Source organism: Solanum dulcamara, chromosome 2, assembly GCF_947179165.1.
Source record: "Solanum dulcamara chromosome 2, daSolDulc1.2, whole genome shotgun sequence".
Lineage (NCBI taxonomy): Eukaryota > Viridiplantae > Streptophyta > Magnoliopsida > Solanales > Solanaceae > Solanum > Solanum dulcamara.
The window spans coordinates 47,679,992-47,752,080 of record NC_077238.1 but is presented as its reverse complement, the minus strand read 5'-3'; the positions used below and the strand labels follow the sequence as shown (position 1 = coordinate 47,752,080).

General features: G+C 35.9%; 1 protein-coding gene across 1 annotated transcript; it reads left to right on the top strand.

Annotated features, from left to right (window-relative positions):
• The first annotated feature begins 47,869 nt into the window (after positions 1-47,869).
• Positions 47,870-63,098, top strand: LOC129880552 (mitochondrial-processing peptidase subunit alpha-like). The gene is made up of 13 exons (XM_055954633.1): positions 47,870-48,145; positions 50,800-51,036; positions 51,125-51,421; positions 51,520-51,687; positions 51,822-51,989; positions 52,085-52,165; positions 57,514-57,580; positions 57,868-57,965; positions 59,389-59,461; positions 59,638-59,708; positions 59,817-59,866; positions 62,436-62,548; positions 62,636-63,098. The coding sequence occupies exons 1-13, from the start codon at positions 48,107-48,109 to the stop codon at positions 62,686-62,688; spliced, it is 1,515 nt and encodes a 504-aa protein (XP_055810608.1). The 5' UTR covers positions 47,870-48,106; the 3' UTR covers positions 62,689-63,098.
• Positions 63,099-72,089: the final 8,991 nt, after the last annotated feature.

The window sequence follows — 72,089 nt, the reverse complement described above, 5'->3', positions numbered from 1 at the left end:
GTGGACATTATGAGTCATAGACTCAAAGACGAGTAGTAGACATGACTCATCGAGGAAGTTTAGAGAAGGCTGAAATTAGGGTTTATCAAAGGTCTGCAGCATAAGAATGAATCATCACTGCCTCTACGATTTGTAGAGTGCCCTCTAGGACTGTTTGGCAAGAATTAAATAAGAGGTAATTTGGTCTTTTTTCTATATTCTTATAAGACCTCAAAAATTTGGAATGTCCTAAAATTAGGAAGAAAGGATTAAAATATAGAAAATAGGCACCAAGTGTCAACCATGGAAGGAAATCATGGGTTGTGGTACGCATCATATCTCATGGCGAGCCACCAAGGTGGTGATTCAGAGGCTCGGACCTATAGGGAAGGGACTATGATGAGGGGCCATGGATCATGTGAGCACCAGGGTTTAGAAGCCCTCTTTGGTGACCCCTCTCCAAAGCCCTCCAGAAATATTCAAAGGCAAGGACCACGGATGACCTCCATGGGCCATGGAGATCTATTGGTACATTTGATTTTTCATTTGAGGGTGAGATAGAGACATTTCTTAGCCCCGATAAAGTCTAAAGATAGTAGAGATATTGTTGGATGAATAGATGATCTTTAATGTTTAAGTTTGGGTTCTCTTTTCTATGTTATGATATTTCCCTTAGTCCCATTACCCCTCTTATTTCTGTTTCTTTTTATTGTCATTACCTATAAGAAGCTAAATGAATGATAAGAGGATTGGATGAGGTATCTCTGGGTGTCTCATTCGCCGCATCACATCTAAGCCCTAGGCTTGGGTCATGACAATTCTATTAATGTATATGGATATTTGTCGGACTAAATTCACTATAAAATTGATCCTAAATACTCCTAAGTCTATTAGTTCTCCATTATTAACTCCCAAGAAAATTTTAGACTTATCTCCCAAGGTTCCTCAAGAGTTCATCAACTCCCTCAAGTTTTTCTAGGGTTTTTTCAAGATCAAGTGTTCTTTCTTAATTTCAAGTTCAATTTCAATCAAGGTATGTGTGGATTCATCCATGGGCCCTTCCACCCATGGAGTCCAAGGTTTTTCTCAATTTATTTTCATGATTTCTAATTCAAAAGTCCCACTTTTCAATGACTATGCATTGGGTTTTCTTAGTTTTGATGAATTTTATGATATTTGATTAAATTACCTATCTAATTGATGTTATTTTTATGAATTTTTCTATGGGTTGATAAGAATGGTATGATCATGCATGTTTTCAATCCTACTCTTATGGTTTTCAAAAAAATCGACTATGTATTCAAGTTTTACCCTAAATTCAAGTATGAATTATGATTATGGATTTCAATTATGATCAAATTATGAATTTCATGCAAGTTATGGAAAAGGTGACTTAGAGTCCTATGTTGGTGACCAAGGAACCTCAGGACACGAATTATGAAAGTTTGATATTATAATGTTGAAAGGCTAATACTCACATTACAAGTATGTTATGAAATAAGCTAATCTACGCATGTTAAACCTATGTACAAGTTTCATGATATATGTTAAGTATAATCACTATGTATGTATTCCGCGGGATTTGACTTAGCACCAAAAGATGAATTGAGGTAGGGGCTCGACCTACGGGGTCCTTATATAAAGTCTCTTCTCCCATAACTACATGCCACCATAATATTACCCTTTTGGCCTAGCTAGTGGATCCACATATAGAGTATGTACATGACCCGCCTAGCGGGGTAAAGTCTACCTTGGCTAGTAGATTCTCTTTTATTCATTGTATGGGGAGACATCGATATTCCACATTATAGCTCGCATGATCTTATTCTTGGTTATGGTTCTTATACCACATATATATAATACTTTTATGTTCTTTTATGATTTCAACTATGTCTCCAGAGTGCTTTGATCACTATGGTTTCTCATGACTTCACTTATCCTTTTTATCATGTATGCAATTTGATCATTGCATTTTGTGATTTATATTGCTTGTCATGTCCACATACTTAGTATATTCAAATGTACTAACACATATTTATTGCCTACATTATCTCATAATATTAGGGTTGAGGATCACGCTCTTATTACACATGGCTAGTAGAGTTCCATTCGACGAAGTGTTTGTGAGTCCTCATATTATCGAGAGGGAGTTATGACTTTGTTATATCCTAAATAGTTCTTACTTCATTCATATTTTAGGGTGATATAGGTACATATCTTAGCCCCCACCCGTCTTAAAGTAGTGAAGGCATCCTTGGACAAAATGTTTAGAGTCTACATAGTCAAGCTATATTCTTCTTATGATTCATGATTTAGACTCCTTCTATGTTATTTCTGCATTTACTTTACCTTATGTATTCTTAATAATATGTCAAGAGTCTTGGTAGGAGCCCTTCAGGGTTTTGACCGCTATGTTATAACTAGTCCCTAGGTGGGGTCATGAAAAATATGGTACTAGAGCACAAGGTTTAAGATGTCCTAGGAAGTCCAACATGTTTTGTCAAGTAGAGTCTTATTCATGGGAGTGAAGTGCGCCACATCTATTAATAGGAGTATATAAGGCATTTTAGGAAATCCTCACTTCTTTCCCTAATGATTGTTCATTGAGATTTTCATAAATACCTCTAAGAAGAGAACATATGCAAAGAAAGATCAGTGCTAATGAGGACCAAGCTCCTCCAGTCCATTAAGACAATGGTCCCCTACTCGACCAAGTTACTAATGCGGAGTTCTAGACCACTATCACCATCCAAGACCAAGTAGTGGCCAACCAAGGGGTCGTAGCTCCTTGTAATGCTCCTACTCTGGCCTCTAGAGTGAGGAACTTTGTAAGAATGAATCCTCCCGAATTCTAAGTTCAAAAGTTTATGAGGATCCCCAAGAGTTTATTAATGAGGTATACAAGATAGTAAGCATTATGAGGGTTACTTCATAAAAGAAAGTGGAGCTAGAGGCTTACCAACTCAAGAGTGTGGCCCAAGTTTGGTATACACAATGGAAGTTAGAAAGAGTGGATGAAGTTCCTATTGAATGGGAAACCTTAAAACTTGCTTTCCTTGATCGCTTATTCCCTCTTAAGTTAAGAAAAGTCAAGGTGTTAGAGTGCATCAATCTTCGACAAGGAAGCATGGGTATGAGGGACTATGCCCTCAAGTTCACCAAGCTATCTAAGTAAGCTCCTTCATTGGTTTCTAGTCCACATGCCTGAATGAGTCAATTCATATCAAGTGTGTCCGACTTGGTTGCAAAAGAGTGTCATACCTCCATGATTTCAAGGAAATAGAATATCTTGGCTCATGATTTTTGCCAAACTAATTGATGGAGAGAAATGCAAATAGATGATAATGAGAGACTCTAAGAGGCCCGATGTGAAGGTGGGTTCTAAAATGCTAAGACCAATGGTAGTGGCCATTCTCAACAAGGCCAAGGTTCAGGTAATAAGTTTGTTAAAATAGGGTGTCATACCCTAAAGTTCAAGGAGGAGTTGTGAATGCTAGTAGCCCTTGATTTCCCAAATGTGCAACATGTGGAAAGAATCATGGAAGAAGATATTTGATAGGAATGGGTGCTTGCTATAGATGTGGAAAGATGGGCCATAAGCAATCTGACTTCCCTCATGATGCCAACAAAGATGTAGAAGGTGGTACTCAAAGAGTACAAATGTAATAAGGTACCCAATATCAATCTAAGGGTGTCCAATACAACAACCAATTTCATGCCCTTCATGTGAGCCAAGATATGGAAGAGACTTCCAATTTGGTCATGGGTATGTTATGGGTCATTAACTATGATATTTATACATTGCTTGATCTGTGTGCCAACTTATCTTTTGTTACTCCTTACCTTGCTATGAGATTTGATGATGCCCCGAAGTGTTGTTAGAACCTTTTTCGATTTATACTCCCGTTGGTGATTCGGTTGTAGCCAAGAAAGTTATAGAAATTGTCTAGTGTTGGTCTTGAATAAAGTTATACCTTGTGATCTTGTTGAACTAGACATGATCAATTTTGACATTTTTCTTGGTATGAATTGATTACATTCCTCTTATGCATCCATTGATTGTAGAACCCGTAGGGTCAAGTTTTAATTTCCTAATGAGCCTATTCTTGAATGGAAGGGTAATAATTCAGTGGTTATGGGTCGATTCATCTCATGTCTTAAGTCTCAAAAAATGGTTTTCAAAGGATGCATTTATCATATAGTGTGAGTTAGGGATGTTGATTCTGAAACTCCTACTCTTGAGTCGGTCCTTATAGTTAATGAGTTTCCTGATGAGTTGCTCAATGTTCCTTCCAAATAGATAATTGACTTTGGCATAGATCTCCTTTCCGATACTCAACCTATTTCTATTCCTCCTTACCGTATGGCTACAGTAGAACTTAAGGAGTTGACAGAGCAATTGAAGGATTTGTTCAATAACGGTTTTATAAGAAAAAGTATAATACCATGGGGTGCGCCCATTTTGTTTGTTAGGGAGAAAGATGGGTCACTTCGAATGTGTATAGATTACCAGCAATTAAATAAGGTCACTATAAAGAAAAAGTATCAAATTCCTAGGATAGATGTTTTTTTGACCAATTACAAGGAGTAAGTTATTTTTCAAAAATTGATCTTCGTTTCGGTTATCATCAACTAAGGGTAAGAGAGTTCAAAAAAGGTATGGTCATTTTGAATTTCTAGTCATGTCATTTGGGTTGATTAATGCTCTCGCTATTTTCATGAATTTGATTAATCGTATTTTTGAGACATACTTGGACATGTTTGTAGTGGTGTTTATTGATGACATCTTAATTTACTCTCTGAATGCGGAGGATGATATGGATCATTTGAGAATTGTGTTGCAAATATTGAGAGAAGCAACTATTTGCCAAGTTTAGTACGTGTAAATTTTGGCTAAGGGAAGATGCATTTCTTGGCCATGTGGTGTCTGGTAATGGGATTAAGGTTAATCCAAAGAAAATGGAGGAGGTAAAGAATTGGCCTAAACCATTGTATCTTTCAGAAATTAGAAGTTGTTTGGGCTTGGTTGGGTACTATAGAAGGTTTATTGAAGGGTTCTCCTCTATTGCTTCACCTTTAACTAAGTTGACCCAAAATAAAGTGAAATTTTAATAGTCGGATGAATGTGAGAAGAGTTTTCAAATATTGAAGGATCTTCTTACATCGGCTCCTATTTTGACATTGCAGCCTAAAGGTTTGGATGGATTTGTTATTTATTATGATGCCTCACGTGTTGGTTTGGGCTGTCTTTTAATGCAATACGGTAAGGTTATAACCTATGCTTCTAGGCAACTTAAAGTGCACAAATGGAACTATCCAATTCATAATCTTGAACTTGCGGTGGTTGTATTTTCTTTGAAAATTTAGAGTCATTACCTTTATGGGGTGCATGTTGATGTGTTCACCTACCACAAAATCTTGCAATATGTATTTATCCAAAGGGACTTGAACCTTAAGCAAAGGATATGGCTTGAAATCCTAAAGGACTATGATATGAGTGTGTTGTACCATCCGGGTAAGGTAAATGTTGGAGCTGATACTCTTAATCGGTTGTCCATGGATAGTATTGCACATATTGAGGGAGGAAGAAAGCGTTGGTATAGGATGTCCATAAATTGGAATATTTAGGTTTGTGTTGGGATGATTCAAATGATGGGGGTGTTCTTGTGCATAATGGTTTGGAATTGTTTTTTGTGGTGGATGTTAAAGAAAAACAAGATCATGATCCGATTTTGGTTGAATTGAAGAAGTCAGTTGCCAAAAAAGCTATTGAGGCTTTCTCTCAAGGAGTAGATGGGATACTACGTTACCAAGGATGTTTGTGTGTGCTTAATGTGGATCGATTAAAGGAATTGATATTGAATGAGGCACATAGTTCTTAATATTTGATTTATCCAGGATCCACCAAGATATATAATGATTTAAGAGAAGTGTATTGGTGGAATGGCCTGAACAAGGATATAGCGGAGTTCGTGGCTAGGTGTCCAAATTGCCAACAATTTAAAGTTGAGCATCAAAAACCAAGAGGTTTAACTTAAGACATTGAAATTCCTACTTAGAAGTGGGAAGATGTGAATATGGACTCTGTAACAAGTTTTCCTTGTACTAGAAGGCAATATGATTCCATGACTTAGTCGGCACACTTTCTACCAGTCAAGATTTCTGATGGTGCTGAAGACTATGCTAAGTATTACATTCGTGAACTTGTGAAAATTCATGGTGTTCCCTTGTCGGTTATATTGGATAGAGGTACCCAATAAACTTTACATTTTTGGAAGTCATTTCAAAAGGGTCTTGATACAAAAGTTAAGCTAAGTATCACTTTTCTTCCTCAAACCGATGGACAAGCCAAAAGAATGATCCAAACTTTGGAGGATATGCTGAGGGAATGTGTGATTGATTTTAAAGGAAGTTGGGATGAGAATTTTCCATTGATTCATCTTGCCTACAATAATAGATATCACTCTAGCATCCAAATGGCTCCTTTTAAAGCCTTATATGGAAGAATATGTAGACCCCAGTGGGATGGTTTGAAGTGGGTGAGATGGCATTAATTGGTCCCTATTTTGGTAGTTGATGCAATGGAAAAGGTAAGGCTTATAAAAGAAGGATTAAATATGGAAAAAAGTTGTTAAAAGTCCTATTCAGACATTAGAAGAAGAGAGTTTTAATTTGATGTGAATGATTGGGTGTATTTGAAGGTTTCACCTATGAAGGGTGTAATGCATTTTGGTAAGAAGGGGAAGTTGATTCCTAGATATGTAGGACCATATACAATATTGAAGTGTATTGGCAAAGTGGCATATGAGTTAGATTTTCCATTTGAGTCGGCTACGTTTTAACAAGTATTTCATATATCAATGTTGAGAAAAATTTTGGGTGATCCAAACTGTATTATGCCATTGGAAAGTGTAAATGTTGAAGAGAATTTGACTTATGAGGAGGTTCCGGTGGAAATATTAGACCGGCAAATAAAGAGGTTAAGGAATAAAGATGTTGTGTCCTTCAAGGTGTTGTGGATAAATCAACAAGTAGAGAGTGCTACATGGGAAATGGAAGCGGACATGATAAAGAGCTATATGTATCTCTTTACTTTCACTAAATCCTAAAGTACTAAGTTGTTCATGATCAAATCGATTAAACTCCTACATTTTAGTTTTGTATGTCCTTCATATGCATGCATGTTCAAGAAGTTGGTTTTTAAAGTTATGATTTATGTTACGATTGAAAATCTCATGGTTTATACTTTGCTATGTGTCACCGTATTCATGTTGGGTTGCTATTCCTCATTATATGTCTTTTCTATACTAGTTGAATCACATTCAAGGATGAATGTTCCCAAGGGAGAGATATTATAGGACCTCGAAAGTCAGAAAGTTGGAACCAAGGAGAAATTTCCCAAAATTGTACTGACTTCAGGATTGACGAGTCTTCCTACAACTCATGTTAACTCCTATGACTTGTAAGGATGAGTCATAGAGGGAATCCTTGAACTTGTTCAGGACCAACCTCTGAAGAAGCTTTTATGACTCATCAGGACAAGTCATCGTCAGTTGACGAGTTATAATAATGACTCATAGTGAAAGTTCTGAGACTTAGTAATTAGAAAGTTTTCAGACCTGTAAGATGATTGGACATTACGAGTTGTAAACTCAAAGACGAGTCATAGACACGACTAGTAGAGAAAATTCAGAGAAAGTAAAATTTAAGGTTTTTCAAGGGCCTACAGAACAAGTCATTCCTATGACTCTGCACCGCTTCTACGATTCGTAGAGTGCCCTCATAGGACTGTCAGGCTAGAAATAAATAAGGGGTAGTTTGGTCTTTTCCCAATATTCTATTAATATATATATGGATGTTTTTGGGACTAGATTCACTGCAAAATTGGTCCTAAATACTCCTATGTCTATTACTTCTCCCTCATTAACTCTCAAGAAAATTTTAGACTTCTCTCCCAAGGTTCCTCAAGAGTTCATCAACTCCCTCAAGTTTTTCTAGGGTTTCTTCAAGATCAAGTGTTCTTTCTCAATTTCAAGCTCAATTTCAATCAAGGCATGTGTTCATTCAGCCATGGGCCCTTCCACCCATGGAGTCCAAGGTTCTTCTCAATTTATTTTCATGATTACCAATTCAAAAGTCCCACTTTTCAATGACTATGCATTGGGTTTTCTTACTTATGCTGAATTCTATGATATTTGATTAAATTACCTATTTAATTGATGTTATTTTCATGAATTGTCTATGCGTTGATAAGAATAGTTGATCATGCATGTTTTCAATCCTACTCTCATGGTTTTCCATTAAATTGACCATGTATTCAATTTTTACCCTAAATTCAAGTATGAATTATGATTATGGATTTCAATTATGAACAAACTATGAATTTCATGCAAGTTATGGAAAAGGTGACTTAGGGACCTATGTTGGTGACCAAGGAACCTCAGGATATGAATTATGAAAGTTTGATATTGTAATTTTGAAATTCTAATACTCACATTACAAGTATGTTATGAAATGAGCTACTCTATGCATGTTAAACCTATGTATAAGTTTCATGATATATGTTAAGTATGATCACTATGTATGTATTCCGTAGGATTTGACTTAGCACTGAATGCTGACCTTAGGTGGGGTATTGACCTATGGGGTCCTTATATGAAGTCTTTTTTCTCATAACTACGTGCCACCATGGGATTTCTCTTTTGGTCTAGTTAATGTATCCATATATAGCATATGTACATGACCCACCTTGCGGGGTAGAGTCTACCTTAGCAAGTACATTCCCCTTTTTCTGTTGTATGGGAAGACATCGGGATTTCATGTTATAGCTTGCGTGGTCTTATTCTCAGTTATGGTTACTATCCCACGTATGTAGACAACTTTTATATTCTTTTACGATTTGAACTATGTCTCTAAAATGCTTTGTTCACTATGGTTTTCTCACGACTTCACTTATCCTTTTTATCATATTGCATCCTATGATTTATATTGCATGTCATGCCCATATACTTAGTACATTCAAACGTACTAATGAATATTTATTGCCTACATTATCTCATAATGTAGGGGTTGAGGATCACGCTCATATTACACGTGGCTAGTTGAATTCTATTCGGTGAATTATTGATGAGTCTTCATCTTATCGAGGGCTAGTTATGACTTTGTTATATCCTAAATACATTCTACTTCATTCCTATTTGAGGGTGATCTAGGGACATTTATTAACCCCCGCCCATCTTAAAGTAGTAAAGACATCTTTGGACAAAATGTTATAGAGTCTGTGTAGTCAAGCTACATTCTTCTTTTATGATTCATGATTTAGACTCTTTCTATGTTATTTCTGCATTTACTTTACCTTATGTATGCTTAATAATATTCCAAGAGGCTTGGTTGGAATCCTTCGGTCTTTTAATCATCGTGTTACGACTAGGCCACCCTACGTCGGGTCGTGACACTCGGCCTAATGAATCCCTTATCTAAGAGATCTTTTAGCTACTCTTTAAACTCTTTCAACTTAGCGGGCATAACAAGCATATAGGTAGTCCATGCCAAGAATAATATAAAAATCAACCATATCTAACTCATCTAAGTTAGCTATGGTATCTTTGTGATAGAAGGGAGCAGGACAATCTCTATAGACCCTCTCATCTAGAATAGACTCACCAACAGAAATGGAAATATTGAAAGGCTCGAGAAAACTCTTTGAAAGAATCTCAAACTTATTAGCCAAATATGGGGTCACAAAACACAATGTTGCACCAGGATCAAGCAAAGTATAAAAATTAAAAGAAAAGACTCAAAGCATACCAGTGACAATATCTAGTGAGTTCTCCTAATCCTGGCGACTACACATAGCATACACACTGTTTGAACCTCCACTTGTACCTGAAGTGGTACCCCTATGATTACCTCGACTTAGAGCGTGGAAGAAAATTGAGCTCTATCTCCCCACATTGGACAATCTATCTAAAAATGACCCATCTTACCACATTTATAGCACCCATTGGCACCCTCTCTACATTCTCTCAAATGGAGCTTACTAAAATCTTTACAAGGTGGTTTCCCTTTCGAACCTTGGGACATACTTCCTTGGGATTGGTAACCCTAAGCTCTAAAATTTAGGTGACACTGTGACTTCTAATTATACATGTAGATTGGTGCAGCTGCACTTGCTGACGACAGAACATAGTTAGAAGACCTCTTCTGAAATAAGGACCTATTGCCCTTACCTTATTTCTAATCATTCTCCTGCCCATCTGATTTGGCTTTTTTGCTCAAGTTCTCTTCTCTAACTTTCCTCTTATCACCCTCAACTTGCTGAGCATACACCAAAAGACTAGAAATATCCATTTTATAAATTAATAGTGAACCCTTACTCTCCTTCTTTACATACTTTCCCAAGCCGGAGACAAACTTTCTCATCTTAGACTTCATATCTGGGACCATTATGGAGCATATCTAGATAACTGAATGAACTTAAGGCTGTACTCCTTCACAAAATTTTCGACTTTAGCTTACCTTGATTCTTTAGGAAAGAAGTGATCAAGGAAAGCACCCTCACACTTATCCCAAGCTATAGGCTAAACGTCCTCACCTCTACCTTCCTCCCACTGGTTATAGTACATGTTAGCCACATCCCTGAGCTGATAAGAAATCAAATCAACCCTCTCAACCTCGGTAGTCTAGATCTGGGAGCCAAGGAATTATAGTTACCATTTTGGGCTACTATCAACAAAGTGAGCATGGCAATTACTCCTCTGAAATCTACCTCCAAAGTACAGATTACTTGAGTTGTAGGCATTTGGGGTTCCTCCATAGATCAGGCAGGTCGACCCCTAGTTCTCACTCTAGAAGGTGGGGGCATCTCAAAATATAAAACTTTGATGTTGGCGGTGTTTGTCTAACTGGCAGTACATTTAGGAGGAATTATCTACAACACATAAACACATGAATTATAAGAAAACTCTTATAGAGTTAAACTCTATCGCACGAATTCAGAACATAAAGAAGTGAGACAATTTCAAATGTCCTATAGCCTTTTGATTATAAGTGTGGTACATGAAACATGTATAAACAAGACTCTACTAGACATGGCTTCTTAAATACCCTAGGACTCTTGAAATCTTTGCTCTGATACCAAGTTTGTCATGGCCTGAGAGGGTACCCTAGGTGTGGCCAACACTGGGAGAAAATTCCTGGCCTGAAGAGAACCACTTGGTCCAATAACTTGTTCAATTATATCAGCGGAAGACTTAAAATAACTCATTTAATAGGCACTCAGGTGGGCTATCAAATTGATAATAAAAGAAAGGATAGTCTTAAATAAGAAATCTAAAATAAATCAATTCAATCTCATAAAAATATAGCTTTCTTAAAACAGACTCGAAAGAGACAACAATTCCATTGTACTCAGTCTATGTCTAATAAGCCTCTACAACTATCAAGAAGGTGTTCAGACAGCTACCTAAAAAGAAACTACTCATAAGTGATAACTGAAATACATGTGATTCCTCTAGAAGCAAAGAGGTCTCACCATTATCAAGAAGGAAAGGATCTTCAACGAATTGCCTATTGATGATCTCTAGCACATATATCTACCTCATAAAATGATGCAGGCCAAATGCAATCAGTACATTGAATGTATGAACATTTAAAACAGCTGAAGGAAACATAATTCAATAATTCACCATTCAAGGAAACTACAAAGACCCTAAAAGTTGGGAAGTTGGAACCCAAAGGAAATCTTCAAATAATTTGACTGACTTTATCTCTACAATTCACTTTACAACTCGTAGGGATGGTTCGTAGAGTGCACCCTAGTAGTTTCTCATGACCATAATCAAAGGGAGGTCCTACGACTTAATATTACGCCTCGTAGCCCATTCGAGAGTCATAACATGGACTTGTAAAATAACATTAGAGAGTCTTAAACTTGTAGGTTTTTAGGCCTACAAAATGAGTCAAGTTGACAACTCGTGGTCAAGATGGAGATTTGTAATCATGACTCATATGTGAAGCTATAAAGACTCTCAAATGTTCAAGTTTCAAAACCTGCAAGACGAACGCATATTATGATTCATAGCCGGGAAGATGAGTAGTAGAAAACACTCATATGCAAACTTCAGAGACTTTAGTTCAAGCCCTTTTCTCAGACCTGCAGGACGAGTCATCTTGACGACTCATCATATCTTCTATGACTCATACAAAGGGATTTGTAGGGTCAAGTTTTGGATTTAATAAAGGGTATTTATGTCATTTCCAAAGTTTGGTTCAATGAACTTAGACACAATTATGGCTAATTTCAAGTCTATATTTACCCAATTCTTAGAAACTTCTCTCATTCTAAATAATTCTTCTAAAAATCTCTAAGGCATGGAACTAAATTCTCTCAAGGATTCTTCTCCAAGTTTCAAGCTAAGGTTTTAGATTTCACCAAGGTTTCTTTTTAAATTCTAAGGTAATTCAATCAACGTATGTGGGGATTGATCCATGGGTTTCTTTCACCCATGGATTCCCAAAGTTTCCTCAAAGTTTTCTTCAATTTTCAATTGATTTATGAACCCTAGTTTTAATAAATTGCATTAGGATATTTCAATTTCATTTTGAATTATTATCAATGATTATTCTAAGCACATTTCTACATCAATTGCATGATTTTAAGTTGAATTATGAATGCACATGCATAAAGCTATTTTCAAGTTATAATTATGAAGTTAAAGTTGATTTTTCATGAGTTCATTATAAGTTTAATGGTTTTCAAGGAAAGTTTTCATGATCTAGAGTTGAGATTTATGATTTAATGATGAAAGTTATGATGATGATCAAATATGATCAAAGAAAGTTATTATGGTATGATAAGTACAATTCTCATACAATCATCTTTAAAGTTTGTGATAAGGACAATTCTCACATAAATTATGGATTCCTATTAATCACCAAAGTTAAAAAGATACTCCTAATTCGTATTATAAAGATGGATTAATGGATAGTTACTATCTTTCCCTATTATGTTATGATCATATTTTTATGAACTCCATTGGGATATTGAATAATCACCGAGAGGACTTCTAGGTAAGATTCAGTCCGATAAGGCGGTTAGTTACCCAAGGGAATCCTATTACCAATCTAAAGTCCCAAACTACATTGCCCATATAGGATTGCCTTTGTGGCCTAATTAGTGGATCCACATAGAGCACAGTTGAGTTGAGTTGAGTACCATGATGGAGTATATCGTGGCAAGGTAGCCTCCCCCTTCTCGATGAGGGTTCTATTAGATTCCATATCATAGCTCGCATGGTCTTAAGATGTCGGTTAACGGTCTTATACCACACAAGTTGAAAGTTAAACTATGAGTTTTATGATGAATTTCTATGATATGCATTGACCATGAGTTTTCATATATTTTCAAATGCTTTTAAGCCTTACTCATATTTATTATTATTGGTCATGCATCTTATGGCATATTGTTCACGTTCTTTTACTTTTTCATGCATATCTCGCATAGTTAGTACCTTCCATGTACTAATGGATATTTTGCCTATATTTTCTCATAATGTAGGGACGGATGACACTCACGACCATCTTCTTCATAGATAGAGTTGCTTTAGATTTTAAGGAGTTGGTGAGTCCTTATTCTATCAAGGACATGACTTTCATTCTCATTGTTTACTTGACTTTTCTTTACTTGATTTGGGTGAGCTAGGAGTTTGTCCTAAGCCCCATCAAAGACTTGACTAGAGGCATGTTTAGATGATGTTTTAATATAGTCATTTGGATATCGATGGAGTATTTTCTATCCCTTAGACCCACTCCCTTGAGTGGTTATTTCCATTTATTTTACTATATTTCTTTACCTTATGAATATGATGTATTCAAAGATATCTTGGTTGGGATCCCTCGTAATCTTGATCGCTGTGTCGCAGCTTGTCCCTAATTTAGGTCGTGACAAACTTGATATCAGAGCACAAAGTTTAGAAGAGTCCTAGAGAGTGTGCCTCATTAAGTAGAGTCTTATTCATTGATATGAAGCACACCACATTTATGAATAGGAGGCTACAAAACATCTTAGGAAAATCTCACTTCTTTCATGATCTATATCGTGTATTAGAGTGGTCTCTAAGTCTTTTTCTCTAACGCTTACTCTTTGCATTTTTTAGAAAAATTCCTCCATGAAGATACCCCGCTAGAAGGAATGTGGTTGAGAAGAGAAACAATCTCCAAATAACCCCTTGAATGACCAAGCCTCCAAAGCTGACTTTTGAGCGGCCTTTCAAGTCCTTGCTCAAGTCATTACGGCTCAAGCCAATCATGAAGTGGTTGCTCCCATAAACCCAAATATGGGTAAAGTAGCAACTAGTGTTCGTGATTCTCTGTGGATGAATCCTTTGGATTTTTTGGGTTGCAAGGTGGACGAGGATCCATAAGAGTTCATTAATAGAATTCCAAAGATCATGGATATTACAAAGGTTAGCCTGGTTGAGAGGGTAGATATGGCTACATATCAATTGAAAGGTGTTTCTCAAATTTGGTTTGATCAATGAAAAAGTGAGAGGCCTAGAGAGACGGATCCTGTGACATGGGAGAAAAGAGTGTTTTTGATTGCTTCTTTCCATTAGAATTGAGGGAATCCAAGGTACAAGAGTTCATCAACCTTAAGCAAGGAAGAATGGGTGTGAGGGAATATGCCCTCAAGTTCACCGAATTCTCAAAATATGTTCCATTCATAATTACTGACTCAAGAGCTCGTATGAGCAAGTTTATGTCGGGTTTATTGGATATGGTCTCAAAAGAGTGTAAGACATCTATGTTGATTCGGGAAATGGAAATCTCTAGACTTATGACCTATGTGGAGCAAATAGAAAGTGAGAAGCTAAGGGAGAAAAATAGGCAGTCCAAGAGGCAAAAGACCGATGGTGGTGATTTCTCTTATGCTATGTTCGGAGGTGGTGGACATTCTCATTTTTGCCTAAGGTACTCTGGTCAAAGATCTTCAAATTCCACTATTCCAAGGTGTGACAAAGATAAGGTGCTCAATCCTAAGCCTCAAGAAGGTGTCCTATTGGTCAAGTGACCCCCGCATGCAAGAAGTGTGGCAAGAACCAAAGAGTGAGTGTTTAGAGGGCTAGAATGTGTGTTATCAATGTGGTAAGATGGGTTATCATGATAAAGAGTGTAAGTTCAAAGTTGGTCGTCCTTAAAGCCAAGTTTATCATGGATGGAAAGTTGCTCAAGGTGCTCGAGTGCAACCAAAGAGTGGCCAACACAATAATCGGTTCTATGCTCTTGTAGGCAAGAGGTAGAGGAAACTCCCGATATTGTTACTAGTATGATTCGGGTCTTTCACTATGATGTTTATGCCTTAATTGATTCGGGTTCAAATTTTTTTTATTACTCTTTATGTGTCCATGAGATTTGATGTTAGCTTTGAAATATTGTTAGAGCCTTTATCCATTTATACTCCCGTAGGTGAGTCGGTTATGGCTAAAAGAGTTTATAGAAGTTGTACGATTTCAGTTTTCCATAAAGTTACTCTATGTGATTTAGTTGATCTTGAGATGATTGATTTTGACGTAATCCTTTGTATGGATTGGCTTTATGCATGTTATGCTTCTATTGATTGTAGAATCTGAGCGGTTAAGTTTCAATTTCCTAATAAGCTGATCCTAGAATAGAAGGGTAGTAATTCTGTTACACCCCATACTCTTAAGATCGGAATGTCTCCTAAGCTTCTTATAAGTTATCATGTGAGCCGGATAATCTACGACACCATCAAACGACTCTAAGGAAGGGAGAATGTGATACCCTATGGGAGGGAAGATTGGAAGTAGGGTCATGAGAAGTCAGAAGGAGTTGGAGGCCAAGTAGTGAGTTGTAGGACTCGATTGACCTACGTAATCTACTAACATAGAAGTCTTACATACTTAAGTTACTTGGGTAAATACCAAGCTTACGTGACAAGGATTACAGAGGTTCTTAAAATGAGATGAGATTATGAACCCACGAGGAAGAGGGGAGAATGACACGTGGCAGCAAAAGGAGGTGCCATATGGCAGCATAGGAAGGTGCCATGTAGAAGAAGGTGACCCACCTACTTGGGGTCAAGTAGGTGACCCACCTTCTTGGGGGTGGTCCCTACAAGGACACATGGCAGCCTAGGAGACAAGGCATGGATCTATGGCCCAATAGGGGCTGGCCACGTGTCACCCTATGGGAATGACATGTGTAACCTCCATATCCACCCTATATATGTATGTTATGTGACTAAGTACTTCATTCTTCATCCAAAAATCCAGCCAAGAACAAAGAGAGAAAAAGTGAGAGAAAGAGAGACTAGCTATGGCTTAGAAGAATTCAAGGTAAGCTCTCTACTTTTTCTCCATGAATTAACTATCTATGGTTTTCCTAAACCTTGTGGAGATGTATATATGTATCTTATGATGCCTACAGAACCATATCTTCAGCTTTACACTTGGAACAAACAAGAGAAAGTTGAAGGAAAACTTAGAAAGCCAAAGAGAGAGGCTACGGGTTTGGTCTCCAAAAGGTAAGCTTCAGACTTTCGTTCCCTAAATTAATTATTTAAGGTATACCAATGTTATATGAAAAGGTTTAATATCCAAAAATCACAATTTGGGGAAGCGTAGAAGTGTCACAAACAACCCACTTTGTTTCAGCACGTTAAGAGATTTCTGAGGTAAGTTTTGGCGGGTTTTGGCCTATTTTGGGTAAGGTAAGACCTTTCCCTTCAATTTTGAGTTGATGGTGTTGTTATTAAGTGTATTACATGTTTTTTAAGTGGCTGGAAATATAAAATCCCATAAATATGCTTGACGTTCGAAACAAACTAAATTCAAGTCGCTATAGTTAAATTATAGTCAAAGCAAGGTGTTGTGCTTGTGATGTGTTGTTGCAGGTGTGTGGTGGTGTGTTGCAGGGACTAAAATTATTCTAAAATAGGTTTGGGTTATGCTGGTTTCAGCCACACGACCCCTTATTTCATATAATTAAAGGTTTTGCGAAATAAAGACTAGAAACCCTATTTTGGTATTGTAATTTTCAGCAAGTTGTTTGGAGCTTATGTTGTGTAATGTTGCCATGTTTTATTTGTATATGAGCTGCAGGTTGTTGTTTTTCGTTGGCTGTAGTGATTAGGTATCTAATTGTAAATTCGGATAGGGCATGATATAGAGGAGGTGTTGCCCGATTTTCGTTAACTCCTTAACTAGCTAAAGAACTAGTCGAGAAGACAAGCGAGGAAATGAGTTCTATGAATACTCATTGCAACTTAAGATGCTGAAAAGTAAGGGACGGTTTATATTCGTATTACTTATGTGTTGAATAGGTTCAAAGGACGACGAGGCGAACGTGATAAAGAATAACTCGTAAGAGGTATGTGAAGCTTTCTCTTGGCATGTTGTGGCATAAGTATGTAGAGCTACTCTTCTTTTCTTTTGGCATGTCTTAGGTATAAGTTATGAATGGTTGTATATGAAATGTGGGGATAATTCCACTCATGAAACTCTAAATGTAATTCATAGACTTTACGCACTTTGTGCTATTAAGACTCCTGTAATAATTGAGTTATTGCCTTTTAAGGCTGCTAGATCATGAATAGTAGTATATGTAAGGCCTGCCTCTTCTTCATTTTGGAATGTCTTAAGTATAAATGCAATTGCATATGATATGAGGTGGAGGTAGTTCCAGTTATAAGCTCCGGGTATAACTTGTGTCTTGTATTCATTACTTGATATTAGAATGCTTAAGTAGTTGAACTACTACCCTCGAGTCTCCTATCTGATGAATAATAATTGAATGCATCAGCTCTTATTCCTAAGGTCTCTGCGATGATAAACATATCTACTTCCATAAGTTGTTTAACCTTGTCCCGATACATGTCTATGATCCCTGAAACTCCAGCTAATACGATCCCAAATGGTGTTTAGAAGGTACTTAACATGATTACTACTCTGGTCTTCAGGTGATGGTTCACTTGACTGCTTCATCGAGTCTCTGATGATGATGTAAATTGCATATGGTTTCTCACTACTCTACTCATGCACGCTGTAACCCATCTTCCTCCGAGTCCTATAAGGGGGCCGGGAAAGCGATCGTGCCTAGTTTTAGTCTTGCTCACGAGTCTCGAGCCAGCTATATATATATATATATATATATATATATATATATGTTGAAGTATACGATGATAAAATATTATATATGATGAAGTAAAACATACGATGACTCTGTATGTGATGATGTTCGTCACCATATCCCAGGCCAAGTATATACATGATGATATGATGGAAAATATGGATCGGGCCGTACGTTCCTCAGCATTATTTTAAAATATGGATCGGGTCATATGTTCCTCAGTATTATTTTAAAATATAGATCAGTCGTACGTTCTTCGGCACTATTTTAAAGTATGGATCGGGCCTAACATTCCTCGGTATATTTTACTATATAATAATAGCACCGAGTCCCATAGTGGGTCAAGTACGGTACGACATGTACACCACTCTTTCACCGTGACCCTCACTAAAGGGTCGGATATGATAGATAGGCATATACATGAAAACATAGTGAGGTACTTGTAATGTATGAAATGATGTCATATACTATGGTATGATGTTGTATATGATGATATGGTAATACCGAGTCCTACAGCGGGCCGGGAGTGATATGTGAGGATGATATACATACCCTTTTTTCATAAGATACAGGTATAGTGAATTGTTAATTGTCATACTCATTTCTTGCACCCCTATTTCAGTGTTGTCTCAGTTATGTTATGCTATGCTTTATATACTCAGTACATATATCATACTGACCCCCCTTTCTTCGAAGGGCTGTGTTTAATGCCCGCAGGTACAGATGTTCATTTTGGAGATCCACCTGTTTTTGGTTTCCACTCAGCGATGTTAGAAGTGCTCCACTGTTCCGGAGCCTAACTTTTGATGCTAGTCATTTGATGTATATATTGGTTTATTCAGGGTACTAACTTAGTTTCATTTCGAGCAACTTTTCCAAAAATATTGACTAAAGTCAAATGTAGGCTAAATCTTAAAGGCTACAACTCCTAACGGCTCAAACTCGTACTGAAAGTCTCAAAACTCGAGTCGAACATACTATTAGCCTAAAATGACTATTTCGAAGCTGATGAAAACATCAAAATTCCATTTTGTGGTCATTTTCTCAGAGTTTTGACTAAAGTCAACCGTTTAAACTCTAAGAGCTCCAAAACAAGGACGAGCATAAAACCCAAACAAAACAGGAGACTGAGCTATCAATCCCAGCAAGTCATAAATGACTTGGGGTTGCTATTATGGCACGACCTAATTTCTTGGGTCATGATGGCACCTACTATAACCCACCAATAGGTAAGCCAACCCGTAACTCAGAACAAAAAGTAATGGGTTTAAGGGTATAAATTAAATAAGAATAAGCAGTTTAAAGATAGACAACATAGATACGTGGAAACAAGCCAAAATAATTATATACACAAAATGATCCCTCCGAGAACCTAAAACTCACAAGTACAGAGCTAACTAAATAACGAGTATAAATCTCAAAAGTAGACCACAGAAATAAGACTAGTCTCAAAAGAAAAAGACTAATCAAATATATATATATATATATATATATATATATATATATAGAGAGAGAGAGAGAGAGAGATGGAGACTGGGATAATACAAAACGTCAAGTGCTCACCCTCATCTCCGGATCAGAAAGTTGCAAGCTTGAATCAACACTGGCCACTGGTACTCGGATCTGCATCACGAAAACAGATGCAGAGTGTAATATGAGTACCAAGACAACAGGTACCCAGTAGGCATCATAGCTCGACTGAATAGAACCAAACAAGAGGTCAGGAATGGAAGTCTAAAGTAAAGTAATGAAATACACACGAGTGTAGAAAATATCCTAACTAAATTAATCTACAAGCTAACTACACCTAACTGGACCCCCATAAGCCTAGAAGGTAAACTCGTGTGCAAGTTTAAAAAAAATCCTGAATGGACCCTTATAAGTCCGACGAGTACACAAAATAGCTATAACTATAAAGAACTAAATCTGAGAGCCCAAGATCAGAGAAATGCAGAACCAGAACCTCAACCTGAACCAGTGGAATCTGACAAAATAAAGGTCGGACCTCTAATAGGATACTCACCAAAAGTATCAAAGTAACCGATCAAAAGTATCAACGTAACTGAGGTTGGACCTCTAATCGATATAGGGGTTGAAGATTACATCCATTCTCCACATGGCTAGTTGAGTTCCTATTCTATGAAGATTGGTGAGTCCTCATCTATTAGAGGGAGAGTTTATGAGTTTACCTCTTTGAAAGACTTTGTTATCTTGAGTTGAGAGTGAGCAATAGACATCTCTTACCCCCCCCCCCCAATATGCTCTTTATAACTATCTGAATGATCGAGGTTGGACCTCTAATCGGATGCTCTTCGAAAGTGTCAAGGTGGTCAAGGCCGGAACTTGAATTTTGAAGCCCACCAAAAGTGCCAATGTAGCTACTGCAAACGCTCTCAACAAGCTATAGTCACTAATCTCCATGGAACTTCATTAACAGCTAGCAAATTAATTAAACCATCTAAGCTGAATCCAAAAAACCAATCTTAAATAGTAGAAAAAAAATCAATGTCTCCGTCAAAACTCGTAAAGCCGCAAATTCATGGAAGTAAGGAAATAAATATCATTAGATCAATCATACCGCCTATTAAAGGCTCAAACTATCAGACTCAAGTCTACTACGCTAGTCTACAAGAATCTAAGTCGGTCAAAGCAATGTCGGGGCAAAACTAAGGCCTATCGAATCTGAATCATGCATTTCCAAGACAAACACTAGACAAACCTAGACTAAGGCCAAACAAGCTCCAAATAAACAAGAAACCAAGTATTCAAATATACCACAAGTCATGGATGATCAGTAAAGGCAAGTAGCATGCTCATAAGTACTCGATAAATTCCTGAAATAGGCCTAAAACATGATTTCTAAATGCGTAAGAATGATTCAATAGCTACCCAACCCAAATTCTAACTAATCAACAAGAATTCACATTCACAAACTCAATTTAAAGAGAGGGAAGTTGTAGCCTACCGGTAGGCCGATCACGCCCACTCTAAAATCAAAAAACCAGAGCTTTCCCCTTCCGAGTGGACTTCAAACATTGCCACGCTATAAAAAATAGTACACAACATCAATATGGTCGTTTTGACACTAAAATTACTAAAATTAGAGATGGACCAATTTTAGAGTCAAAAAAAAGAATGTGGGACCCGCTCCAATAGTTTTGAAATTGACTTCGTGAAAAGGTCCTAAATACCTCCCCAAACTTGTATTCCAAAATGGAACAAAATTCGGAGCTCAAAATAGCCCGCAAATCCAACATGCAATTTTCCACCATTAAAACACAATTCAAGATATAAGACAGCAACCAAAAGCAAGAATTTACCTCCGAAGAAGCCTCTCTAACACTTTCCAATCACTAATCTACATAGCCACAATAATTACAAACCCCCAAGAGTTGAAATCGCCCAAATTGGACTTGTATAGCTCCCACAATTGAGTTTTGAAACAATGGAGTTAGGCTGAATCGCGTATGTCTTTTAATTGAAAGACCAGACCAATTTAGCCTTCGCGAACGCAGCCAAAGTGGCCCATGATCGCGGAGAAGAGTAAGACAAAGTCCGTGAATAGGGAGAAGAGGGTCACAGACCTCCGCAAATGCGGCCTGAGTCCCTTGAACGCATAGAAGAAGTCATCATCTCTTTGGGAACGCGTCCAAGGGCCCGTGATCGTGAAGAAGGAAGGGGAAGTGCTCCGCAAACGTGAAGAAGGAGGGGGTAGTGCTCTGCGAACGCGGTCTGAGGGTCCGCGAACGCAAAGATCAAGTTGCCTTGCACCAGCAACTACTGCAACACAGCTCTTTGTCATAGTCCAAGTCCCCGATAGGGGGCTTAGGCTTCGTTCGAAATCCCGTGCGCGCAAATAAGATATGATACCACACTAAATTTGACGTTTAAGACTCAATGGTGCATTAAAAATTTCCATAAAAGATCATTTTAATGAAAAGTGAGTCTCACACTCAAATGTCATTTTTATTCAAATTCCACAACGAATCTAGGAATTAGACCGAAAGCCTCAGGAAGCGAACGTAAGGTCGTTCTAGAACAAACTTGACATTCCAGAACTAACCGCGCTGACGAAATTTTCATCCAAGCATATTTTCTAAGAATGTTGACCAAAGTCAACCTTTGGCCTAATTTCAAAGGCTAAAATGTCAAATGACCCCAAACTCGCATCGAATGCCTCGATACTTGTGCCGATCATGCTACTGGCCTAATATGGCTATTGTGGAGCTGATGAAACATTCAAAATTCTATTATGAGGTCGTTTACCTGATGTTATGACCAAAATCAATTTTCAAGTTTCAAAAGCTCCAAAATAGAAAAATGGGCCTAAAACTCAAACAAACGACAAGGCAACCAAACAGTTAGTGCCAACAAGTCATAATGACTTGGGTTCACTATAGGAACGCTCTAAACAACGAAAAAAGGCTTTATGATAAAAATCATCTGGAGGGTCATTACATACTGGAAAGCTCTAAATGCTGAAAAGATCAAAAATAGAGAAAATGGCTTAGAGGGTCATTATAAAAAAAAAATTACCCTTTTTATCAGAGTTGTTGTACCATGTACGATAGTACAATTGAAAAAGAAGACCCAATAATTTTTCTAATATCAAGCAAAATTTTATTTAAATACATATTTTCCTTATATATTTGGATTGTGATTTTAACAAAGTAATAAAATATTAGTCTTATTGCACTTTTATACCTGATAATATTATCTATAAATTAAAGTCAATCACTGTGATTTTGAGTTGAAAGACGTCAAATTTAAAAAAATATTTAAACACCATCATTATTAATTTATTAAAGGAGACATCAATTTTTAAAAATATTTAAAAACCATCATTATTAATTTATAAAGGACCTCCCCTCCCATCCCATGCCTTAGAAAATTTCTCGAGGTATGCTTTTCACACTATTCCTTCTTATTTTCTTTGATTTTGAAAACACCCTCCTTTGGAAAAAATTGCTTTTTCATGTTTTCCTTCAATTATTATTATATTATTTTTAGACTGAATTCATCGATGGCCCCTTAAAGTTGGCACCAATTTTCACTTAGACATCTCAACTACACTTTATTCATTTTAAACACCTCATGTCAGGCCCTGCTGTGATATTTTGACATTTTTTGCACAATCAGACAAAATATATAATATGCGTGTGTTACACTCGCGAATGATGTGTAAAGTAATGAATTAAATAACAATATTTGTCATTTGTACCCAAAATAATTATTAAATAATAAATTTTAACTAAAAATTAAAAAATGGCCAATGAATCCATGACACTTGGAATTTTTGCCCAAATAATTTTTAAAAAAGAGATTTGACAAAACTAAAAAAAAAAACAAATTGCAGAAGCACCCCCACACTCCCTTGTCTTCTCCAAAATAACCCATTTTGCGGAAAAATCCCAAAGTAAACCAATCAATTCCGACAGCTGCTCTTTTTTTTTGTTTATTCTTTTATTTTTTAAATTCTTTACTTAAAAATAATTTGTGAGTTAAATATATTTTTCAATCACCATTTTCTTTATTTTTTCAGATCTTGAAAATATCATTACCACCATGTTCACCGAAAAAAATGGAGATCCACCACCGCCGCCACTCTCTTTCTCTCTCCCTCCCTCTATTCTACCAAATCACATTTTATCTAAAATTAAAATTATCAAATCTTTTCAATATTTAAATCTTGAAATAGGTCTATTCCTAAATTTCTAAAACGTTTTTTTATCATTTTCCATAATTTTGTTGTAACTATCTTCATTCACCATGGTTGAAGTTTAAGCTTTTGAGAAAATGGTGGCTGAAAAACGGAGAAGAAGAAGAACAAAAAAAGTAACTAAAAATTGGCTAAATAAGCCTTTTACTCGCGGTCAGCGGGTGTATGAAACTCACTATGCCATGTAAGCAAAAAATGTCAAAATGACACAGCGGGGCCTGACATGAGGTGTCTAAAATGAACAAAGCTTAGTTGAGATGTCTAAGCAAAAATTGATGTCAACTTTAAGGGGCAACTGATGGGTTCAAGCTTATTTTTATATATATGATATGAAAAAATACATGGTAAAAGGTATTAAGGACTCCTAAAATATATGATAAGAGAAAATATATGGAGAATCAATGTTGATAGTTTTCTTTAAAAAAATAAGTGAAAATAGGAGAATTAATATAGACTCCTAAAATACATGAGACGGAGAAATTAAAAATATATGGAGTTTGGATGTTAGCAAATGAAAATATGTTGCGTGGTTTTTCTTTATTATGAATCTATTAAATACATCTATAAATAGTCATTAAATACAATTTAGAAGGAGGTTGGACCTAAGGAAAGAGCGAGAAGCCATAGTGGAAACAAATGATTCGACTATGAGTTTTTTCTTTCTTCTTATTTTTTAGGGGAATTTTCGTAAATGGCTAACCGATAAAACATAATAAAGTCTCTTTAGCTATAGTTTACTAATTGCATTCCATAGCTATAGTTTTATTTTCTATGTCAATTTTCGTTTGTATATCTCGCTGAAATTTAATAAGTTATACAAATTGGTCTTCAATTTAGTTAATGACGATAGGCGATAATTTCAGCTATTAAAACGGAAAACAATTCCACAAATCACGCTTATTGCACCTGATTATAATTTTTTATCATATATGGCTTGTATTTGCGTAGATTGATTATTTTAATTTTCGATTACTGTAGTTATTGGATATGTATCAATTGATTACATAATTTGTATATGTATCAAGAAACTCTTTTGATTTGTATTTGTATTAATTGATTATTAGAGTTACTAGAAATGTATAGATTGATTATATAATTTGTATAGGAATCGAAAACTTGTTTGCTTTGTATTTGTATTTACTAGAGTTATGATGATATGTATAATTGAAACATAATTTGTGGATGTGTATTGATTGAATACATAATTTGTGTATGTATTTCAGTATTTGTATATATGAAGACTAATTATACATTTTTTTGTTTGAATAATTGTTTTGTTCTTAATGAATTGTATACAACAATGTCTGTCATAGCCGTTTGACGATAAATTCAACTCCTTAAATAAACATCATTAGCATGTACAGTTGTATCAACTATTCAACAATAGGAGTTGCTACACAAATATTTTTATGTGTACAATTGATTGAAACATATAAAGAGATAAACTATACAAATACTGAAATTATACAAATAATATCTAGAGTGTAGAATTGCTGGTAATATACAAATATGAACCTTAAAAATCTATATGTGGGTTAAAAATTATGTAAATATACAAATTAGATTGTTAACAATTACATTCATAGCAATAAACGTGGATACAAACAAATTCATAGAGTCATATACAACAAAATATCGAAATTATTGATGCAAATACCTATCACAAAAATATATATACAAAATTAAAATGGAATAATACACAAGTACCCCCACAAACTATAGCTGAAATCTCAGAGACACACTTTAACTATAAATGAGTTCTATTATCCCCCCTCCCCCCCTCCCACAAATTATTTTAAAGTATAATAAATACACCCTTCAATGTTGAGGTAGCACAGAGAGTGTCCTCACTTTCTTGAAGGCATTTGAGAGATGAAAAGAAGTCTTAAAATCTGATTAATAAGGACACATGTCCATTTTCAATTGGATATTTTTACAATTAATTAGTACACATAATAATAAACATTAAAACTTAAGTTGATATTGTAAACAACAAATTTTCCGAGCCAAAAAAAATAAATAATCAAGACCAAAAAATTAGAGTAACAAAGTGTAATATTTGATTTCAAAATATAATGCGGTTACAATCTCTATAATAATCCTCTGATTCTTCAAATAATATGAAACACGTTGAACTTGAATTTGAATTTGATTTAGAGTCAAGGGCTCGAATAGCTTGATCTTGAATCTTCGTCTTCGAATTTGGATTTGAATTATTCGTCACGAACACTTGTATGGTTATGACGAACAGTAAAGATGAACAAGTAACTTGATCTTGATCTTCTTGATATTCTTCTTCGTTCTTGATCTTGAACTTGAATTTGATTACTTGAACTTTGTAGCTTTGTAGAGAATTTGCGGTCTTTGATCCACGAGCTCTCTTCTTGCTTCTTGTTCTTCCAAAAAACCTCTCCTTCAGAATAATGAGGACCCCTATTTATAGTTGTAGGGAGTGGTATGAGGGTGTGATTTGATTGGTTGGTTTGAACTGACCAATCAGATTTCTTTGTTGAAGAGTTTTAATTTGATTGGTCAGAACATGTCACATAGACACGTGGCATTGTTCTAGTGGCATCATTAGTTTGACTTAGATTGCCACATAACTTTGACATGTGGCATGATTTTAGTGGCTTATCTGGTTTGACTTGGATTGCCACCTAACTTTGACATGTGGCATGATTTTAGTGGCTTATTTAATTTGACTTGGATTGCCACCTAACTTTGGCACATGGCATAATTCTAGTGGCTTATTTAATTTGACTTGGATTGTCACTTAACTTTGACATGTGGCATGAAAATGGGCCTCTAGGATGAGATGATATTGGGCTTAACAAAGTGGAGTCATCTTTATAGCCCAAATCAATGGATTTAGATTTTTAATTAAATCTACATTTATTGGGCTTAAATAATTGACCCAATTTTATTAATCCAAAATATTTATTTGGACTAATATATCTTGAATTTAATATAAATTGAACCATTCTTCAAATTTATATTTAATAAATTGTAAATGATTACAAATGCCCCATGCTTCAAGTCTTGTCGAGATATTTTATCTTTTGAAGACTAGGCTTGAAGTATTACTTGTAGTATAATGACATGCCATGTATTTTGAGATGTACCGTGAATTCATACTATATTGATGCACCCCTTCATCATTGTTGGAGTAGGAATGTAGCAAATTAGTTATATCCAATGAGGATTAGGAAACAGAAGAAAAAAAATGATTTTTTTTTCACTTTTTTTTTCACATTTATTTTTTGCACTTTTTTTTAGGGTGTTTACTTGTCATGCAAGATTCCACCACTAATTGGAATCCGCTTAGGAGTCAATTTTGTAGAAGCCTAATTCAAGTTTGAATCTAGTTATAATAGATGCTAATAAACCTCTATAAATAGATGTCTCACCTTCATTGTTTTGCAGCAATGTGGCTTGACGATCAGCGTTGTGGTACTTTCTTCTTTCTTTTTTTTGATTTTCAACAGTCTTTTCCTCATCTTGACATATCTGTCGTAGAAATTCATATATTATTGTAGATACGTAGGAATCACGAACGGTGTGATTTTCTAGAAACTAGACTTCTTGATTTACAACATATCCAAAATTGAGAATTTAATACTTTCATGATCGTTCTAGATAATTTTTTTAAAGTTAGCTCTAGATTTTGCCATGCCGGAGGTTTCAGATTTGAGTCATTTTATTAAAACTTTTGTATCTTCATATAGGAACTTCAAAATCACAAGCTGCTTGATTATTTTGAATTTAGACACAAAGTTATACAACATATCCAAAATTTAGATTTAAACTCCTTCAATATCATTCTAGATTATTTATTTATTTATTTTTCACATTTTTTTTCACTTTTTTTTTTTTTTTTGCAAATGCCTACCCTTTATTCTGTCTTCCAAATCCAATTAGAATTCCGAAAGGACACACTCCTTTTAGAATATGGATAGTCCAAATTTTCACAATTTCACATCAATTAGGATTTGGAGAGAATAAATTTGTATCATTCTACTAGAGTCCCACCCAAAAAGTAATTACAATTACTTTGGAAGGACTCTCTCACCATCACTACTTGTCTATAAATAGACTCTCTCCTTCTATTTATTTTCATCATTGGTATTGACAGTTTTGATACTCTTTTTTGCATATCCTCTTGAGTTCATCAACATATGAGGTACATTTATATATATATATTGTTTTTGTTTTGTTTTTTTTATTATTATTATTTCATTTTTTTTTTGTTTTGTTTTTTTTTTGCAAATGAAAATATTACTTCATATGCAATAAACTTTTATTCTATTGGTCTAAGTCAAAGACTTTACACCGTTTGAGACAAAGACTTTACATGATTTGTGGCAAAGAAAAGGCATTCCATAGTCCAAGCTAAAGACTTTATACTGTCTAAGGCAAAGACTTTACATGATTTGTGGCAAAGACTTTACACCATCTGAGCCAAAGGCATTCCATAGTCCAAGCTAAAGACTTTACACCGTCTAAAGCAAAGACTTTACATGATTTATGGCAAAGAAAAGGCATTTCATAGTCCGAGCTAAAGACTTTACACTGTCTAAGGCGAAGACTCTACATGATTTATGGCAAAGAAAAGGCATTTCATAGTCCGAGCTAAAGACTTTACACCGTCTGAGGCAAAGACTTTACATGATTTGTGGCAAAGACTTTACACTGTCTGAGTCAAAGTCATTCCATAGTCCGAGCTAAAGACTTTACACCGTCTAAGGCAAAGACTTTACATGATTTGTGGCAAAGACTTTACACTGTCTGAGTCAGAGGCATTCCATAGTCCAAGCTAAAGACTTTACACCGTCTGAGACAAAGACTTTACATGATTTGTGGCAAAGAAAAGGCATTCCATAGTCCGAGCTAAAGACTTTACACCGTCTAAGGCAAAGACTTTACATGATTTGTGGCAAAGACTTTACACCGTCTGAGTCAGACATAGGTTTTGCTCAAAGAATATAATCGTCCATTTTATTACCATGATTATTGAATTACTAATTTAAGCGCTAACATTTTTTTTATTTTTTTTACAGATTGAATCATGATTTACTTTAGAGATTTGACTTCCTCTTCTTCAGAGTTGCGATACCTTTTGTGTTTCGATAGTACAAGAGATATATCATTGTATGAGAGCACCAAGCCAGGATAGGCTCAATTTATCAGAAACCAAGCTTCTTAACATATCCAAAATTTATAGTTCAAGTCCTGCAAGATAGTTCTAAGCAAACTTCAAAAATGAATTTCACATACAGAAAAGCTGACAGATTCACATTTGCATGATCTTATTAAAAGAAAATATTTGTATCTTAGCGTAGAGAATCCAAAAAAAACTATAACATGTACAATAATCACAGCTAATAGCTTTATGGATCTGTATGAATATTTCTTTGAAGTCAATTCAAATTATGTCTTAATTGGCCCTCTTTAATTCACACGTCATTTATGACAATATACAAGAACATTGTGATGCTCAAATAATAGTGTGCCCCATTTCTTTTGAGCTTATTAGACTAAAATTAGGATGTAACTCACGGACTATGGTGGAGAGGGTCAGGAGAGACTATGGGTTCTTTGGATACTCATGCGACTGAACTCAGAATGTAATTCTAAGCGCCTACGTACCTTAGTGAAGAGGATCAAGTCATAACGTAGTTCTGAGAGAATGATGTTTTTTTTTTCTTTTTTTTTTTTGTTCTAACTTTTGCCTAGGCCGCCTCTTTTGAGATTTTCAACCTAGCGGACATTTTTTTATGGGGTGCCGTGCATAGTTTATACTCTTGCGGGCCAGGAGTAACATGCAGTTTATACTCGTACCTTAAGGAGTGTGTTTCTTTTCTTTAAGGATAGTATCTCTTTATGAACTTTCCGTTAATGGGGCCAATGCGCAATCCTTCTGAGTCAACCAGTTTGTAAGCGCCACTTGAGTATACTTCTTGTACCACATATGGTCCATCCCATTTAGCGGAAAACTTGCTTCCAGACCGATGAGAAGTAATAATGGGCCTTCTTACAACAAGAACTTGATCACCCACTTGGAAGCATCTAAGATGAACCTTCTTATTAAAAGATCGAGCTAGACGAGCTTGATAATATTGCAGACTTTGTTGGGCCTCTAGTATTTTTTCATCAAGAGCCTCCAATTCTTCAAGGTGCAACCGAGCATTTTCTTCATCAGTGAGTCCTTCTTGAATGGCAAGGCGCAATGACGGGATTTGACGTTCAAGTGGAAGAACTGCTTCAACTCCATAAACAAGAGAGTAGGGAGTCGCTTGTGTTGGCGTGCGATACGTAGTCCTATATGCCCAAAGAACCTCTTCCATTCTTTCATGCCAATCTCTCTTAGACTTGGAAATAACGTTTTTCAACAAGTTGCAGAGTGTCTTGTTAAATGCTTCAGCGAGACCATTAGCAGCCGTATAATACATAGAGGAATTACGTTGCTTGAAGCCAAAAAGATCACATATCTTCGTCATTAACTTGTTATCAAATGGCTTGCCATTATCTGTCAATATGTATCGAGGAATACCAAAATGGTAGATAATATTAACTCGAATGAAGTTGGCGACATTCTCTTTCTTTACTTCTCTAAGAGAAACCGCTTTTGCCCATTTTGAGAAGTAGTCAGATGCAGCCAGGATGTACAAATATCCACCAGAGGACTTAGGCAATGGTCCAACAACATCCAAACCCCAAGCTTCAAATGGCCATGAGGCAATAGTTGGGTGCAATACTTCTGGGGATTGATGTATAAAATTCGCATAGAATTGGCAAGCTTTACATCTTCGGACGTAATCCAAGCAATCTTTCACCATGGTTTGCCAGTAATATCCCATCTTTTTTACGTGAATATGAAGTTTTGGTCCAGATTGATGCGCTCCACATACTCCAAAATGCGCTTCTTGCATAGCTTGAGTAGATTTATCTGCCCTCAAACATCGTAAGAGAACTCCATCGAACGACCGTTTGTAAAGTGTATTTTTATAATAAAGAAAACGAGGGGCTCGTTGTCGGATTTTTGTTCTTCTTCGAAGGCTTTCTGGCAATATTCCATAAAATAAATAATCTATTATTGGTTGTCACCAATCGTTAATTTCAGCTTCCGAAATGGCGATAACTTGTCGAAATTCTTCTTCATGATCATTTAAAGGCGGAGTTATCCATCTTTGGCAAACCATAACTTGTATTTCATCAGGAGATACTAATGCAGAAGCTAAAGCTGTCAATGCATCAGCCTTTTTATTTTCCTTTCTTGGGACATGTTGAATAGTCACCTCTCCAAGCCACCCTATCATTGTTTTAGTATAATTGCAGTATGGGATTAACTCAGGCTTCTTTACTTCATAATTACCCAAGACTTGATTGATCAACAACTTGGAATCCCCAAAAACTTGTAGTTGCAATTGTTTCATATCAATGGCCATCTCAAGCCCAAGTAAGAGTGTTTGATATTCAGCAACATTATTGGAGCAGTTTTGTGTTAGAGTGAAGGAGTATGGCAAAACTTCTCCATGGGAAGTGACAAATACCACTCCAGCACCAACTCCTTCACAATGTGCAGCACCATCAAAATACATCTTCCAAGGTGGCTGAATTTCCACTAGCATTACGTCTTCATCAGGTAATTCATCAGATAACTCCCAATCATTCGGAATTGGATAATTGGCCAAGAAATCTGCTAGCACTTGTCCTTTTACTGCCTCTGAGATATATACACAATCTCAAATTGTTGAAACTGTAGGTACCACCTTGCTAGCCTATCATTTAAGACAGGCTTGGACATGACAAACTTGATAGGATTCGCTTCAGAGACAAGTTGTACAATATGAGCCTGGAAGTAATGCTTCATCTTTTGAATTGAGAATACGAGTGCCAGACATAACTTCTCAATAGGTGAATACTTGATTTCGATTTGTGTCATCATCCTACTCAAGTAATATAGGGCATTTTCTTTCCCTTCATCATTTTCTTGTGCGAGAAGTGCTCCTACTGTCCTTTCTTGTGCTGCAATATATAAAATCAATGGTTTTCCAGGTATAGGAGCTATAAGTATTGGAGGTTTCATCAGATAAGACTTTATGTTCTCAAAAGCATTGGTACAAGCTTGGTCCCATTCAAAAGGAACATCTTTATTCAGAAGGCGACTGAATGGTTGACATCCCCCAGCCAGATTTGAGATAAACCTCCTAAGATATGCTAATTTTCCTTGTAAGCTTTTCAACTCATGAATATTTTTTGGCTCAAGCATCTTCAAAATAGCATCTATCTTATCTTGATCAATCTCGATTCCTCGATGTCGAACAATAAAACCGAGAAACTTTCCCGAAGTAACTCCAAAGGCACATTTTAAAGGATTCATTTTGAGTTGGTATCTTCGAAGTCGTTCAAACACCATTCTCAAATCTTTCAAGTGGTCATCACTCTTCTTTGATTTCACTACTAAGTCATCGATATAACACTCAACATTTTTATAAAGCATGTCATCAAAAATATTCTGCATGGCTCGTTGATAAGTGGCTCCAGCATTTTTTAGACCAAAAGGCATCACTTTGTAGCAATATATACCTTTAGGAGAGCGAAATACAGTAAGTTATTCATCCCTTGGTGCCATACGAATTTAATTGTATCCAGATGAACCATCCATGAAGGACATTGCCTCATATTCAGTTGTAGTATCAATCATAAGCTTAGGGATTGAAAGAGGAGATTCATCCTTAGGGCATGCATTATTAAGATCTCTAAAGTCAACACAAACTCGTATTTGGCCATTCTTCTTTCTTACAGGTACAATGCTCGAAATCTATGTAGGATATTTGACTTCACGAATGAAACCTGCTTCAATGAGCTTGTTAACTTCAATTTCGATCAAAGGAACCAGTTCAGGTCTAAAGCGACGTTATGCTTGTTTAATAGGACGAGTACCTCGTTTTACATCAAGACGATGAACTGCAACTTTAGGGTCTAACCCTGGCATCTCTTTGTAACTCTAAGCAAATACATCCCTAAATTCCATAAGAAGCTCAATATATTTCTTCTCTTCATCTTCATCCAGCGAAGCACTCACATATGTAGGCCTTATATCATCATCAACCCCAAGATTTACTTCCTTCAATGCATCAACAATATTCTTTATCCCTTCCTCGAGTTCAGGTGGCGCATCTTTAGCATCCTCATATTCTTGAGGATCACCATCATTAAAAGATATGTGATGGCATGCATGAATATCAACAAACCCATCATCAATTTTTGTATATAGTGGAGTACTTTCTTCATCACAAATTGTGATGTGATTTGATGATCCCACACTTTCTTCATCTTCATCTCGCTCTCTAGTGTGAACTATGGTATGAGTTCTTGATCTCAGGACATCTCCACATGAAACTACAAGTTTTGTTTCCCGCCTCATTCTAGAAGGGATCAAACTGGGCCAATTCTTGGGTGAATTATGCTCCCGAGTATGTACCCGTTTTTCCATTGTTCTATAATTTCCTTGGCGCTTGTATTTCTTCTTCATTGGTCCCAATCGATCAAACACTGAAGTGTTTGGAGTTGATTCTATTAGCCGATCAGATGCAGAAACGTTAGGAGTCATGCCACTAAGTCGATCAAACACAGAAGACTTCTTGTTGAACATCATTGGTTCTTCCACAAGGGTAATGTAGTTGATGATCATCCTTTTTATAGAGATTCGGACGGGTGATGGTTGTTTGTAACCCAACCCTTCGTGCGATTGCTTGACATCATACCCTCTCTCTATCATCATCCTTTGAGTTGGATTTAGGTCATGATTTGCCCTTTCAATAACTTCATTTGGAAGCTTCCCTACTTTAGCAGCTTTATTGGGATTGTATCCCACTTTTACCAATAACTTATATGCATTCGGGTCAAAACCCTCATTTGTATGCTTTTTAGGAAGTGATTCATGTGAATCATGATTCGATGGTCTAACAAATCCTTGCATCATTTTTGAAGGTGATTTGATTGTATCAATTTGCTTGATAGGGAATGTCAACTTGCTACTCTACAACTCAGAGGGTGGGATCTTGACTTTGTTTGTCTTTGGGACATAGTGAGAAACAGGAATCATTCTCTTACTTGAAAATACCTCACTTGTCTTAGATACTTTACTCATATCTGAAAGCGTTTTATCCTTTTTAATCATGACCCTCGCATTATCAAGTGCTACATCAACCCTTTTTGTGATATCAGCAAGTATCGCGTTATCAACTTTAACATGATTCTTTAAGTAGAATTTTGCATCAGCAAAGTGCGCTTCCATCTCGGTGAAAGGTTCATCATCAGCAACTACCTTCTTTTGAACCCCATCTTCAAAGTATTTAAAACATTGATGGTAGGCGGATGGTACTACTTTGTTCTCATATATCCATGGTCTTCCTAACAAGATGTTATATGAGGTCTTTGAGTCAATAATATGCATCCAGGCACTCGAATGCATATCCCCCATCGTTATATCTAATTTGACAGCACCAATGGCTCTCTGCCCCCTTGGTTAAAACTTTGAATCATCAGACGACTTTCAGACAGTTTATTTATCGGTATTCCAAGTTCTTTCACAGTACGAATAGGGAGAATATTGACCCCAGATCCATCATCCACCATGATCCTATTTACTTTATGTCCACGCACAAAACCTACCATATATAAAGGACGATTATGCAACACTTCACCCGATAAAAGATCATCATTAGTGAATGTAAACTTCGCATCACAAATGTCCACTTCTTCAGAGTGAGGCTTTATAGGGCCTTCATGTGATAGAGGTAATAATGGTGATGAGATTTCTACCATCATCTCTTCTCTATCAATGTTACAACACGAGGCCTTAGTGTCATGATGAGAAATCTTTTCACGAAACCAACTTGGCAAGAATCCCTCTAATGTCACCGGAGGACGTTGCTTTTGATAGTAATTTCCCTCGACTCTTGACTTCTTCACATTCTTCTTTACCCTTTGAGTTTTAGGGGTAGGTGGATGACACCACTTTGTTCTCATCTTCGCTCTAGTCACTTGTTTATTTGGTTCTCTTTGCAAGCTCATTTTACGATATCTTCATCCTGTTACTAAAATCCATCCTTCATCATTAGTATAAGCACCGCAAGATTGGTTTTCCTCTAGAGATTTATCTTCCCATATTACTTCATTCATCAAAGGAACAAGCGATGATACGTTAACATTTATTGGTTTGAAGTCACCAAATTTAATCATCTTTAATGGTGATGTGGCTAGGTCATCACCACTATCATATATTTCGACAAAGTTGCAAAGAACTATAGGGTGGAGTGAACCAAAAGTGACAGAGACTTGATTTGAACTCTCCTTCTCATTTTCAAGCAATATCTTTCCTTCACGGGCCAAGTCCATAATCTTTTCCTTAAAGATAAAACACTTTTCAATAGGATGGCCCATCAAACGGTGATATTTGCAGTAATTTGGATCATTAGTCCTCCCAGCCTCATCTAGACGCTTCATTTCAGGTAGCTCAAAGAGTTTTAATGCCAAAAGCTCTTCGAAAATAGCTGGAACATCTGAGTCCAAGAAAGGATACTCTTTTGCCTGCATTTCCTTCAAAGTCAGCTTTCTACCAGCGTTATTCTGAAAAGTTGTGATCTTCACCCTTTGATTCTTGCTTAGATTTGTAGACACTTTCAAAGGTACGGCATTAACACTCATCGACTCCTTGTTTCCATACTTAGGTGCCGATTTTCCCCCTTTTTTTACCTCCATTTTATCTTTTCCCTTGCGAGGCCCATAAATAATTGGTCCTTTAATCCTGCTTGCAGACATGCTCAACTTCATATCATGAGCACGTGTGGCCAGTTCCTCAAATAATTTGGGTTTAATACCCTGTAGGATATAATGAAGTCCCCAACGCATTCCTTGAATACACATTTCTATTCCGGAAGTTTCACTAAGCCTATCCTTACAATTGAGGCTTGCATTTCTCCATCAGTTGATGAACTCAATGACGGGTTCATCTTCCCATTGACGTGTATTTGTGAGTTCAACCATGCTTACAGTACGCCTTGTAATATAGAAGCGATTAAGAAATTCATGCTCAAGTTGTTCCCAACTATCAATAGAGCCTGCCTCGAGATCCGTATACCAGTCAAAGGCATTTCCTTGTAAGGAGCGCACAAATTGCTTGACCAGATAATCTCCATATGTTCCAGCGTTATTGCAGGTTTCAACAAAATGGGCAATGTGTTGTTTTGGATTTCCCTTTCCATCAAATTATTGAAATTTTGGAGGTTGATAACCTGCAGGCATCTTCAAAACATCGATTCTTGAAGTGTATAGCTTTGCATATGTGAATGATGACTTTGAAGATACGTCATACTTATCTTTGATAGTTCCCATAATGAAGTCCTTCAGTTGATGAATGGGAATTCCTCCTTCAGCAGATACTTGCAGCTCATCACCCATATTTATTTGCTTTGTAATTGAATCTCCCTTTTCTTGTATCATCAGACGTTTTCCAGGTGCATGACTTAAGTCCCCCTCCATGACATTCTCAACTCTGTCCTTCAACTTGATAATTCGATTATCGTGATCTTGCACATATTTTGTTAGACCTTCAATTGCCTTCGTCAAACTCGCAAGTTGTTCTTCAACAGTTGAGGTGTTAGTCATCATCGCTTGGATGGCCGTTATGGATGATGGAGCAAAGCATGGATTTTCCCTCAAACTGAAATCTGTCTGAAATAAGTTACATGGAGTGACTGAGGCAGATCTAGTGATCAAGACATCATCTTCATCTTGAATTGTGTAATTCCTCGTGTTAAAAGGACTAAGTCGAACCAACATCTTTTCAACAATATCAGCTATATTCTCTCCTTCTTCCAATTCATTCGGAAAGAATCTTGCCCCCTTTGAAGATGGAAGATCAAAAATAGGAACTAATGCGGACGGCACTTGAAGTGCTTGTTGTCCTAGCAAGTTTCCTCTGTTCCTAGTGATGGGTCCCAAACTTCCCATAGTAAACATCCAGTATGTTCTCCACCTCGGAGGAAAACTTGGAATCAGTAGCCTTAGCAATAATAGTCCTGGAGTCAAACTTCTTAGATGCCATTTAAGTGTTCTTGAAGTTTGATGATCGATGTGAAGAGATAAGAGGTAGAGATTGTCCCACTGGGCGTGCCAAAATTTGTAAAGAACAAATTTTCCGAGCTGAGAAAAATAAATAATCAAGACCAAAAAATTGGAGTAACAAAGTGTAATATTTGATTTCAAAATGTAATGCGGTTACAATCTCTATAATAATCCTCTGATTCTTCAAATAATATGAAACACGTTAAACTTGAATTTGAATTTGATTTAGAGTCAAGGGCTCGAATAGCTTGATCTTGAATCTTCGTCTTCGAATTTGGATTTGAATTATTCGTCACGAACACTTGTATGGTTATGACGAACAGTAAAGATGAACAAGTAACTTGATCTTGATCTTCTTGATATTCTTCTTCGTTCTTGATCTTGAACTTGAATTTGATTACTTGAACTTTGTAGCTTTGTAGAGAATTTGCGGTCTTTGATCCACGAGCTCTCTTCTTGCTTCTTGTTCTTCCAAAAACACCTCTCCTTCAGAATAATGAGGACCCCTATTTATAGTTGTAGGGAGTGGTATGAGGGTGTGATTTGATTGGTTGGTTTGATTTGACCAATCAAATTTCTTTGTTGAAGAGTTTTAATTTGATTGGTCAGAACATGTCACATAGACACGTGGCATTGTTCTAGTGGCATCATTAGTTTGACTTAGATTGCCACATAACTTTGACATGTGGCATGAATTTAGTGGCTTATTTGGTTTGACTTGGATTGCCACCTAACTTTGACATGTGGCATGATTTTAGTGGCTTATTTAATTTGACTTGGATTGCCACCTAACTTTGGCACATGGCATAATTCTAGTGGCTTATTTAATTTGACTTGGATTGTCACTTAACTTTGACATGTGGCATGAAAATGGGCCTCTAGAATGAGATGATATTGGGCTTAACAAAGTGGAGTCATCTTTATAGCCCAAATCAATGGATTTAGATTTTTAATTAAATCTACATTTATTGGGCTTAAATAATTGACCCAATTTTATTAATCCAAAATATTTATTTGGACTAATATATCTTGAATTTAATATAAATTGAACCATTCTATAAATTTATATTTAATAAATTGTAAATGATTACAGATATCTTTTTAACTACTTTTCTTTTTTTAATTATTAAATAGAGTCAAATTTTATCAAGTTAGAAATACAATTAATTTTTTCACAATATACTTAAATTGTCAGGGAAGTTTTTCCTATATTTTTCATCAATTCTTATACTATCTAAAGATTTCTTTTTCCATTTTTGCTCAATAGTTGATATGAAATTTACTAATGAGGAAAAAAAATTGCATATTTGAAATTTGATTTAGGCAACATATAAAGTGCACAATTTAAATTAAAGTATTTTTTAAAAAAATAATTTATTATCTTCTCCTCTTTAATTATCCACGTCATATCCCACCCCACGCCACCCCCACCCCTACTTCAGTTCTCCATGGATATAGCAACCCACCTCGATCCCCGCCCCTACCCACTGCAGTTTCATTTTGATTCCTCATTCTATTCTCTTCCCACTTCGATTGACCTTTTTTTCTTCAAACAAAGGCCAAACATTATCTTTTGCAAAGGTAAATATTCAGTGCAATAACAATTTAAGTAATGGGTCACAACTAGATAGATTATCAAGTCACAAAATTTCATTCAGCAGAAGTAGAAAACTAAAGCTTCAGATTGAAAATTCTATAACTTTAATTCGCTGCTTCTACAAAAGCTCTTTCAGGTACGTGCAACTAGTCATCCATGGCAGCCAAGGAGCTTGGCATTGACACCGTCTGGGACAATACGATCCTCTGATTTGTATTTTAGATAAGCTTCGATTGATCTTTACTTCATCTTTCTCAAACAATTTTTGAGTGAGAAATAATTGTGTTTCTTAACCCAAATTCAACTAAAAAAAAAGTCCCCAACTTTAAATTCTTTTTGGATTATAGTTTCAATTTTGGGGTTGGTTTTTTTATGGAGATTTCAGACCAAGTTTTATGAGAGTTATTTTTTACTATTTTTGTTGGGTCACAAATTTCAGTTGGATACAAAAGATCTAGCATTTTAAAATTCGAATCTAACATTTTATGAGAGTTATATGTGTTTTGATGTTTGGCAGTAGAAAAAGGAGTTTGATAGTAGAAATTGAATCCGGTGATGGTGAAGGCATGAATTTGTGGGTTACAAATTTCATGATGATTTCTATGAGCTCTAATGGTGGAAATAGTGGTTTTAGTGGTTATGGTGGGTGTAGTGATAGTAATGAAGAAGAAGGAATTAAATGACATGAATTTTTTTTATTTTATTCTTTATATAGCAGTTTATTGACGCGATACTGACACAAGGATGATGTGGAAATGAGTGTAAAACACTCCCTTCATGTGAGTGATTATATAGGTTTAAGGGTGTGTTTATTATATTTTAAAATAACTCAAGGGCGTAATATGACTCATATATAGTTAGAGCGTATTTCTGAGATTTCGGTCATAATTTGAGTGGGATAATTGTGCATTATCCCAATTAAAATGTACAAATACCTCAAATTTATAGATCTATACTCTTCATTTGATCTAATTTCTCTAATAGTTCTAGATTTATCAAGAAATCTTGTAATTTTTTTTAAAAATACCTCAAATTTATAGATATATACTCATTATTGGATCTAGTTTCTTCAATAGCTCTAGATTTAGCAAGAAATCTTGCAATTTTTTCAAAATCTTGAGTTAGACCCAAAGAAAAAGAAGGTGGATCATCAAAATTTTTGGCTTGCAATTGTATATCTCAAGTGATCTTTTTGATGGAGTTTGTTTAGACATGAATTGTATATTTTACTAGAAGATTGAAGATGATGAATGAAAATTTATGAATGAATAAACAAAACTATAAACATATACAAATGAAAATAAAAAATAAAATAAAATTAAAAAAAAGACGGATGTTAACTGAAATTGAGGAAGTACAATTTGGGGGAAGTCACGAAATCTTTATAATTTCAAATTTAATTGTGCTTGAGTGAATTAAGGAGATAAATCAATGAATTGCTTAAGATGAGAGAGAAAGAGTACTTTGTATAATGGAGGAAAAGGATAATAAATGGGCAGTTTAGGCATGATATACAAATCAAAGTGTGGATCCCTAGCAACTAGGATTAAACTTTAGTGTCGAGTGATAATTTATTTAAACTATAGCTATGATAAATAATTAATTAGTATAAGTTTGCTTAGTCACGTAATTTTTTCTTCTTTTTTTTTAATTGTTGACAATGAATTTGATATTATGTCTCACATATTTTTGTGAGTATATAATTTTCTATCTGGGATTTCTATAAAATCTTTTGTAAAATATTTCGAGGAGCTCATTTATGTGTCAAAATAATAAGTGTTGCTATTTGTTGACAACAAAGACACAATAAAATTTCTATCTTTTCCCTCATTATAGGATTTTGTCCTTGCAATTTATTGACACCTAATTTGTCACCGCAAATTTTACTTTTTTGAGGTATCCGATAGTTTTTATGTGTATTTAATAATTTTTACATATATTTAATATTTATACCAATAATATGTAGCACTAATTTTTTAAGGAGACACCATATAGCACTAATATCATAGTTATTTTATTGATTCGGTTATTGCTCTTTTTTCTCTTTAATTCTTTTTCCTGATTCTTATATTGATTTATTTTTTGTATGTATGTTGTCAATATTGATTTTTTGTATGGTGTTATGTGTGGGTATTATAGCCACATGACGTATGTATAATAAAGCTTCATCTATATTTTATGCACTTTTTTTTATAAACGTAGCACTCATATGCAATGCACATACACACTATGAAATTGTCATTTAATATTTTTCCTAATATTCAAAAATTGAAAATCAATAAAAATTATTTATTAAATCTATTCCTTATTTCATATTTAGTAGGAAGTTCTGATATTTAGGACTTTAAATAAATTAATTATCTTGCCTTATATAAATAGTACTACTAATATTTTGGCTTTAGTTTATAATAAATTGACAATCTCTGTAAAATTCTTCACTACGGACCATTGATGGCTTCCCAACTATAGTAAACTAGAATGACTTGACAACCTCTTCACTGCCATTTCTAGTCCTTGAGGGAACTTACCCTGTACAATATTAGCTGTAGTTACAAACATGATTTCAAAAAATGTTATCATCAATGGAATCTCAAAAAACCAAAATAGAAGCATAAATGGGGATGAACTTTTTTTAAAAAAAAGTGTACACGTTTAGCTTGTATTAATGTTGGCAGAATAAACATCCTCCCCATTTATTAAGCAAAATTGCACAATAACAAAATGCATTAACTATTTGGCAGAGGGAATAATTCTTCCGTGTATTACTTGATTCAATACAATTGATGAGATTATATTTAACATAAAGCTTTGTTATTAATTCCAAACTCCTCAAATTCTTTATCTTTTATTATTTAATATTTAATTAAATAAATAATTTCTAACATTTTAATTTAGTGTACGGACAAAATGGTAATTCAGCTTTGGACTTAGAACCTTCCCACTTTTAATATAATATATTAGATTAAGTACTTACTTATCGCTCCATAAGGAGTTAATGACTTGTAATTGATGTCGAAAAGCTGAGTGATGTCGTTGGAAAAAAACATGAAGGAGATTGATACAGAAGCATACCTGGATGGTTCGTAGGAATTTGGGGTGGTTTTTCCAAACAACTGTGTAGACAGCGGAGGGGACCATCTAAAATCTGTGAAAGAAGGCAAGAGAGATTTGTAGGAATAAAACATGAGAAAACGGGGAGAATGGGGAGACTATTGATCTTGTAAATAAATAGATGAAGGTGATGTATGAATAATATGTTGGGTTTAAGAACCATCAAGATGTTTGGGAAGAAACGTGAAGAGGCTCTTGTTGCGCTTGTTGAGGTAGAAGCGGTGAATGCGATCGCATTGTGAATGTGGTAAAGAGTAAGGACAATTCCTAGTCAATAAGGACTGTCACGTAAGCAGCCTAAGATTCTCCTTTATATATATATAATTGTTTTTGGGTTGTTCCGCATATTGCAACAACCATATATCCTGCACCTACCATCACAAAGTAAAAAAAATCATTAATAAAGTAGCAAGCTCTTGCAAATATTCAAATTGAAAGCAATCTGTATTGAGGGCCATTGAGCCTATATTTAATATGTAATATTAGGAATTAGATTAATATTTGTTTATTGGGTTGGGTATCTTCTAGGTTGAGTGGTCGAGTTTTAATTGTGATCAAATTTAAAATTGGGAGAATTTTTTAATTTTCTAAAATGATTTTGCAAAACTAGAATTATTTTTAATTAACAAATAATGGCCGCATAAATGAGTCTTTTTTTCAAACCAAAATAGCATAGATGAGCTAATTTTTTAACGGATAATATAGATGAACCATTTTTCAAAGTTTGATGGCATATTTGAGCCTTTTTCCCTTAACACTCTATTTGGATGGTGGTTTTCCATGATTTCATAATGTACGGTACTGTATAATATGGTATGGTACTGTACTGTATAGTACAATACTATTTTTGAATAATAGACTGTATATGATAATTTTATTGTTTGGTTTGATTGTATGATACTGTATAGTAACTAATAAATCTATGAAAATGCCCTTAATTATTATAAATATTAAAAATTTTCCGCTAAACTTCTCTCCCAATTTTTCAATTCTTGATCTTCAATGGATATTCAACTGTCATAGATAATTTTTTTTCATCAAAATGGCATGATATACGATTGGAATAACCCATGAAAGATCAAAAAAAAAAATTACACATGAAGATCTCGATCAAGAAAATCTGATGATTTCATTTTTTGATATATTTGAGTATATTGAACAAAAGGAAAAATAAAGAATGCAAAGAAACTAACATACAAACAGCAAAAGAAAAAATAATCGAAGATGACCGAGAATAATTATGTTAGCAGAAAAGAAGAACGGAAAACATAGAGCAGGAAGACAAATTTCATGAGGATTTTTAAAATTAAGTAGGGGTATAATCGAAAAAAATAAGTAAACAATAAAATGCCACCAAATTGGTGGTTTCAAAAAGTAAGGATTTTCATGGTTACAAAACCATAAAATCAAACCATACAATGCCAGGTAATCAAAGTTTGATGGCATATTTGAGCCTTTTCCTCTTAACAATCTATTTGGTATGATTTTTTGTTTCAGATCTGGGAGAAATTAGAAGAAAGTACAAGTGGTTGGTTGGAAATTCTCAAAATTAAGATGCAACAAGATCATCGCAAGAAGGCAATCCAATGTGAACAGTAATTCTGACATGAACAGTGGTTTTCGGTGGCAATCAGGTTCATTTCAACTGGAGTTGGTACCTCTGATTTCCAGAACTATTCTTTGTTCTTTGTTCATACACTTTTGGTTATATTTTGCTGACTTTAGACCTTTGAATAATTTATTAGTTCATAAGCATTTTCGTGGCTTTGGATAGTGATGGTAGACTAGGGTCATGTTCTCATTCAGGGACAGGGATAGGGACGAGGGTAAGAAGGGGTAAGTGGGTTAAAGGAGCGTCTGGATTGAGAGTTGGTTCTTGGAACATTGGTACGTTAACGGAAAAGTCCATAGAGCTAGTTAAGATTCTTAAGAAGAGGAGGATTAATATAGCTTGTGTCCAAGAGACAAATGGATAGGTCCTAAACCTAAGGAGGTAGACGGGTATAAGCTTTGTTTTTCTGGTAGATCGAAGTATAGGAATGGGGTAGGCAATTTAGTAGACAATGATTTAAGAGATCAGGTGGTGGAGGTTAGGAGAGTCACTGATAGGATGATGTCGATTAAGGTGGTCGTTGAAGGGATCACTTTGAACATTTTTAGTGTTTATGTGCCGCAAGCGGGCTTAGGGGACGAGGAGAAGAGGCGTTTTTGGAAGGATTTGGATGAGTTAGTGGGAGGCATACTGCCTACTGAGAAGCTTTTAATGGGAGGAGATTTTAATGGGCACATTGGGTCGATTTTGGGAGGTTATAATGATGTGCATGGAGGCTTTGGCTTCGGGGACAGAAATGGAGGAGGAGTTTTACTTTTGGATTTCGCAAGAGCTTTTGAGTTTTGGTGATAGCCAATTCGAACTTCCCAAAGAAGGAGGACCACTTGGTAACCTTCCGTAGTTCGGTAGCTAAGACTCAGATAGATTTTCTACTCCTTAGGAAGGATGATAAAGGTCTGTGCAAAGACTATAAGGTCATCCTGAGCGACAACCTAACAACCCGACATAAGCTCTTGGTGATAGATTTAAGGATCAAGATGACGAAGAAGAAGAGGGTCGGGGATGATCGACCTAGGATCAGATGGGGAAGTTTGACCATGGATAGTGCCCTGGAGATGGGAGAGAAATTGAAGGATACGAGGTCTTGGGATAGTAGTGGGGATGCGATCAGTATGTGGGATAGGACAGTTAGTTGTATTAGGGTTGTAGCAAGGGAAGTGTTGGAAGTCTCGGCAGGTAGTCGTAGTCAGCATAGAGGGGACTGGTGGTGGAATGGAGAAGTGCAAGGGAAGGTGGAAGGAAAGAAGATGGCGTATGCGAAGTTGATAGAAAGCAAGGATGAGGTGGAGAAGTGGACGAATAGGGAACTTTATAAGATAGCGCGGAAGGAGGCGAAGTCGATGATTTCGACGGCAAAAATGCAGCTCTTAAACGCCTTGATGCTGAACTAGAAGAGAAAGGCGGGGATAGGAAATTGTTTAAGCTAGCCAGGGCGCGGGAGAGAAGGCCACGCAATATGGATCAAGTGAAGTGCATTAAGGACGAGCATGGAAAAGTATTGGTAGATGAGACTCTCATTAAACAAAGATGGAAATCATACATCCATAAATTCTTGCATGAAGAAAGGGACAGAGACATTGTGTTGGGAGACTTGGAACATACAGGGAAGCATCACGATTTTGGGTATTGCAGGAGTATTAAGGTCGAGAAGGTTAAGGATGTTGTTCGTAGGATGCGCTGGAAAAGAGCAACCGGACCTAATGAGATTCTTAGGAAATTTTGGAAGAGAATGAGCTCGGTAGGTCTGGAGTGGCTGACTAGGTTATTTAATGTCATCTTTGATATGACAACGATGCCTGAAGAATGGAGGTCGAGCGTAATGATTCCTCTATACAAAAATAAGGGGGATATCCAGAGTTGTAACAACTATAGAGGTATGAAGTTACTAAGCCATATTATAAAAGTGTAGAAAATAGTGGTGGAGAGAAGGGTGAGGAGAGGCATGTCTATTTCAGAGAACCAGTTCAGATTTATGCCAGGACGCTCAACTACAGAATCCATTCATCTTATGAGGATACTGGTGGAGCAGTATAGGGAGAGGAAGAGGGACTTGCATATGGTATTCATCGACCTAGAAAAGTCTTACGATAAAGTTCCAAAAGAGATACTATGGAGATGTTTGGAGGCTAAATGTGTACCTGTGGCGTACATTAGGGTGATCAAGTACATGTATGAATGAGCCAAAACCAGGGTAAGGACAATAGGAGGGGACTCAGAGCAATTCTCAGTTGTGATGGGGGTGCATTAAGGATTATCTCTTAGTCCGTTTTTATTTGCCTTGGTGATGGATGGATTGACGCGATAAATTCAAGGTGAGGTACCATGGTGTATGCTTTTCACGGATGACATAGTCCTAATCGATGAGACTTGTAGCAGAGTTAACGCTAAGCTGGAGGATTGGAGACATACCTTGGAGTCTAAAGGGTTTAAGCTGAGTAGGACCAAGACAGAGTACTTAGAGTGCAAGTTCAGTGAGACACCTCAGGAGGTTGGTGTGGAAGTTAGGATTGGTGCCCAGACCATCCAAAAGGAAAGTAGTTTCAAGTATCTTGGGTCTATCATACAAGGCAACGGGGAGATTGACGATGATGTCACACATCGTATTGGACAGAGTGGATGAAATGAAGGCTCGCTTCCAGAGTGCTATGTGACAAGAAGGTGCCACCACAACTTAAGGAAAAGTTCTACAAAGTGGTGGTTAGTCCAGCTATGTTGTATGGGGCGGAGTGTTGGCTAGTTAAGATCTCTCATGTTCAAAAGATGAAAGTTGCTGAGATAAAAATGTTGAGATGGATGTGTGGCCACACCAGGAGCGACAGGATTAGAAATGAGGCTATTCGGGACAAGGTGAGAGTGGCCTTGGTGGAAGATAAGATGCGAAAAATGCGACTGAGATGGTTTGGGCATGTGAAGAGGAGAAACACAGATGCCCCAGTGCGGAGGTGTGAGAGGTTGGCCATGGATGGTTTCAGAAGAGGTAAGGGTAGGCCGAAGAAATATTGGGAAAAGGTGATTAGACAGGACATGACGTAGTTACAACTTACCGAGGACATGACCTTAGATAGGAGGGTGTGGAGGACCCACATTAGGATAGAAGGCTAGTACATAGTCTCTTTATTTTTCCTTATTAGTAAGCGCATTACAATTTCTTGTGCTCTGATTTCTGTTATTATCTATTACTGTCTGTACTTTGATTACTCTATTTTATCTGTGTCGCTTTTGTTATTTTCTTTCCCTTATCTCTTTGAATTTCTTAGCCTTATCTAACCATTTTTATGCTTTTATTGAGCCAAGAGTCTTTCAGAAACAGCCGTCCTACCTTGGTAAGAGTAAGGTCTGCGTACACTTTATCCTCCCCAGACCCCCATGTTGTGAGATTTCACTGGGTTGTTATTGTTATTGTCTCCTACTAACCATACCATACCATACCATGAAAAACCATCATCCAAACAAGCTGTAAACTTTTTCAATTAATCTAATGTTTTTGTAATTTATTCTTTATAGGTTTTAGTCATCTTCAGTTAAGACACTATAAAAACATAAAATTTCAATATGAACTGGTGATTGGATTTTTATTATTTAAACATAACTTCTATATTGTATTAAAAAATAGAACTTATTTTTTTTTAAAATTAGAATTCTCACTTTTTGTAAGTTTTATTTTTATTATGGGCTAAACAAATATTTTTGAATATATACATTAGATATTTTAGGAAAAAGGGTCAAAAATGCCCTTAAACTATTTGAAATGAACAAAAATACCATTCATTTATAGTTTGATCCAAAAATGCCCTTGCCATCAATACTTTGGTCCAGAAATGCCCTTATTATTATTTAATAGGTCAAAAATACCCTTTTTCAAATAAATATATTATTTATTTTCTTTTTGAACACACATTTTTCCTAATAATATTTTTTATTAGAAAATGTTTATTCTACTTTAATTAGAAAAAAAATAAAAAATTAAAATTATTTCTTATTTTATTATAATTATTTTTTATCATTATTTTGAATAAAAATTAATGATGGATTTATTATAATCTTATATATATGACATATGTTATCCATTAAAACTTAGAGTACATGAAATTATTCATTTTTAATTGATAAAATGAGATTATAAAGAATAAAATAATTTCCTACATTTTTACTACTTAAAGTGGTTTAAATAGAAAGAAAACAAGAATGAAGTTCCTTAAAAGTAATATTTTTATAAGAAACAAGATTTTCTTTTTAAAAAAATATATATTTATTTGGAAAAGGATATTTTTGACCCATTAAATAACAATAAGGGCATTTCTGGACCACAATATTGATGGTAAGGATATTTTTGGACCAAACTATAAGAGAGGGACATTTTATTCATTTCAAATAGTTTAAGGACATTTTTGATTCTTTTTTCCTATATTTTATTACTTTTAAATAAAACTTAAATAATAATTGCTAACTTACACCTGTAAACCACGTATTTGTTAGAATTAGGAATAATGATTCTTAAGTAGGTCATTTGTATCAAAAACTATAAAGTCCTATTAAGACAAGTAAGATTTACCGTATGTTGTTTTATTCAATTTTCTCATTTCAAAACTGGAAAAGATCCAAAAGGTGGCTAGCCGACGAGCCCATCTAAGATACTTCTTCCTGAGCCCAAAACATTTTCACAATTGTCTTAACCATCAAGCTCCAAATACCCATGGACCAACTCAGTCTTCTTCATCTCCGCAGCTAAATCCCGAACCCTCGGTCACCATTGAAACAGAGGGAAAAGCACTTTCCATTCTCTCCTCACCTATCGCTCCTCACATTCATCATGTACAAAGCCGCATCTTCTCGCCTCAGAGCACTTAAGGTGAGCCGTTCGAGGTCTAGATTATTACCCTAGCTTGAAACCTCTATATACATATTCATATAAGTAATCCGAATATGTTTTTCTTAATGTTTTTGCTATCTGAAATACGTTCTAATGAATCGCTTCTGTATATGTTGTATTGGGACCTTTGCCTTGTTTGGTTTGTTAGATTTGATTAGATCAGTAATACAAATGTATACATGTTTGACCTCAGAGTGCGGAAGTTAGATTATGTGTAATTTCTCCATTTGCGTATTTAGTAAATCCTGAAATGTAACTGAGTATTTTCTTAACTTGTTTGAGATGATCACTGGTTGGGATGTTGCTTATTTGCTGTACAGCTAGGTGTTAGTTGTATTGCGTTTACATTTTAAAAACTGATTTTTAATGGTGAAGTTGAAGTTGTTGATAGAATTTGGAAAATTAATTGAAGTAATGCTACATGAGAAAAGAAAATCCAATGGCAAAAGTCCGTGTGTGACCAGACACTACCGTTATAAAAAAAAAATATATGTTGCAGATGCATCTTTATCTAACAATTAGCTTGTTTTCTTGGTGCCCAAGCCATTCAAAAGAGAAGTAGTTTTAAGTATCTTGGGTCTATCATGCAAGGGAGCGGGGAGATTGACGATGATGTCACACATCGTATTGGGGCAGCGTGGATGAAATGGAGGCTCGCTTCCGGAGTGTTATGCGACAAGAAGGTGCCACCACAACTTAAGGGCAAGTTCTACAAAGTGGTGGTTAGACCGGCTATGTTGTATGTGGCAGAGTGTTGGCCAGTTAAGATCTCTCACATTCAAAAGATGAAAGTTGCCGAGATGAGAATGTTGAGATGGATGTGTGGTCACACCAGGAGCGACAGGATTAGAAATGAGGCTATTCGGGACAAGGTAGGAGTGGCCTCGGTGGAAGACAAGATGCGGAAAATGCGACTGAGATGGTTTGGGCATGTGAAGAGGAGAGACACAGATGACCCAGTGAGGAGGTGTGAGAGGTTGGCCATGGATGGTTACAGAAGAGGTAGGGGTAGGCCGAAGAAGTATTGGGGAGAGGTGATTAGACAGGACATGGCTCAGTTACAGCTTACCGAGGACATGACCTTAGATAGGAGGCTGTGGAGGACCCACATTAGGGTAGAAGGCTAGTACATAGTCTCGTTATTCTTCCCTATTCATAGGCGCACTAGCACATTACAATTCTTTGTACTCTCATTTCTGCTATTTCTGCTACTATTTATTGCTTTCAGTACTTTTGATTACTCTATTTTATCTGTGATGCCTTCGTTATTTATTTTCCTATAGCGCTTTGAATTTCTTAACCTTATCTGACCCCCTTTTATGCCTTTTTTGAGCCGAGGGTCTCTCGGAAACAGCCGTCCTACCTTGGTAGGAGTAAGGTCTGCGTACACTCTACCCTCCCCAGACCCCACGTTGTGGGATTTCACTGGGTTGTTGTTGTTGTTGTTATTTTAGAAATGGGATTGTAGTTTTTGAAAAACAATGCCATTTTAGTTTTTTTCCTTGTGAAACCTGAAGTAGAGTATGTACCTTCCATTTTGATGGACTCAGTCTTGCTTGAAATCTTGAGATATCCCAAAATAATTATTAATTGTGTAATTCCACAAATTTTCTCGAACACCTTCCTTACTAAAAAATAAAAATAAAAAATCCAATTGCAAATGCAAACTTTATGTAACAGATAGCTTCATTTAGACTATGACAAGTTACTTTATCAGTTAATTTTTGAAAATGATGCAATTTTAGTTTTTTTTCCTTGTGAAACGTAAAGTATATTGTATGCTTTCCATATTGATGGACCCAACCTCTCTTAAAATCCTTAGATGCCCCCAAATAATGATTAATTGTGTGATTCCATTTATGCTTCCCTCCCATTAATCTGTAGTAGTTTGGACCAACATTATTAAAAGTCGTCCCATTGTTACTCATAGAGATGAATCAATGTAATTCCTTCGTGGGCGAGGCCTTGCATTTCAGTATACTTCATGCTTCAATGTAATCTCAATGAGAAGTGGTGGAGTTTTAGAATCTCAATGTTGAGGGGTTGAATTAATATTGACATTATTGTATATTGGATGCTGAATCACGTAGTCTCTAATTCTTCAATGTGTATTATCATTTGTTGTTTCGTTTTCTTTGTATCTTGCTATTTTGTAGTCATATTTTTCTTGCAACCCTGCTTTGAAAACTTCTCAATTGAGTCAAGGGTCTATAAAAGACAACCTCTCTACCCCACAAAGGTAGGGGTAAGGTCAGTGTACAGTTTTATTATAGTTGGATGCTGAAGTGAATTGTCTTAATTGACATTTGATTATTATAGTACTCAATTCATATGCTTTTAATATAATTTAATTTTCTGTAAATTGTGTGCTCTCTTCTTAGACAATGCACTCTATTTCTCGCTTTTTGCTTCAAGCCCCATGATTATTTTTTTACGAACACTGGTTGGAGTAATGGAATAGTCTCCTACTTGTTTGATGAGAAATGCGAAATACAAAGGAAAAATAAAAAAAAGATCCTTGTTGGAAAATAAACTATCCCCTGTGTCCCCTCTTCACATGGGTGTTTTGGGGTAAGCACTTGTTATTCGCTTCCGGTATCATTCTATGTTCTGAATGTTGAAAACTATGATAGGTTTGTGGAAGCAATAGGGTCTTGGCAAGATTTTTAAGTTCAACTGCTGTTGCAACCAAGCCATCAGGGGGTCTCTTTAGTTGGTTAACTGGTGGCGGGTCAGATTCATTACCCCCTCTGGACTTCCCCCTCAAGGATGTTCAGCTCCCTCCACCTTTACCTGATTATGTTGAACCTGGAAAGACCAAGATAACAACTCTCACAAATGGTCTCAAAATAGCGTCAGAAACATCAGCAGTAAGACCCGTTTTAACATTCTTTTCTGGAAGAAATATTGAGTTAATTGTTCAGTGAATCCTAATAGGTTCCAATTTATTGAGTTCAGAGTCCTGCTGCCTCAATTGGCTTATATGTTGATTGTGGCTCAATTTACGAAACACCAGCTTCATATGGAGCCACACACCTCCTGGAACGCATGGCCTTCAAAAGCACATTAAACCGAAGCCACTTATGTATTATACGGGAAGTTGAAGCAATTGGTGGTAATGTAACTGCTGCTACCTCACGAGAGCATATGATATACACTTACGATGCTTTGAAAACATATGTTCCGCAAATGGTGGAGCTGCTTGTTGACTCTGTTAGAAATCCAGCATTTTTGGATTGGGAAGTTAGCGAACAGGTTTCCTTCTTGTCTGTTTCCTTCTCGGGTTGTCCTTGAAATACAATAGAACTCTTTGCTTGTGTTGGAATTGCGGTAATAATATTCTACATATGTAGCTCGAGAAGGTTAAAGCCGAGATTGATGAGTACTCCAAAAACCAACAACAGTTGCTTCTGGAGGCAGTTCATTCTGCCGGTTATTCTGGTCCGTACGGGAATTCTCTAGCCGCCACAGAAGCCACAGTGAACAGGTTGAACAGCACTGTATTGGAAGAGTTTGTAACTGTGAGTGTCAAAAGAATTGTTCTCCTTTCTCAGCCACCCTGTTTTGGATCCAATGTTTAATTACTTATTCTTGAAATGATTAGTATTATGGATGTCAGCAATTTTCATATTTTGATGGCTTCTTGTTCTTACAGGAGAATTATACTGCTCCTCGTATTGTTCTTGCTGCATCAGGTGTTGAACATGAAGAATTGTTAAAAGTTGCAGAGCCTCTTTTATCCGACTTACCTAAGGTGCCCCACACTGAGGAGACAACTCCTGTGTATGTAGGAGGTGATTACCGCCGTCAAGCTGATTCAGGGGTGTGTCCTTGAAATCCTCCCCCTTCCCTCCCCATTCTATCTGTACATGTGTTGATTTGACAATTAACGTGGTTTTATGTTTTCTCTAAACGCAGATGACTCATTTTGCACTTGCTTTTGAAGTTCCTGGTGGCTGGCTTAAGGAAAAGGACGCAATGACTTTAACTGTTCTTCAGGTGTTTAATTTTCATGCAACTATTGAATTATTATTTACGATTCCCTTTTGGTGTCGGTTCGTCAAGAAATTCATAGTCAAATGTGTTAATGGATTTGCTTAAGAATGTCAACAACAACAACCCAGTGAAATCCCACAACTTGGGGTCTGGGGAGGGTAAAGTATACGAAGACCTTACTCCTACCAAGGTAGGACTGTTGTTTCCGAAAGACCCCCGGCTCAATAAAAGCATAAAAAGTGGTTAGATAAGGCTAAGAAGTTCAAAATGATACGGAAAAGCAAATAGCGAGAGCGACACAGATAAAATAGAGTAATCAAAGTACAAAAAATAATAGATAATAGAACAAGAAATTATATTACGCTAATGTGCCTATTAATAAGGGAAAATAACGAGACTATGTACTAGCCTTCTACCCTAATGTGGGTCCTTCACACCCTCCTATCTAGGGTCATGTCCTCGGTAAGCTGTAGCTACGCCATGTCTTGTCTAATCTCCTCTCCCCAATATTTCTTCATCCTACCCCTACCTCTTCTGAAACTATCCATGACCAATCTCTCACACCTCCGTACTGGGGCATCTGTGTCTCGCCTCTTCATATCCCCAAACCATCTCAGTCGCATTTCCTGCATCTTGTCTTCCACCGAGGCCACTTCTACCTTGTCCCGAATAACCTCGTTTCTAGTCTTGTCGCTCCTGGTATGCCCACACATCCATCTCAACATTCTCATCTCGGCAACTTTCATTTTTTGAACGTGAGAGACCTTAACTGACCAACATTCCGCCTCGTATAACATAAACGGTCTAACCACCACTTTGTAGAACCTGCCCTTAAGTTGTGGTGGCACCTTTTTGTCACATAGCACACCGGAAGCTAGCCTCCATTTCATCCACCCTGCCCCAATATGGTGTGTGACATCATCACCAATCTCCCCGCTGCCTTGCATGATAGACCCAAGGTACTTGAAATTACTTTTCTTTTGGATGACCTGGTCACTAAGCCTAACCTCTGCGCCAACCTCCTGAGGTGTCTCACTGAACTTGCACTCTAAGTAGTCTGTCTTAGTCCTACTCAGCTTAAACCCTTTAGACTCCAAGGTATGTCTCCAATCCTCCAGCTTAGCGTTAACTCCACTACGAGTCTCATCGATTAGGACTATGTCATCCGCGAAAAGCATACACCATGGCACCTCACCTTGAATTTGTCGCGTCAATCCATCCATCACCAAGATAAATAAAAACAGACTGAGAGCTGATCCTTGATGCAACCCCATCACAACTGGGAAGTGCTTTGAGTCTCCTCCTACTGTTCTTACCCTGATTTTGGCACCCTCATACATGTTCTTGATCACCCTAATGTATGCCACATGTACATCTTTAGCCTCCAGACATTTCCATAGTATCTCTCATGGAACTTTATCGTAAGCCTTTTCTAGGTCGATGAATACCATATGCAAGTTCCTCTTCCTCTCCCTATACTGCTCCACCAGTCTCCTTATAAGATGGATGGCTTCTGTAGTTGAGCGTCCCGGCATAAATCCGAACTGGTTCTCTTAAATAGACATGCCTCTCCTCACCCTCATCTCCACCACTCTTTCCCATACTTTCATAGTATGGCTTAGAAGCTTGATACCTCTATAGTTGTTGCAGCTCTGGAAATTCCCCTTGTTTTTGTATAGGGGGGATCATTACGCTCAACCTCCATTCTTTGGGCATCGTAGCTGTCTTAAAGATGACATTAAACAACCTAAGCAGCCACTCCAAACCTACCGAGCTCGCGCTCTTCCAAAATTTCTCAGGAATCTCGTCAGGTCCAGTCGCTCTTCTCTAGCGCATCCTACGAACAACACCTTTAACCTCCTCGACCGTAATACTCCTGCAACCCCCAAAGTCGTGACGCCTCCCTGTATGTTCCAAATCTCCCAACACAATCTCTCTGTCCTTTTCTTCATTCAAGAGTTTATGGAAGTATGACTGCCATCGCTGTTTAATGAGGGTCTCCTCTACCAACGCGCCCTTCTCTCTCGCGCCCTGGCTAGCCTGAACAATTTTCTATCCCCGCCTTTCTCTTCTAGTTCAGCATAAAGGCATTTAAAAGTTGTCGTTTTTGCCGTCAAAACCGCCGACTTTGCCTCCTTCCTCGCTATCTTATAAAGTTTTCTATTCATCCACTTCTCCACCTCATCCTTGCTTTCTATCAACTTCGCATACGTCATCTTCTTTGTTTCCACCTTCCCTTGCACTTCTCCATTCCACCACCAGTCCCCTCTATGTCGACTACGACTACCTGTCGAGATTTCCAACACTTCCCCTACTACAACCTTAATACAACTAGCCGTCCTATCCCACATACTGTTCGCATCCCCACTACTATCCCAGGCCCCCATATCCTTCAATTTCTCTCCCATCTCCAGGGCACTAGCCGTGGTCAAACTCCTCCATCTGATCCTAGGTTGGTCATCCCCGACCCTCTTCTTCCTCGTCATCTTGATCCTTAAATCCATCACCAAGAGCTGATGACGGGTTGTAAGGTTGTTGATCGGAATGACCTTACAGTCTTTGCACAGACCTTTATCATCCTTCCTAAGGAGTAGAAAATCTATCTGAGTCTTAGCTACCGAACTACGGAAGGTTACCAAGTGGTCCTCCTTCTTTGGGAAGTTCGAATTGGCTATCACCAACTCAAATGCTCTTGTGAAATCCAAAAGTGAACTCCTCCTCCATTTCTGTCCCTGAAACCAAAGCCTCTATGCACATCATCATACCCTCCCGAAATAGACTCGATGTGCCCATTGAAATCCCCTCCCACGAAAAGCTTCTCAGTAGGCGGTATGCCTCCCACTAACTCATCCAAATCCTCCCAAAAACGCTTTTTATCCTCCTCGCCTAAGCCCGTTTGCGATGCATAAGCACTAATAATGTTCAACGTGATCCCTTCAACGATCACCTTAATCGACATCATTCTATCAGTGACTCTCCTAACCTCCACCACCTGATCCCTTGAATTACTGTCTACTAAAATGCCTACCCCATTCCTATACTTCGATCTACCAGAGAACCAAACCTTATACCCGTCTACCTCCTTAGCTTTTGAACTTACCCATTTGGTCTCTTGGACACAGGCTATATTAATCTTCCTCTTCCTTAGAATCTTAACTAGCTCTATGGATTTTTCCGTTAACATCCCAATGTTCCAAGAACCTACTCTCAGTCTAGACGCTCCTTTAACCCACTTACCCCTTCTTACCCTCGTCCCCGTCTCCGTCCCTGAGCTAGAACATGACCCTAGTCTACTATCACTACCCAAAGTCACGAAAACGCGTATGAACTAATAAATTATTTAAATGTCTAAAGTCAGCAAAATGCAACTACAAATGTATGAACAAAGAATAGATATGGGAAGATATGAAAATCGGAGTTGGTCCAGTTGAAATGAACCTGGTTGCCACCGGAAAACACTGTTCACTTCGGAGTGCTGTTCACGTTGGAGTTATCGTTCACGTCGGCTTACCAACAAGTAATTTAGAATAGCAATGGAGAAGGAAAACATTTTTAGGCTGTTGTTTGATAATGAAAAAAAAGCTAGTTGTGACTTCCCATCAAAATAGCTTTTACAGCTAATCTGTAGACACTCTTATGCCAGAAAGTGTTCGACTACAACTTTTCTACTCCAAGATGCACAAAAAATAACATCAACTTTTACCGTCTCTCACTCTGCGACTGGAAGTCAACCAAATATCATTTTTTCAGTGTCAAAAGAGGTCAACCAAATATCAATTTAAGTCTTACTCCCCCAACAATAAAACAATAATAGGAGATGGATAGGGTCTAACTTGAAATATTAATTATTATTTCCCTAACACACCATTATTAAGAAATTTTTGTATGATTTCAAAGTACAATACATCTATACATGCAGTTAATTAGATGCCTCGTGGGTCAAAAACTAGTCTAACATGCGTTACCCGGTACCTATGTTGGTGGTAGCCGGTACCCGTGAAATTAGTTGAGGTGCACAAAAGTTGTCCTGAACACCACAATTGTATAAATATAAGTTAAGCATGTTTATTCGTTATCCAATTTGTAAAAGGTAATACATGTTCGGAGATTGTTGAAGTTTTGATTCTTGCATAGTCTAATTTGAGACCAGAAAGTACGTACTTCTATAACCAGTAAGTCTTATTTAGTAGGTTTGTATAGTAATTTCCTGAAATCTAGAGTATTTACAGGTTGCTGGATATTTCCAGCAGGAGGGGTATTTTGGAGATATGTGGAGAACATTGAGTGTAGTTTGTCCCAATGTTGTTACATTATTGTCTTTGAAGTTTATTTAGAAATAATTTTGGTATTGTAGTTAGTAATATTTGCTTACTAATTGGTGTATGGGACTGTTTCAGAGGTCGGCATAGGTCTTAGAGTTTATGAACACCACTGTAGCTTCCAATACATAGAGTTCATCTAACTGATATTGTTTGAGGCAAATGTGCTTTCTTTAGATCGTGTAATGCAATACTAAAGTAATGGTGGGTTTGCCCCGGGACGTAGAAGCGATCCCTAGAGTTTCTTTCTTTCTGTTCTTTCTGTTGTTGCTGATGATGAACCATCTTTTAAGCTTAATCGACAACGAAGCTGTTATCCATCAGGAAAAGATCCCAACAAAATCTGGTCCTCATAAGAAAAATCCATGTCATCTTTATCCCGAATCTGTGGTAAGATAAATCCTAGAAACACCACAAACATTTGAATACAACATAAAAGTAGAAACATTGATTTGTGTTTGAAATCAAACAAAATATGGTCGCACGTGCAATAAACCTTTCTTTTAAATGTATTAATCAAATCACCTGCATAATAAACTTGAAGGTATGTCCTAGGTCAATGAAGTATGTTGAGAAGCACAAGATCCCAGGTTTAAATCCTAGGCAAAAACACTATGAGATTTCGTCCAATATGTCCAAGCTTTGATGGATAGAGTTACCCAGTACGTGTGTTAGTGTGAGGTAGCAGGTACTCCTTGGAATTAGTCAAGGTGTGCAAAAGCTTGCTTGGACACCACAATTATAAAAAGAACAAAGTTGTAAAGAACATATGCATGTAAGTTGTCAATAAAAATGAGAGGATTTATGCATGTACGTCTGTCTATATTTTTGACAAATTCTTCAAAAGGTAGTAGTCAGCAACTGGGGACTTCATTCATTAAGAGAAATTATGAGCTTAAATTTGATATACAACAACAGTCTTACTTTGTGCCACTGTGATTATTTGGAGTATCCATCTATGTGATAGTTTAGTGTTTGTGGTGGGATGTGGTGTTGGATCATGGATGGTTATATTTATTGTGGATTTAACAGATGCTTATGGGAGGAGGTGGATCTTTCTCAGCTGGCGGTCCTGGAAAAGGGATGTATTCTAGACTATGTAAGTTGTCCATATGTTTGGTACTTAATATGGTACTTCAGCATAAGCAGATCCATTTGACAATCGCAATTTAAGAATCTAGATACCCTTTTCGTTCTTTTAACAATCTAGATACAGTCAATTAAATGAGCCTTGTGATATTCATGTGGATTCTGCTTACCATAGGCTATTGTCCTCCTTAAAGTTGGATTTGCATGTTTGATGTTACTCTTTCATATGAAGCAATATACATCCCTCCGGTTCTTCTCATCTTTCTGCTAATGTAATTATGATACAATTATGAGCAGATCTCCGTGTCTTGAATGCATATCCACAGATTCATGCCTTTTCCGCATTCAGCAGCATTTATAGTAACACTGGACTATTTGGAATTCAAGCAGCCACAGTAAGATACCTACTTTGATTTTTTTATTATGGTTTAGCTATCCCAAACTTTATTTTTATGTAATGGTCAACGGGCTGATCCTTTATCTGTCTTAATATTAGCTATTTTATCTGGTATTTTCACACTTTCTCTCAATCTTATATTTCAAATTTGTTTGAGATTATTTCTCTTTCCTTTTTCTTTTCCTTCATAGCTATCATCTAAACTGTATCTCTAGTATTGATGCTTTATTTGAGTGTCTAGATGTGCTTATACATGTCTTCATAATGTGAAGCTTATCATTTATGTTTGCCTACCCGCCTTGCAACCAACAATATGCAGCACCCTCTCAATTAAATCTGGATACTTGAAATTGATGCTTGCAAAAATACATTTGACCTTGCTAAAATCTGACAACTAATAGAGACATACTATACCGCTATACATTCCCTGTCCTAGTACATTATCTATCTTTTCCCATTTTGAACTTGTTTTTCTGCCTTTGCTTGAGGTAACATGTTTTCCAAATAAATCTTTTGGGATGTGGGTCATGAAAAGTAAGTTCTTTTTTTAATTTAAATATCTCTGTTTTCTTGCAGGAATCAAGTTCTTGCTTTTTTTTCCAATTTTTTTTTGTCTAGTTCCAGTTATCCCTACCAGTAATCTAAGCTACATGAGAATGTTGCAGAAAATGCTTCTCCATTAGCAGTAGTCAGTATCATCAACTGTAAGTGTTGGTGAGATTTCTAGATTGCTCATGATCAGTCTTTGGAACCCGCATTTCACTTTTTAAAAGATCATGATCATTTCACTTCTTCTTTTGCTGGGTAATCTCGTGAGTGTTCTTATTTTGGTATGCATGGAAATGATGGTGCATAACAGAAGCTGTCGGGCTGGTAAACAATATGCATACCTGGATAGGTGGTAGTTCGTGCTAAAAGAGGAGTGTAGGATTTCGGATGAAGTAATTTCATGGTCTTTATACGAACATAGGAATTAAAAGGGAACTATTTTCCAAACTATTGTCGTCTTTAGTCAAAAGGAGGGCTATGTTGGCAGGGTCATCCTCAGAAATTCTTCGCAATTCAATTTGACATTGTAGTAAGTTATAAAAGAAAAGAAACTATTGTAAGGTTCCATAAGTAAAGTAATATGTATGTTCTCGACTTTCTCATGTCTCAGGTTGTAAGTCCCCAAAAAATAGTATATACGGTTTCCATGTATGAACTAAGCTGCGCGTACCATCTTTTTCCTTTGGGGAATGAATTGAAATCTTGTTGCTCTGGATCTTGTTATTATTGTAACGAGTGACATTCGGTTGCATATGTCAAGCAAAGTTCATTCTGTGAAGTACTTCCAAATTTTTGTATGTTATTTATTCACGATAAGTAGACTTCCTAAATTAAAAACTTAATTGTTGTCTCTTTCTGATTATTTTCTTCAGACCTCAGATTTTGCACCAAGAGCTATTGAAGTAGCGGTTAAAGAGCTTACTGCAGTTGCAAACCCTGGCGAAGGTTTGACAAATAACTTTGAGTCCTTGAGTTTATGTGTAATTTTTCACCTGTTTTTCTTACTTCCCATGAGAACATGTGTTACTTGACTAATATACTAATTCAATAACACCGTCTGCATTAAATTGTTACTGACTGTTTTGCTGCCTTTGCCCCGTCTGTTTACTTGTTTCATGCAGTTGACAAGGTACAGCTAGACCGTGCAAAACAGTCAACGAAGTCTGCTATTCTGATGAACCTGGAATCTCGTGTATGTGATAATTGGTTGTTCTTTTAGATATCATTTGCTAGATGTGGAGGACATCTATCCACAGTTGCCATATCTGTTAAATACTTATTGCTGGTCTCTAATTTGTAGATGGTTGCATCCGAAGATATTGGGAGACAGCTTTTGACATATGGAGAGAGGTATGCCCTTGTTTCTGATGTTAGCTTTTGAGGCTTAATTATTAGTAAAGATTACCAACAACTACCCAGTATTAGGGGTGGCAAATTCAAACCCAATCCGTCCAACCTATTCAAGTTTGACCCGCCCATTTATTAGCTCAACCCATTAGAGCCATTAAAAATTGGGTTGATAAGTAGCTCAAATTGAGTCATGAGAAATCTTGTCAAAATATTTTTAAAAAATATTTGTTTTATTTAATATGTTTTATATAGCAGTAGTAAAGAAAAATAATAATTTTATTAGCTATTAAAAATTTATTAAAGAACAAATACGACAATTAAAGCTTAGTAAGAATTAGGCGGGTTGGGTTATGGCCCGCATTTCAGAATTAGCAAGGATAACATTATTTTTCTCAAAAGAACATATAAATAGAAGTGTCAGAGGCAACATTGGTAACATCGCCTCCATTTGGTGAAGTTGTCTCTCCTAAGCCACAATTTGTCATCATCTTCCCACCCATTCATTCTTCCCTCTTCCTGGCCCAAAGATGCCATGTAATGGTCTTTACTCCATAACTAATGCAACAAAATTCCTCACTTTCAAAGTTCAATCCCAAAATTTCCCCATTTCCTCTTTCTGCTAAACAATTGGGGTCTTAAAAAATTTGATCCACCTTTACACAAAATTTTGAGTGGATCGGATTATTTTATTGGCATTTATTTGTCTTGTAATCCCACATTAGATGTCACTCCAACTTATCACATTCGGCATACTTTACAATCATCAGATCTGTTGCTGTCTTAGCAATGAAATATATGTTGAATGTGAGAAACTAGGTTTGAGCTTTGCCATTAAATCCTGTGCTCTAGTTAAAAAAAAGAATGTTAAAAGAAAACTTTTGTGAAATCTTACATACCTCTTCAAAAAGACAACTTTTGTGAAGCCCCATGAGGAGGCACGTGGAGAAATTTTATTTTGCCACCCATGTTTGTGTCAAGATTCAGTAAGAAACCGTACCTGGACTGCCATTTTCTTCTTAGTCACTTTACAATCTTATCTCTTCGTTCTATTATATTTCAGTATTTGACTAGATGCAGAGTCTATGATCATATTTTGATGCTGTACATCTTTTTAGTGGTAGTTGAATAATTTTAAAGTAATAATTGAAGAACTAGATTTATAGATGAGACATATCACATTAGAATTGAAGAACTGAATTATTGTATAAATATGGAGCAGTCAATTTTTTTGGAGTCGGTCAATATCTTGAATCATCATAAAATCAAGAGTATTATATATATCGGATACCATAATATTTGTTGTTGCTACTATTCTTTTCTCCACTGTTTTCTACTTGACTTCTTTACTAATTTATTTCCTTTTCATGCTGTTTTTGATATGCTTTACTTGAGCTGAAGGTCTATCGAAAACAACTTCTCTACCTTCATAAGGTAGGGTAAGGCTGAGTACACGCCACCCTCCCCAGACTCCACCTGTGGGAGTACATTTGGTATGTTGTTATTGTTGTTGGAAGGGAGTGTATTCTGAAAGTAGATCTAGGTCGAGAGAGTATAGACTTCTTGAGGATTAGCTGGAGTCAGATTAAGAAATTCAATCCATGTTGTGGTGGCAAACGGACGTTTTAGGTTGTATTTGGCTGGGTTGAAATTTCACAGCGACTGATCCAAGATTTGAACTTCATGGGTTCTAAATTCTACAATGACGACTTCAAGTGCTAATAACTGTGTTCTAAATTTGAAATTGGTACATATTTAGTGAATTTCATAACACAAATACAAGGTGTAGGACAAACTTACTGTGATCAGCCGAACCTGTATGTTGCGTTCTAGCTCCGCCTCTGGTTGAAAATGGGTTTAATAGAAAAAAAGAGTCGTAACCCGAACTACCCATAATTACACAGGTCAGAAGTGGGTTTGGTCAAAACCATATAATTAATACAGGAATGGAGATAACATGCTTGAGGGTTTGGCAAAACCAATTAAATCGGACTTGGTCATACTCACCATTGGCTTCACGTGAATAGACGAGCTCAAACAGATTTTTGAGCGCTGTTTGGAGTTACAAATTCTGTGTGCATGCTAGCATCAGACTACTACCTAGTGCACAATCCTGATATAAACATGACATTCTGGATTATTATCGCAAATACATTCTTCTCCGAATTCCATATCTGGCAATAATTGAATTTTCAGTAAGTGTGGCAAATCTATACAACTTCAGAAATAAGGTGCCGATGGCTGACAGAGCTTCTGGGTCAAGATCATGGAGAGAGAGAGAGAGATTGCTATTATTATTATTATACAATTGCAACACCTTACTAGAGTCACACATGAGGTGCTGCACTGGTTCAAGCATAGGTTTGAAACCCAATTTCTTTTCATGTGCATTTTTTCAACAACAATGAGGCTAAGGTGAAGTAGGGATTCAACAAAAAAATTCTGAGGATCTGTGGTACTAAATTGTTTTGCCCTTTTGCCTTTTCATTGATAATCCTTTGCAAATCTGCCCTGTATTATTAGATTAGAGTATCTCAATATTTTCTATGCTGTTTTGCTTCTGGATCTTCAGGAAACCAGTGGAGCATTTCTTGAAAGCCATTGATGCAATTTCAGCAAATGATATTGCTTCTGTAGCACAAAAGCTTATTTCTTCTCCCCTGACAATGGCATCCTATGGAGACGGTGATTCTTTTCATTAGTTATTTTTCTTTCCTTCCCTATTTTTTATTTTGTTCGGGGTAGTTTTCTCATTTGCTTTCTGAATGGCAGTTCTTTCACTCCCCACATACGACGTGGTTAGCAGCAGGTTTCATTCCATATAAATTATTTCCAACTAGGAGCACGGAGACTCATTTGGCATTGTCCTTATGTCTGAGCACTTGGAAATTTTGAGCTTCACCGTTGCCTCAATTGTGGAAAATAAGGAAATGTACAAGATATATATAAATTAGCCATCTGCCAAGCTTTTGGTGAGCAGCTTTTTGGCACAATTTATTCTTTTGTATACCCTTTGTAAGTTATCCAGCGCTTTATTCTTGATTGAGTGATAATACTTTTTGATTTAATGCTAATAAATACGGCTTTATAGCTGAAGGCCTAAAGCTAAAAGTGGAAAGAAGAGAATTTGTAACTCACCAGAATTCTCTGCTGAGCAGTTCTGTATAATTCTCTAGATGCTCAAATGTTCTGGTTGAGAGTTAATGACTAAATCTCATATGTCGTTTTACGTTGAGTTTTAACTGTTATTGTAGATTTAATGAAATTTGTAGGGAACTAGATGGATCATAATTGACATCAGATATCATGTCAGTGCTCTTTTCTCTAAATTGACCAAGTTGTATTGTCTTTTTCTCCTGGGCTAGTGTTGGTCCACGAACTTTGGTTTGAGTTATGAAAGAAGACCTATGATGGAATTAAACTTCTGCTCCTAAGAGATGAGGAACTATTGCAACCACCAGCTTCTTTTTCTTTGTTTATTCGAACTTGCTGCATGTTTCTGGGTTGCATTTCATGTTGTCATGACATGATTATCACATTTTTGAAGGATTAGGTTTCCAACTTCACCGTTCCTTTTGTGTTAACACAATTCGAGATGAAAACTTTCAAGAAACTTACGTTCTTCCAAGAAAAGATTCAAAATTAAGGCAAGTAATGAGAAATATGAAAATAAGAGCTTTTGTTCATAAAATGATAGCGCTAGCAACAAAAATTATGATGATGATAATGGAAGAAACAAATGATATGTTCCTTTGCTCTAAATCAGTATTTATTACTCTCATCATTCCATATTATATGGGTATTTAATTAAAAATAATTGTCCTATATTATTTGATCACTTACTAAATTAGGATAAAATTAAGGAAAAAGTATAAAAAATGTTCTTGTACTATGTGAAATGATCAAAATGCTCTTCTTTTATATTTTGGTCCATTTATGCCTTTATTGTAAGTGAACTACGCCAAAAAATGCCCTTAAGTGTAACGGAAACAACGAAAAATCCTTAAACTGTTTAATTAGTCTTAATTAACTTTTTCATTTATTTGATTTTTAATTTGGCCTTCAAAACATATCAAATTGGACATACAATTTAAATTTCTTATGTTGTATTTTCCCCCATGAATATGAAAGCTTAGTATATTGTGAAAACTGTCAAAATTTCTTCAATTCATAAATGATCTTATAAAATGAGCAAATCATAGCTCTATTCATAAACAAGATATCAAATCTCCTAAGGTACCACATTGATAACTTGCCTATCTCTATATTTTTGTTATAAGTAAATATTTATGATTACAATTTTTTAAATACATATAATTTTATAAAGGTCTACTAGTCATGAACAATGGTAACAAGTTATTCTTTGATATAATCTTTTTATATGGTACGAAACATCATTTCACGCAGTGCATGAATTTCTTTTGTTGCAGAATTTCAAATGAAGGAACTCTTTTTTATATATAATTTTTTTATATAAAATATGAACTTAAGGATTATGTTTTACAGTTAAAAAATTCTGAAATCATGATTTGAAATATCAAATTCTATTTTTTGAAAAATTTAAAATTATGATTTCAAATGACATGTCCAAATGCCTAGGGTGAAATAAAGGGTTGTTTGATAACTAGTTAGAGCTATGCAAGTATTAATAATATATGTGTTAGTTATGAGTTAATTTATATATTACTAGTCTTGATGTACGCACTTTGCGCTTGATCAAAGCGCGTACCTCATTTGATAACAAACATTAGAGAGAAAAATTAAATTTAATTATGTAATGACCCTTCAGGTCATTTTCTCCCTTTTCTGATCTTTTCAGTGTTTAGAGTTTTCCTGGTGCGACCCCAAGTAATTTATGACTTGCTGGTACTGACAGTTTGGTTGCCTGGTCGTTCATTTGAATTTTTTGCCTGTTTCTCTGTTTTGGAGCTCTTGAAGTTTGAATGGTTGAATTCAGTAGAAACCCTAGGAAAACGACCTCAAAATGAAATTCTGATGGTTCCATCATCTCCGGAAGAGTCATTTTAGGCTAGTGGCATGGTTGACTCATTTCCTGAGGCCTTCAATGCGAGTTTGAGCCATTAGGCGTTTTAACTTTTAAGTTTTTGCCTAAGTTTGACTTTGATAACATTCTTGGTAAATGTACTCGGATTGAAATTTCGTCAGCGCAGTTAGCTCTAGAATGTCGATTTTGATCTAGAGCGACCTTTCATGCGGTTTCCGAGGCTTCCGGTCTCATTCTAAGGCCCCTTGTAGAATTGACCAAAAATGGCGTTTGGATGTGGACCCACTTTTTGTCAAGATGACCTCGGATGGACATTTTGACTGCGCCGTTGAGTCCGGAATGTTGTTTACAAGTGGTTTACACTTTTGTTTGCGTCGTTTGGATTCCGAATGATTTTTGAGGGCTTTAAAGTTTTAGGACACTTAGATTTTTTCTGGTTTCTGGTGCCATGGCTTTAGCGATCAAAAGTTGGCTTTTATGATAGTCGTTTTAGCAATCCAACTGTCGCTTTAGCAACAAGCGCCTCCTAGGAGGGGGTCGCTTTTCCGACCAAGTGTGGCTAAAGAGATGGTCGCTTTAGTGACAATTTGTTGGCTTTTGCGACTATCATTGGGAATTAAATTTCAGCCATTTCTCCATTTCTTCAAAAGTTGATATCTCAACTTTTAGAGCTCCGTTTTGGATGATTCGAAGTCCACCATGTTCGAAAAATTCATGGCTATGCATTGGAGTGATCAAGGACTGTTGGAGGACCTCCGTTTGAGGTATTTCTTGAGTTTTAACTGCTTCCCTTTTCTCCCTTTAAAGCTTTTAATGGCTAATTAACTGCATGGGTTGGATTCTTCGTTTCTTAGCATCGAATTGTGGCATATTTTGGGAAACAAGTTCAGCAAGCTCAAAAGAACCTTTTCACAGAGTCAATTTTGGAATTTTCAGCGCGGGTATCACAATTTCGTTTTAGACCTAATTTTTGGTCCGTCTCCGATTAATGCGATTTTGGTGTCAAAATGTTCGTATTGACATCGTTATAATTATTTTGTTAGCGTGGCACATGGAGGTGATTCAGAGGTGGAAAGCTTCAAATGTTCGTATTGACGCCGTGATAAATATTTTTGTTAGATTTTTAAGAGTTTTTTTCTAATTTTTCTTTCCATATATTTTAGGAGTCTCCATTAATTCTCCTAATACCTCTTACCATATATTTTAGAAATCTTTAATTTTTTATTCGCTATATATTTTAGGATTCAATATTATAAAGATAATTAAATAATAAATATATTATAAAAATAATAAATGTCAATTTTGTCTATTGGAGAGTGTTTTAATGAAGGACAAAAAATTTCATCAATATTTATGAAGGTCTTCATTATTTTGCACGTGTTTCTCACATCAATTAATAAAAATATATAGGAGAAAATAAAATAATTAAAAAATAGCAGTTGACTCTAAAATAAAAGTTATACGTAGCTATTTAAATGATATATCAATTAGTGTTTGACTAAAATTTTTAAAAGTATTTTTAATGGACTGTTTGGCTAAACTTCTTAAATTAGTTTATTTTGAAAAGTGCTTTTTATAGGAAATCTATTTTTTTTTTAACTTCAGTAAACAGCCTTTGCTATTCACCAAAAATACTTTCATTTAGGAAAAAATCTTGATCAAACACCTTACCTTTTTTAAAAGAACACTTTTGAGAAGTAACTAATGTTTGATCAATATTTTTTAAAAGAGTCAGTAAGTGTATTTTTAAAATAGAATGAGTTTAATTAATTAATATTTATGGTGTGGTTTTTCTATACTTTGCCTTATTTCAAGATTGCAAATTTCATTTCTTACGAGGCTGACATGTTAATATCATTTGATTTAGGTAAATTTGAAGTGTCTTTATTAATTATGTCACGATCCAAGACCCCACCCTATACGTGATATGACACTCAAAACCTCATTAGACCCGAGAGTACCAAGCAACCTACTTAACACAAATAATTTAAAATAAATACCAAATTGAATATCAGTGCGAAAGACAAGGCCCCAATTTCAATTAATATTCAAAAAAAGAAAATTAATTTGACTCTTAATAAGAAAATCAACTCCAACCAACCATAGGTCTATGAAACATCTACTAACAGAATAACAAAGTCTACGTCGGGACATGACCACCAAGATACCATGAAAAAAATAGAGGAAAGACTGATAAAAGAAGAGTCTACTTTTCGAAGGATGGAAATCTCACCACAACGCTAATTGTGGTCCCTGAAAGATCTACTACTATCCGAAATCACAAATCTGTGTCTCTGATCCTATATCATGAAATGATGTAGCGTTCAAGGACGATCAATACAACGAGTACTGACATGCACTCCGGGGGAAGGGACAAACAATATACATACATATAATATAACCATAAAAGAAAGACAAAAATCATAAGTGCAAACCTAAAAACATTTAGACAGACCTTATGAAAATTATTAATCTAGAGTAAGGTAGTGTTCACCAACATATGCGACCCATTGAATATATGGATCTGGCCTCCGCCCAACCGAGGGCCCCAATCCATGTATGCCGCGTGAATTGAGAAATATAAGAATTCGATCAAACAAATTCTCCCAAATAAAAATTGTAGAGGCTGCTTCGATTAACAACCTACATCGGCTAGCCATATTTCATGACAAAGACCTCCCGGCAAACATGATTTTAGGTGATGAGTCATGAGAACTTTACACCTTCTCGGTAATGCTACCAAACTCTCTTTAAGACCTACTAAAACCTTTTCAAGTTACCCTTTATTAAGAGTTATCCGAATAAGACATATTTTCTTTGGTATCGCCATATCAAGACTTGCAAGCCATAGTAACCATGACAAAATGTATAACTAACCATTTACAACACTCAACCCATCTTTTGATATCAAAGACTCATTTATGATAAAGCATTCCGTTCACTGCCATCATCTAAATTTTTCCAAGTCATAAGACAACATATAAAATGCAATATCATTAACATTAAACTGAGACGGAGAATTACCCTTTGTTCATCATTTTAAACCAAAACTTTTGAAAGACTCACAAATTTTTAAATCCATTATTTATACCAATTTTTTTTTCAAAACCATATGAGGAAATTCACCCATTACAAACTAACAATTCAAGTCCCGGAATCATAATAGAGTAATTTGAACACAATTGATAAGAGATAAACATTTGTAACCAATTTTTGTGAAATCATCTCTCAACTCAATTCGTAATTTAGTAATATACGAATAATATACTATGAACCTTGTATGAGTAGTTTGAAGTAGGGAATGTTTAAACATATCTTTTGACAAAGAACTTAAGAGAGGGACCTTGAGAGTTAACCCTAGGTTTTGCTTCTTGAAGCCTTGAGGTTTTTGTTTGAAGTTCTTGAGTGTAGGAATTTAGGAGTGAATGAGAGGGTTATAATTATGAAAAACTAATTTTCTACATGTTTAGGGTTATTTAGATAACTCCTCAAAAAGTTTTAGGACAAAAAACCCTCAAAACGAATTAAAAGAAATGACGAAGACGGTGAGGTCCGTCGTATCGCGGACTTCATCTGCTAGATTAGATCGTCTCTGGTAAATCGGTCATAACGTTTTACTCCAAATTTTGATTGACAAACGGTCAACGGAGTTGGAAAGAAGACTAGTACACATTTAATTTAATAAGTCATGGATCACTTAACTCTTCATATTCTAGGAAATATGGTCGTTTAAAATTGACTTCAATCGATAAAGAAACTTTCAACTTAACTTTGAACTAGAAGTTCCTTATGACGCTAATTCATATTCAAAGCTCTTCCTACAATGGTGAATTGTTTTCAATACCTATGCAACATTAGAAATCATAGCGTTTGGAATCTATTCGCATAATGGCTCGGATCATAGTTTGAAAATTCGGGATGTTACAAATTACTTTGTCATCTATTTATTATCTTCTAATATGTGACTCAAAATTGGATCACATTAAAATATTTCTTTTTCATTTGGATCATAAAAATTAATATTCAGGAGAAAATTACAAAAAGTACGATCAAGCTTCATTGTACATATGTTACAATTTATCATTTGACCCTTTTTCATTCAACCTACTTGAAACTTGAAATCTGATGTGCTTAGTGCCTCAATACCTCTTTTGTTAAATTATAGATGTCTAAATCTACATTGTATCGTGAAACGTAATAGAATAATACTATTGTTTTTTTTAAATCGATAAAATATTATTAAATATGTATCTCTGAACATACATCAGCAAAGACAAAATTTATTCAATAGAGAATTAGATAAACAAATGTAATCAGGTGCTATTTCCAAATTATTATTTCGATACTATATACATCTTGATCAACAACTAATATTGCCACGACCCTCATTTCAACAAAAAATAGTCCTTTGTCTAGGCTCAAACTTAAAGTGTTGCGAGATAAAGTGATGGCTTCAACCAATGCACCCAAATGAATTTTGATTATGAGAGTGTACAATTAAATATATCATCCTTTCTTAGATTCCCTTTCTTTCTATATATATATATATGGTGAACATGCACTCTCATAGCATCATGTGGGTCTATCTCTGCTTGCATTTGTATATTTATCAAATATTCGTAACTTACCCATTGAATTATATGAAGTCAATTCGATCCATGTCTTAGTCCCTGTAATAAAAAGAAAGAATTAGAAAAATATAATAAACAATTAAAAAAGCAACAATCTCTATTTGGAAGAATTATAAATGTCACTATCAAAGATCACTATATGGAAGAAATATAAATATCACTATATAATTAAGCTCGAATAACTAATAGAATTGTAAATAAAATTCTACTCCTATTTGATAAGAAATACATTGTCTTAACTAATTATATGACACTCGATAGAGTAATGTAATAATCCATTAATGATATAACCGATTAAACTTCTGAACACATAGGTTGTAATATCGTTTGAGAATTCACCTTCTATACCAGGATAACTTCAAGTCCTCTTTGTCGTATTCCTTCAAATCATCAAGCGTAGATATTATAATCTGTGTAAAAGCAATAACAATGACATCTAATTTTTTTTTAAATAGATTCACTAACATGTGAGGCAACAACACGTTCCTGACTAATCAAATTAATAGCCATGAAAATACATATCTCTTCTTTCTTATATTGCATGTTTTGGTGTGCTCTGCACGACCGTACTCTAAAAATTGACAAAAACAATTCTTATTAACTAGAACAAGGTATATATACTTCCATGAATTTGCCGTGAAAGCGTGTACGAAAACTCATGATCTTTCTCCCTTACTTTTTTTCCTTCAAAAAAGAATATCTAAGGGTTTTAAATTAGTGAGTACGAAAGTTTCTTTTCAAATGTAGGTAGGATACTAATATCAAAATTGCTATAAGTTAGTAAAATTGTAATGGATTTAAAATCTTAAATATTAGGACTTTTAATATAATTCGAATAAAAAAAGATTTAAGAAGAAAAAATTTAGTCAATTTGAAAAATACTAAATATTAAGAGTTTTTATCTATTACAAATAGTAAAAGGATAAAAATATGGAAAGTTTAGTACTAATAAGTTCCTTACTTATTCTCTTATTAAATTCTTTTTTTCTTTATTATCTTGACCTATATATAAAACTCCCTAAAGGTAAAAGAAGTACAAAGCATCCAAAATTTTCGTAATGTGAATTTGCAAAAGAATTAAAATATAAAAGTTCTATTAAAAAAATAGACTCCTAAATCTTAAAAGAATAACCTTAATTTCCTAATGAGAACTTGCATTATTATGTCACGATCCGCTGTCGGGACATGATGACGCCTGCTACATCCCCTAAGTAGGTAAGCCTAAAATCCCAACAGTCATACTTGCGGAAGACAACAGTTTAATAAAATAATAATAATAAAATACGAAAGACAAAAATAATAAATACAAGAAGCGGACTGTATCATTAATCTGTAATACGATACAAAATGTACAAAAGAGGCCCAAAAGTGATCAAAAAGGACAAACTGAGACATAACAAAACCTTGGACCTGGTATCAGCTGTACATGAACTACTAAGTACTGAAAGCTATATATACAAGAGAACTGACTTGTCAAAATACAAAATATACAAGTCAATACAAAAGAAGGAAAGCAACAAATCTCTGGATGCCGGAAGCTCACCACGATCCAAGTCTGTGACAGCCGAGGGAGATCTAATGCTCACGGGGGTGGATCGTACTGGGAGCTGCATCAAAAAAAGATGCAGAAGTGCAGCATGAGTACCAAAATACTGAGAACTCAGTACGTATTATAGGCCGACCGAGCTAAAAAAGATCACACACATATATATATATATATATATATATATATATATATATATATATATAAGAGTAAGATAGTACTACAGCTACAAGCTAACAGTTCAGTGAATCACCAATATATGTCCAAACATAGATAAACTCACACAAATACAAAGAAGAGGCACCCAAGTACACGAAAAAACATAATCACATAATAAGACAAGATGGTGCAATGCACTGTCCAAATGGTTTAAAGTAAAACTCAGAGAGCTCCCGAGCCGTCCGGAATGAAACCTCGGACTCATCAATAATAAATTAATAACCCGGATGTGTATCGTCAGGCCGTCCGAAATAATACCTCAGACTTATCAACAAGTGAAATAATAAGATGTAGAACTAACCTAGGACAACAGGCACAGAATGGTGCCTTAGACTTATTAGTAGTATCCAAAAATGTGATATCTAGCCATGCAACTAAATATTTTCTGTGCCATTCAAGTCATGCAAGTTCAAGAATTTCTCAAGTTAACCAAATAAATTCTATTTTCATGACTTAATTCCAACATGGTATATTATTTTTCAAAAATAAGTTCCTTCAGTAAAGTGCGAATACAAATCTCACCCAACGGAGCCCACACGTAGAAAATATATAGAAAAATCATGTGAACAAATTTTTTTACCTGAGGCCCCTTCCCATTACCAAAGTCAAGTCATGTCACTAACACAAGTAATTTACATGAATGCAAACCATCAGAGAATCAATAATTCACACCACATACACATCATATCAGAATCGGATAAACACCCATCATAGAGCAGCGGTACTAACCTGGTACTCTAGCTAGTCCAAGTCCAAGTCCTCCGGCCCAACAAGTATAAAATAAATCGATAAAACCAAAAATAATACAAAGACACCCAATAATTCAAA

Coding starts and splice junctions, on each gene's coding strand:
- LOC129880552 (XM_055954633.1), top strand. CDS start 48,107: ATGTACAAAGCCGCATCTTCTCGCCTCAGAGCACTTAAG. Junction 52,166..57,513: donor TGACTTTAACTGTTCTTCAG/GTGTTTAATTTT, acceptor TGGATTTAACAG/ATGCTTATGGGAGGAGGTGG. Junction 59,462..59,637: donor AGTTGCAAACCCTGGCGAAG/GTTTGACAAATA, acceptor TGTTTCATGCAG/TTGACAAGGTACAGCTAGAC.